Below are 72,089 nucleotides of genomic sequence, written 5' to 3'. Positions count from 1 at the left end.
AAAACATGAAGCTATATATCAACAATACAATCAAAAGCATTTAACAACAGTTCAATTTATAATATAATAACATGGGGAGCTGGCAATATCCTTCAGATGTAATCACTCTGAGATGTTTGCTATACAGTAGAACTTGTTTCCCTTAATGTATGGCAACAGTCAATATTTAGCAGCTAATAATGCACACTGACTTTTCTCGTCACATAAATATGTCAGTTTCTCTGGATCAGGGAGGTGAATAAACTCAGGATATATATTATTTATTTGATCAAAGAAAATCTCTCTTAAATGTTTATATTTCTCACATTATAATAAGAAGTGAGATTGTGTTTCAACATCTCCCTGATGACAAAGTGAACACAGCCTGGCCTCCTTGGGTAGCCAGTACTGCCTGCGGCGGCCTGGTTCTATGGCCAGGCTGTGTCCCCTCAGTCTGGACCTGGTTCTATGGCCAGGCTGTGTCCCCTCAGTCTGGACCCTGGTTCTATGGCCAGGCTGTGTCCCCTCAGTCTGGACCCTGGTTCTATGGCCAGGCTGTGTCACCTCAGTCTGGACCTGGTTCTATGGCCAGGCTGTGTCCGCTCAGTCTGGACCTGGTCAACGTTTTCCACAGTCTTCTATCAGTCACTGCAGTCAAGTATCCTGTTACCGTGTACTCTCTGTTTAGGGTCAAATAGAAATCTAACTTACTTTGTGATTTGGTGGTTTCATGCCAATATTTGATATCCTTTTCTTTTTGTTTTCAGATGATTTGGTTGGGCCAGGTTGATTGGTGTTCGTCCTGAGGCCCTGGTATTTGTGGGCAGAGTTTCAGGATCAACTAGGGCTCTTCTCCAGATTTTGGGGATCTTGAGTTGTCGTAAGCAGGAAGACAGCAACGCTCTTAACCAGGACTTCAAGAAAGGCGGGGCATGGAGTATAAGCTCCGGGCAGATAGAATCAGGCCCTGGGGCTTTCCCTGGCCTTACATGCTGGAGGGCAGCAGCAAACTCCTCTGGTGTGAATTCACCAGAGATGTTACCACCACTAGGAGTTGTGTCCTTCCAGAGGTCAGACACTTCTTTAGCCACGAGACGTGACGATCCGCGGTCTTTGCCCTCAGGTGTCCCACTTTTCACAAATTGGGATGCGATTTTGTTTGCAAAGATGGGGCAGTGATGGGGGGAGTGTCTGGACCTACCAGTGAGGTTGTTAAGGATGCTCCATGCCTTGCGGCTGGAGTGTGAGAAGTCGATGGAGTTAATGGCCTCCTCCCAGCGCTCTTGTCTCCTTCGGCTGAGTCTAGACAGCAGGGCTGAGGCAAGTCTGTCTGACTCAGCTCCTGGGGGGGCCCGGAGGAAGGCACAGTAGAGACTCTCACGCTCCTCATCCCAACACGGTTTGTAACTATTGCGACGTCCGCGTGAGATGGATTCTTGGCCTCTTTCACCAGTATGCTGCAGAGTTCCCGGTACGCCTCGTCCACGTTGTTGGTGTTAGGTGGTGGGAGGCACCTTGTGGATCTATGGGTAAGGAGGCGGTAGCGTTTCCAGTTGGCCTCTCAGAAGTTCCATCGCTTCACCGGTTCGCTCAGGACGAGGTCCACGAGTTAAGGCATGGTTATCAGTGATGGTTGATGTTGGGACCACAGGAACTTTCCTAGCACGCGTCTATCAGGGAGCCGGTTATCAACGCCGACGCTCGCGAATGCCAAGTCAGGATTGGTCCCAGTTTTCCAGCGACCTGAGACAAAGCTGGCTGAGCCCTTGGGATCGTACAACAGGGCCAGGCTGTTGGCACTTTGCTTCGCTTACGGTGGTTAATCGCAGCTACTGGCCATGAGAAGGTGTCTGGTGTCGGCCTCGCCACAAATGAACTATTCATTCATTCATTCATTCATTCACACAAACAGATTATATATAAACCTCTTTCTCTTTCTCTCTCTCTCTCTCTGGTGTTGAATTCAACCATGAATGCACAGAGAGAACCACAACATGGCCATTCAAAATCCCCAAAAAGACAGATTACTAAATGTACTACATGAATTGCAAAACACTATAACATAAAGTAATTGTGAGTAAAATAAATTATTGGCTTTATATTATACAAAATACAAATAAAAAGTATTACAATAGGACCGACTGGCTTTTAAAAAAATGTTGAGCATGTTTCTAATAGTGGCTCAAAGTGATCATGACAGCTGGCCATCAGTGAAATGATGTGAAAATATTCATAAATGTCACAAAAAATAACACTCAGTGAATACAGTAAATACATACCAGAAAATTACTTCAGTCGAGATCACTTTAGTCAAAATTGACCCATTTATTAGCATGCAATAATATATACTGCATATACAGTAGGACCCCACTCATCCGAACTTCAGAGATCCGAACCTCCCGGTCTACCGGACAGTAAAACGTTTAAAAACGTTAAAAAACGTTGTTTTTTTTAGCCTGCTATCTGGTTACTGGTGGGATTTTCATTACAGTACTGTACCCTACTGTGAATAAATACAGAACTGTATGTAGACCTACATGTTGCCTGTAGGCTGTAGCCTACTGTCACGTTTAATTTCTTTGTTACTTTAATGTCGAGCGCAAAACGCAAACAAGTCTGCTGCGCGAGAGCTGCATTCCTTGGTAGCCAGTAAGCGCGTCAGCAACCTGAAGCAGAGGAGCATCGAGTCATTTTTCATTCCCAGTTAATGGACTTCAGGAACACAGACGTGTTGTAAGCATGTAGATTAGCCTACTAGGCCTACTGTATTTGTTAAATAATAGCCTACAGCCTAGCCCACGTTAGCCTACATCGGTTGTTTAGGCTGCAATAGCCTAGACACGACAACTTGTCTGTCATTTCATTTTATTTATTTATTTATTATCATTTGCTCTAATTGTTCTAATGTTGGGTTGCTTTTAGGCTATACCATTTTGTTCTGCGAATACAGTAGCCTATCGATGCAGCGTACGCCTCATTTGAGAATAAAGTACTGTATTTGATCAAAGCATGCACTCAAGTGGAAATTTGTTTATTTTATTCTAGGCTATACTGTAGGTCTATTATAGGCTAGGCTGTATGAGTTTAGTTGGCTATTTGATTGCAATTTTTATGCATTTTCACAAGTAATTAAGGGTATTTATCGGTGTATTATTAGCAGTGTTGGGCAGTAACGCGTTACTAGTAACGCGCTACAGTAATAATATTACTTTTTCCAGTAACGAGGGGTGTAGCGAGTTACTAATCACATTTCAGTAATAATATTACAGTTACTAGCCCCCCTGCATTACTTTTGTCATAGGCCTGCTCTGTTTATTTATTTTCGTTTTACAAAGGGTGAAATAAAGTTTTGATTTCAGATTGAAGAACGTTCCGCTCATATCACGTCCCGTCACATTACCAGGCAAGCAGCGAGCGAGCGTAGCTATTTGAACATGACGACTTTAACATTCCATGGCTGGAAATACGCACACTATTTAGATTTCCTGGAACTGAAAGACAACAAGAATGTTGTCAAGTGTAAACTGTGTGTAAGTTCTACTAAGACTCTTTCTTGTGCCAGAAACACCACCTCAAATCTCCTGAAACATTTGCTACGCCAACACAGCAACATGAAGTTGGTGGAAAGAGAACCGGACCGTGATGAGCACGCTGCAAAAGGTAGTCAATATGGAAAGTAATATATTACATAAGTTACTAGTTACTTTTGGCTGGGAGTAATAAGTAAAGTAACGATATTACTTTTAAAAAGGGTAATGAGTAATAAGTAATATATTAAATTTTTTGAGTAACGAGCCCAACACTGATTATGAGTCTTTATGAAAAAAGTACCACTTATTGAATTTGGTGCATTTTAACATGTTTCAGTCATCCGGACATTTCAGAGATACGAACGACCTTCGGTCCCGTTGGGTTCGGATAAGTGGGGTCCTACCGTACATTTTTTACGCATATTTTTTTTGGCGGTGTGATCTGTTCGGGGGCCCCCTGCCTTCCACGCATGTGGAAAGCGGCAATCTAGATGTTCCCCCCCTCTGGGCCGCTTGGCACAGAGTGCCGGGCCGGAAGAGGGAACGGCATCTAGCCCCCTGCCTCTATGACGATCAGAGTGGGCCGCGATCGGGAAGACGCTCGGAGGTAACTCAGCCCACTAAGACCGTCAAAGAGCGCCACAGGAGGACTGCTGTACATCATAGTCCCTGGCCTCCACGGGTCAGCGCTTCGTGGAGTCCGAAGGAGATACAGCCTAGTGTCTCTGCCTCCATGGTGACCGGAGGGACCGCTGGATGGCCCTTCGGAGATGTAATGGCAAGAGTGAGCAATGACGTGTTTTGACAGCTTAAATACATGCGCTCTAGCGAGCTGAACCAATGCTATGACAGCTGACAGTCAGCTGGTGGGTTGCGTCATACGGGGTGTGACTGATTGGCCTCTGCCGATTAGCCCGGCGTTGACATCCGTCTCGCCTGAAGTACGTCGGAGACTTCATTTTTGACCACTGGTATAGATATACTCTTGTATGTAAAATAACATCTCATAAACATGAAACAACAACAAAAACATTTCCACTTCCCTAAAGTCAAAATTAAAATTAAAGTTAAAATTAAGCAATAAACTATGAGAGGTTGTGTAGTGATCATATAACAGCTAGGGGGCGTCGTTAGGCACGACGCGAAGCGGATAACACCAACTAGCTGTTATAAAATCACTATAACACACGGCCTCTGGTGGTTTATTGCTTAATTTTAACACGGCTTCCAGCCAATCAGAATCAAGAACCAGAACTAACCGTTGTATAATGATTAAACAATTCATTGCCTTGGGGCTGAAATGAGTTTTCTATGAGAACGACTTGACAGTCTGTGTCTTTATACATTCATTTTCAATGTGGGGCCAAAAACACCTCCAGTTGTTACATAGGTACAAATATGTTGTTTTAGGTCAGCTTCAGGTTTCTACAGTACTTTCTCTTTGCTGCTTGACTCCTCTGGACACTCTGCTGGTCAGCATTCCTTGGTTTTGGTGTTGGGTAAAGAGTTCAGCCATATCATTCATGTTTCACTTATACTTCTTATCCTTTTCCTACCCCGACCCTACCCCTGACCCCTGCCTCTATCTGGGCCCAGGCACATTCACGCACACACAGACACACACCAGTGTTTGCCATGTCTCTCCTATGATGTTATTAGCCTCTCTTACTCTGAAAATGTAATTTAGTGTTTTTTATTGCTTTATAAATGTTCTTAGCCGGTAGACAAACATACTCCAGGAGCTTGCTCGATGGCCTTGTTGAGAGGGGTCAGGGAATAATTTTTACAGCTCACTTATCTGGCCCCCGGGTGATTACTGTTTTTTTGCTTCCCTCTGGAATATGTAGGGGTGGGACGTCTGCCCACCTCCCTTGTTCTCTGTAAAGCGCATTGTGTTGCCTCTGGGTATGAAATGCGCTATACAAATAAAGCTTTGATTGATTGATTGATGATTGATTGACTCCTCTGTGTGCAATATAATCATGTCTTCAGTTTTTAATTGTGTGGTGTCCATGGTCACCATGTTGGCAAGCGGTCATTTAATACAGACGACGCTAGGCAGGGAGTGTAGCATGCTTCACTTTTGGTTTAGTATTTTGTTCAGCACTCTGTGAAAAAACCTGTGAAACACTGTGAAAATTATGTATGATTGACTGTTTAAATAATGCAGTCAATGCATTATCAATATAATTTGATACATTTACAGTATGATTGACGGTTTGAATGATTCAGGGATATTATTTGATAGATTTATGATTGACGGTTTGAATGATTCAGGGGTATTATTTGATAGATTTATGATTGATGGTTTGAATGATTCAGGGATATTATTTGATAGATTTATGATTGACGGTTTGAATGATGCAGGGATATTATTTGATAGATTTATGATTGATGGTTTGAATGATTCAGGGATATTATTTGATAGATTTATGATTGACGGTTTGAATGATTCAGGGGTATCATTGTGTCCTGTGTAACGTGTGGGCTGACCTTTGATGACCTCTAACCTGTACGGTGAAGTGTCCTGGTTCAACAAACACACAGAAATTCTATTTCATATACAGTATACACACACACACACACACACACACACACACGATAGGAGGAGTTGATGTAGCTCTCAGTTATATACAGCTTCTCTTAGTAACTGGTGATGCAAAGAGTCTGAAGCATTTCTGACGATATTCTTCTGTCCAAAGTCGCTCCATAGTTTTATGGTTTCAATATTTATTCTATTTCTATTTCAACAGATGACATGGTAAGAACAACTCTCACATAAAATCTGCCATTGGCTGATGAGAGATTAGTGAAGTGAAAGTGGAGTTGTGGGACTTTCCAGACCTCATGTCTTTCAGTGGAGGGGAAGCTGGAGGTAAACACCCTGCTGTAGCAGCACTGACCGGCCCTGAGATGAGGAACAGGACAGACCACAGAACATGGAACAGACCTCTGTCATATCATCACACAGTACAGAAACTCACACCATGGTCCAGGTTGAAGAATAGAGAAATTAACATTTATAAATCTAAATATCAGTCATTTTGAAGAGATACAGACAGATAAAGCCAAGTTGTTTTTATTTAAATTCAACTCTCTTTCTGGCCATGTTCAATGTTATTCATTCACTCAGGGGGGGGTTGGGTTTCTAAGTACAGTAGTGTTTGACCAGGTACGCATATTACCATCAGATGAAGAGTTTCCTGCACCTGAAGGCTGTTGTTATGCAGATGACTGTTTTAAACTGACTGTACAAATGACTGTAATATAAACTATAACTAGCCTACAGCTGGTTGGCTGATAAAGAAGGTTGGACACATGGCCAGAATTTAAAGACTTCCTGTAGGTTAGACGATAGGTACTTTGCCACAGTCATTGTTGTTTTCAGGGGGGAAAACATTAGACATAATTCATCAAATAATTCAGAGAAAAAGACTTAAAGGTGGGATAGGCAGTTTGCTTTTGGCTTTATTTGGTAAGATTGGCATAATATCCTTTCAGCTATCAGTAACAGAAGTGCTCTGAGAATAAACTTGGATCTCCGTGTTTACCGCTGCCTCTGTATTTTGGATTCAAAGAATGCACCGCGCCCGAATGTATTGACCAATCAGGGTCTCTATCTCGTCACACCTACCAGTCATGTTTGGAGAGAGGGATTACATCATGATTGACAGGAGGAAGGGGCGGGTTCTTTTGAAAAAGATTACCAATCCGAGGCCTTGTTGACATCAAACTACCTACCCCACCTTTAAGGATTTTTGGTTGAGCTCCACAAGTCATTTTTTCTGGGAAGGCGCGTCCTACTCTCCAATTGTCAAATAAAGATGTTTGTTTGCTGTATCATTTGATTGATTTATGATTGACTGTTTGAATGATACAGCCACATCATTTGATTGATTCATGATTGATTGTTTGAATGACTGCTGTGAGGCGACAGTACTAGGTACTGCGCCACCTGTTTGAATGATTGACTGTTTTGAATGAGGCAGAGGTATCATGTGATTGATTTATGATTGACTGAATGATACGGGTGTATCATTGTGTTCTGTGTAACGTGTAGGCTGACCTTTGATGCCCTCAGTACAGGTCCTAGCTAACCAAACACACGGAAATGATATTTTATATACTGTAACACTGTACACTGACACACGCACGCACAGACACACATCTTCTGGTAGCTCCAGAATACATGTTCATGATCAGCTTCCATACGCCCACATACCCTCCAGAATAGCTGTTGTATAGATAGAAGCCTTCCTCTAATCTTTGGAGCTCTAAAAATTCTGAAGATATTCTTCTGTCTTAAGTCGCTCCATAGTTTTATGGTTTCAATATTTAGGGACTTCTCCAGACTGGTTTGTCTGGACAGCCTGGTTTCTGTGAAACAGGATCAGTGAGATTCTCACCCCAACAGTTGATGTAAGTGGATAGGAACGTAGCCATAATCTTTCTTTGTTGTTGTTTTCAGGGGGTGGATTGATTAAATTATGCATTTTGTCAGTACTTGAGTTATCATATTAATGTAAAAAGGTAAAATAATTAATTGAATAATTCCGTCATGCATTCTCACTTTTACATGATAGCCATTAGTCATCTAGTTCTTCTATAACTGAATCATATAATCAGCCACTTCCCTAATGGCATTATAGGCTTCATGTTATGTACTGCACACTTTCAATTCCCCATCAATCTGATGATCATTATCTTCTTTTTCATGAAGACCTTCATGTGAGAGGCCTCTGACACCCCAACTCTATGTATTCTATCCCTGCGTTACCTGCTAAGTTCTCATCCACTGTGCATTTACACTACAAGCCTGAACAGCCATGTGAGCGTCTACCTAGATACAGATGATGAGGCTGGAAATGACTCATCTGATTGGTCCAAGGGTCCTACACAAGAGACAAAAGAGAGAGAAAAGAAATGTTCAGTTCAGTGTATAATTCAAGTCTTCTCAGTTCTCCTCTCTGTGAAGAAATTACATCAACAACAATTACATGCTTTGCTTGATAAATAAAACATTTTTTGGTGGAAATACATCATAGTCTTTCATCATAATGTTTCAGGTTTGTAGTTTTCAGACAGAAACACTTCTCCAGATGCAAATGTTTCCAGAGCTTGCTCTTCGACATCAGTCCCTCCCATATTGTAAACATGAATCTTTTTCCCGGTATCTCATTTGATCCAAAGCACACGGTCCATAAGCAGATACACACATTGTGGCATAGGCATGGCACGGATCAGCTCAGACCTTGTTTTGCTGAGGAAACCTTGCACGACTGGCCAAAATGGCTACTAAGGATATTGTTGATTTGGATGTAATTGGTTAATTGAGTTTTAAGTGGTCAGTTGATACCTGTGCTATTCCTTGTGCTGCCCTATAAAGAGATATGTCTGTCTGTTGCTGTAACACTGTCAATATGGTTGGCATGGCTGAATTTAGGAGAACTGAGTGTGACAGCCTGAAGAGCCAAACATGATGAGTAAACAACGCTCTAACTCAATACAAAGTAAAACTGAATTAAATGTTTGTCAATGTTTAAAAACAATGCTGTATTTATGTAAATGACTGTGTTCTGATTGAGAATTAACTGTTAGTGACCGACCATACAGTAATAATGAACGTACAATGTTTGACCTCTGCCTAGCAACATGTGACATGTGTTTTTCTGAAGCAGAGATTGGTTGGTTTGGTTAAGAGTCAGTTTATTATCTGAGTGCTCTGCTCTCTTTCATCTAGTTGAGAAGTTGAACGCTGGAGGAACATGTCCTTGTCAACTGTGTTTTCCATTTGCATGGCTGTGGTTCTGTCCACGCAAAAAGCAGGTAGGCTACATTATCATAAACTACACACCGTGAGTCTGTATAATACAGTCTGTATAAAGTCTATGGTATTACCAGGTATAATTAGCTTTCCATCAATGAACTAATGACAGTGATCTTATTGTTGAATATTGTTTCATATAACATTTGTATTAAATGTTTCTGAATTGTTCTTTGACATGATTATCATGAATTATGAGAAAATAAAGTGTGTAATGAATCCAGATGAAAACTGTAATTATGCATTATTTGTTCTTCAATATTTCAGGTGGATATGAGAACTACGCGGTGATGCACTGCTTATACTCTACAGAGCAACCGCATGAGTACATACAGTCTTATATTTATAATAAGATTGAGTATGCCAGGTTCAACAGCACTAAGGGCAGGTATGAGGGATACACTGAGTTTGGTCTGCATAATGCTAAGATCTGGAATGATAATCCTGCTCTCATGGCTCTTGTGCGAGCGCAGCTGGAGGATGTCTGCAAGCCCATGGCTGAGCTCCACCTCTCTCACGTACTGGAGAAGACTGGTGAGCTGCCCTCCTCACCACAACAACATCACATCTCTCACTCACCAGATGATACGACACCTCTTTCATCTGTTCACTACAAAACCTGTAATGAAGCTTCTGTCTGGTGGATATGTTACGGTCAATGTGAGGAAACGGGGAATGTGAGCTTTTCCCGGTTATTGCGCACATCCCCGACCTCGCGGGGAATGTAGGAGGAACATGTGCGTTTCTCACATCTCCCGGTTAATGAGAACATTCCCCGACCTTGAGGGAGATGTGAGAAATTGGTTAGTATTCCTCACATCTCCCGTACGGTCGGGGATTGTGCACATTAACCGGGAAATGCTTACAATTCCCGACCTTGCGGTAAATCTAGCAAAGTCCAACCGCATGCAGAACCTCTGCGCAGCCGGTGGGAGAGGGCTAGAAGCGCTTAGAGAGTTTAAAGACCAATAATAGAGTAGACATATTAAAGACCAATAATAGAGTAGACATATTAAAGACCAATAATAGAGTAGACATATTAAAGACCAATAATAGAGTAGACACATTAAAGACCAATAATAGAGTAGACATATTAAAGATCAATAATAGAGTAGACATATTAAAGACCAATAATAGAGTAGACACATTAAAGACCAATAATAGAGTAGACATATTAAAGATCAATAATAGAGTAGACATATTAAAGACCAATAATAGAGTAGACATATTAAAGACCAATAATAGAGTAGACATATTAAAGACCAATAATAGAGTAGACATATTAAAGATCAATAATAGAGTAGACACATTAAAGACCAATAATAGAGTAGACACATTAAAGACCAATAATAGAGTAGACATATTAAAGACCAATAATAGAGTTGACATATTAAAGACCAATAATAGAGTTGACATATTAAAGACCAATAATAGAGTAGACACATTAAAGACCAATAATAGAGTTGACATATTAAAGACCAATAATAGAGTGGACATATTGAAGATCAATAATAGAGTAGACACATTAAAGACCAATAATAGAGTTGACATATTAAAGACCAATAATAGAGTAGACACATTAAAGACCAATAATAGAGTTGACATATTAAAGACCAATAATAGAGTAGACACATTAAAGACCAATAATAGAGTTGACATATTAAAGACCAATAATAGAGTGGACATATTGAAGATCAATAATAGAGTAGACATATTAAAGACCAATAATAGAGTAGACATATTAAAGATCAATAATAGAGTAGACATATTAAAGATCAATAATAGAGTAGACATATTAAAGATCAATAATAGAGTGGACATATTAAAGATCAATAATAGAGTAGACATATTAAAGATCAATAATAGAGTAGACATATTAAAGATCAATAATAGAGTGGACATATTAAAGATCAATAATAGAGTAGACATATTAAAGACCAATAATAGAGTAGACATATTAAAGACCAATAATAGAGTAGACATATTAAAGACCAATAATAGAGTAGACATATTAAAGACCAATAATAGAGTAGACACATTAAAGACCAATAATAGAGTAGACATATTAAAGATCAATAATAGAGTAGACATATTAAAGACCAATAATAGAGTAGACACATTAAAGACCAATAATAGAGTAGACATATTAAAGATCAATAATAGAGTAGACATATTAAAGACCAATAATAGAGTAGACATATTAAAGACCAATAATAGAGTAGACATATTAAAGATCAATAATAGAGTAGACACATTAAAGACCAATAATAGAGTAGACACATTAAAGACCAATAATAGAGTAGACATATTAAAGACCAATAATAGAGTAGACATATTAAAGACCAATAATAGAGTAGACATATTAAAGACCAATAATAGAGTTGACATATTAAAGACCAATAATAGAGTAGACACATTAAAGACCAATAATAGAGTTGACATATTAAAGACCAATAATAGAGTGGACATATTGAAGATCAATAATAGAGTAGACATATTAAAGACCAATAATAGAGTAGACATATTAAAGATCAATAATAGAGTAGACATATTAAAGATCAATAATAGAGTAGACATATTAAAGATCAATAATAGAGTAGACATATTAAAGATCAATAATAGAGTAGACATATTAAAGATCAATAATAGAGTAGACATATTAAAGATCAATAATAGAGTGGACATATTAAAGACCAATAATACAGTATATATAATAAAGACCAATAATACAGTATATATAATAAAGACCAATAATACAGTATATATAATAAAGACAAATAATACAGTATATATAATAAAGACCAATAATAGAGTTAATTAATAGAGAACAGAACCCTGATCAATATGATATGAATTATAGTGTTATATGAACTAATGTGTTGCTGTTTTTCCTCCACTATCAGTGGAGCCCTCTGTCAAACTTCTCTCAGTGACCCCCTCTAGTGGCAGACACCCTGCCATGCTGGTGTGCAGCGCCTATGACTTCTACCCCAAAAAGATCAGAGTGACCTGGAAGAGGGATGGACAGGAAGTGACCTCAGACGTGATCTCCACTGAGGAGTCGGTCAACGGTGACTGGTACTACCAGTTCCACTCCCAACTGGAGTACACGCCCAGATCCGGGGAGAAGATCTCCTGCATGGTGGAGCACGCCAGCCTGGACAGACCCCTCGTGAAGCACTGGGGTGAGTTCACTGTCCAGCTGTTGTTAGGGTGTTGTCATGGTGTACTAGGGTGAGTTCACTGTCCAGCTGTTGTTAGGGTGTTGTCATGGTGTACTAGGGTGAGTTCACTGTCCAGCTGTTGTTAGGGTGTTGTCATGGTGTACTGGGGTGAGTTCATTGTTCAGCTGTTGTTAGGGTGTTGTCATGGTGTACTAGGGTGAGTTCACTGTTCAGCTGTTGTTAGGGTGTTGTCATGGTGTACTAGGGTGAGTTCACTGCTCAGCTGTTGTTAGGGTGTTGTCATGGTGTACTGGGGTGAGTTCACTGCTCAGCTGTTGTTAGGGTGTTGTCATGGTGTACTAGGGTGAGTTCACTGCTCAGCTGTTGTTAGGGTGTTGTCATGGTGTACTGGGGTTAGTTCACTGCTCAGCTGTTGTTAGGGTGTTGTCATGGTGTACTAGGGTGAGTTCACTGCTCAGCTGTTGTTAGGGTGTTGTCATGGTGTACTAGGGTGAGTTCACTGCTCAGCTGTTGTTAGGGTGTTGTCATGGTGTACTGGGGTGAGTTCAGGTGAGCAGGGTACGAGTGCTGTGTTGTGGCTGGGTACCTGAATGACCCTGACTGTGACTGTGTGTGCTAGCGTATGATAGATGGTGGTCTGTCAGAAGCTACATACAGGACAGCTACAGTGTCATCACATGCTAACAGAAGGGTCATTTCTCCTTGACAGACCCGTCCCTGCCTGAGTCTGAGAGGAATAAGATCGCCATCGGGGCGTCTGGGCTGGTGCTGGGACTGGTCTTTGCACTGGCTGGACTCATCTACTACCAGAAGAAGAAATCCAATGGTGAGTCATCAGCTGTGTGTAGAGAACATGTACAGTCTTCATAGTCATCTGTGTGTAGAGAACATGTACAGTATTCATAGTCATCCAGTCTTCACAGTCATCTGTGTGTTATGTACGCAGCACACTGTAAAATAATCATGATGTAAGAAAGATTCACTTATACATTGAGAGATGTATTTTTCAAGAATACTGCTCCTGTGTTCAGTGGATGGTAGCAGCAATGTTGATTTATTTGTTGAAATATCACATAGTGATTGTGTCACCTCTGTCTCTTCACCCTCTCTGTGTTTATTTCACAGGGCGGATGCTGGTGCCTGCTAGCTAAGGTGAGACTCCTCTTGTCACAGAAAAGTTTCACCAACTACTACAACTGACTGTGCCTGATGGTCATTGTAACGGTTTTCTTTTATCTTCTCAGGTTTGCAGGTCTGTTTCTGAATCCACTGCTGAACTAGACCTGATATTAGAGCTTCCTTCTAACCAGAAATCTCAGTTTAACTGAAATAACGCTAAAATGCTTGAGCGTAATACAATATCTTTGCTCCATATTAACCAATACTGTCTTAAGAAGGCCATACATATGTGTTATGAGTTTGTCTCTCTATATGCAACAAAAATATTCCCTTTCATACGCAAAAAATGCACTGTCCTGTGCTTTCTGAATCAATAATGCACTGTCCTGTGTGTTATTAATCAATAATGCACTGTCCTGGGTGTTCTGAATCAATAATGCACTGTCCTGTGTGTTCTGAATCAATAATGCACTGTCCTGGGTGTTATTAATCAATAATGCACTGTCCACGGTCTTATTAATCAATAATGCACTGTCCTGGGTGTTATTAATCAATAATGCACTGTCCTGGTAGTTATTAATCAATAATGCACTGTCCTGTGTGTTATTAATCAATAATGCATTGTCCTGGGTGTTATTAATCAACTGTACCAGGGTTATAAGATCCACATATCAATAATAGTCATGTATGAGAGTTGGAGTCATTTCCCTCTGGTTTCTAGTCTAAACTGGGTGTCTGTGGAGAAACAGCATTAGCAGGACAAGTGACTGGAGGACATCCTGAGTCTGACACCAAACATCACTGACAACTTCAGACACTCTTTGTGGCAGGTTAGAGGTCTGTACAAAGGCCTGTTAACTTGGTTCCTACAGGTCTTAACCTGTCTCTGCTAGAGGATAACCAGGCCAAGGTTTATCACACTGTATCCATCCTTTGCCAACAAATATGCATTATTGTAATGTTACAGTATATTCACCTTAAGTCAATAATCTACATGAGAATCCACTGTACTTGGGAGCTTCAGGACTGCTTCAACTTCAGGACAGGTCTTCAAACCTAACATATACTCCAGTATGAGAGTCCTTGTTGCACTAATGTATTGCTTTTTTTCACCATATATTAACTAATGATTAACATACAGTCAAGTGTTGGTAAATGTATGATAATGATAATCTAATGTTGGCATTCAGAGGGGAGTAAACTACTGTTCAGGAGAATAACTCAGTTGTATTCTTTGTTTTCATTTGTTTGTGAGATACAGTAGTGTTATCAGCTAAAGCTTGCCTTGTGTCTAATGTTAGAGCCAGTCAACTATTACAGTACGCAGAGCTCTGTTTAGATGAACTATTACACTTCAGTTGGTGTCTGTTTAAATTGACTAGGCTATTACAGTACGGTTGTAGTCTGTTTAAATGAACTAGGCTATTACAGTACGGCTGGTGTCTGTTTATATTAACTAGGCTATTACAGTACGGTTGGTGTCTGTTTAAATGAACTAGGCTATTACAGTACGGTTGTAGTCTGTTTAAATGAACTAGGCTATTACAGTACGGTTGGTGTCTGTTTTAATGAACAGTACGGTTGGTGTCTGTTTAAATGAACTAGGCTATTACAGTACGGTTGGTGTCTGTTTAAATGAACAGTACGGTTGGTGTCTGTTTAAATTAACTATTACAGTAGTCTACGGCTGGTGTCTGTTTAAATGAACTAGGCTATTACAGTACGGTTGGTGTCTGTTTAAATGAACTAGGCTATTACAGTACGGTTGGTGTCTGTTTAAATGAACTAGGCTATTACAGTACGGTTGGTGTCTGTTTAAACGTGGTGGTGGTTTCAGGTTCTGTTATTGGACTATAACATTAGCTTAATGATTGATACAAAATGTCTTTCTCTTATAATTCTTTTACCTCTTGCTTAGCGTGTGCACAATCTACTGTAGGAGCTAACAGAAGAACATCTTACCTGTTTGATGTAGAATGTGACTAATAAAGAACATGTCACTACTCGTTGTGTCTTGTCACTACAAGAGGACTTTGTGATAACATTGTGCCACTTTTGACCTCAATATTACTATTAGTAGTGTGATGCCCGCAAAAGTTTGGACCACATGTCAGGACCAAAATTAATTTACTATCTGATATAAGAAACATATTCATAGAAATTTCTGCACTGTAAGTCAAGTCACAATTATGTTTGGTTTCTGTGATTTATTGCGCAAGACAAGACAATTAAGCTAATTAGCAAAGCTAATTTCTTACAGTGTATAGTTTTCGAAAACTGAGGTAATCCACATGGCCGCCAGAAGGCGTGTTCATAGGCGGAACATATATTCCCTAACCTGCTATTTCCCCCGTGTCCTTTTAGTATTACTCATGCACACTTCCGGCTTAAACTAGCCAACTCATTGATCTGGAGCGGGAAGTATAATTGTTATTGATAAATGCTCTATGTGTTATTTAGACAATTATGGCTGTAAGCCAGCGCACCTAGACAAGAGGCAGTGGTTTTTTGTGCATGGATGTAAGCCAGCGCACCTAGAATAGCGTTTGTCCGGTTATCACTCCCTCCCTCCCTCCGATCAATGTTGACCTGCATTTCTCTGTTGTCACCACAAGAGGCAGTAGTCCCAGCACACCAAAATAAAGAAGGACACAAAAATCAAGCTGCCGATCTCCACTGCACAAGTAGAGTAGCGGTGAGAGCATAGGACTCCCACCCAGGAGACGAGGGTTCAAGGCCCCAGTGGGGATGACTTTATGGGACTATACCCCAAACCTCCACATGTTCATCCTTTCACTCCAACCTTTACCCCTTGCCTTATAGGCCAGATCCTGTCCCAACCCCAACCCTTATTCTAACCCCAACTCACACTAGGGACTGGAAGCACACCAAAACCAACCCTCCGATCTCTGTAGAGTAGTGGTCAGAGCATTGGACTCCCAACCAGGAGACCAGGGTTCAAGGCCCCAGTGGGGATGACTTTATGGGACCATACCCCAAACCTCCACACGTTCATCCTTTCACTCCAATATTTTTATCCCTTACCTTGTCCAGAAACAGAAGTTGAACCAATTGCAGCAAAATAGTTACACGTACCTGCTTTATCCACTGACCGCTACCATTAATGTTATGGAAGCTGCTGCTAGTTGTTGTGAGCTCATGAGCTAACTGGCTATCCTGCTCTTATTGTGCTGAATTAGCATTGGAAGCATTGGAACTGATGTGTCCAGGTGACAAGACCTATCTTAATCTATCAGACATTATTTAATGTCATTTCAATACAGCTATTTCAGTGGCGTGACTAGCTTCTGTCCTACCAGTCCTGAACAGAAACAAGCCAGCCACGCACATAAGCCAGGCTGGACCTGGCCTGGTTTGGACTTCATGAATGGGACATGGAATCAACTGTCACTCAAAAATAGTTGTTTACACAAAGTTCTATTGATTATATTAGATTCAACATTGCACCGTAGCCTACTGGAACATCCAGAAGCTGTTAGGCTAGCAATGAAATGCAGTTAACATCGTGAATAGCATTTTTTTTTCTTCTGAAATGCGTGTCATTACAATCCAATGACATGTTCCTTTGCATCTACTTTAAACTAAACGATTCCACGGATTTTACACATTTTGAATGTTTATTTACGAAGATATTGGGCTTCTTTTTTTTCACGGCACCGGCAGCTATGTTTCATATCACTGCCTCGGTTCACAAAGCATTATGTGAGTTTTCATCTACCCTCGGTTTCAAGTCAGCATCTTGAAACCCTCGTTTTGGAGGGCTGTTTGAACGTCCACTAGCCCTCTATATGCCGCCTAGCCCTGGAAGCTAAAAGGAATGGGACACACTACCCTACGCGTGAACGCACACAATGTTGGGGTAGGGCCAAGGGCTAGGGCTAAGGGGGGTATTGAGATTGGGCCTAAACTAGAGGGCCAGGAGTGGAGAGGGACTGGAGTGACGTGGGATTAGTGAGGGACTGGTGTCTAGAACTAGGGCTGGGAGGAATCAAACCAACATGGAAGACAAGACAACGAACACAAGACCAAACACACAAGGAGGCAGAACAAAACCTGCTGACAACGTGATCAAAGTGTACAAAAGTCTCTGGGGGAGTGCAGGGACAGTCACTGGGAGGGGAGGTGCTCAGGGACAGTCACTGGGAGGGGAGGTGCTCAGGGACAGTCACTGGGAGGGGAGGTGCTCAGGGACAGTCACTGGGAGGGGAGGAGCTCAGGGACAGTCACTGGGAGGGGAGGAGCTCAGGGACAGTCACTGGGAGGGGGAGTGCTCAGGGACAGTCACTGGGAGGGGAGGAGCTCAGGGACAGTCACTGGGAGGGGAGGTGCTCAGGGACAGTCACTGGGAGGGGAGGTGCTCAGGGACAGTCACTGGGAGGGGAGGTGCTCAGGGACAGTCACTGGGAGGGGAGGAGCTCAGGGGCGAGGGTCTGGACCCAGAGCAGGCAGAGTGAACCAGGGGTCAGGGACAGGGATGAGCAGAATGAACCAGGGGTCAGGGGCAGGGATGAGCAGAATGAACCAGGGGTCAGGGGCAGGGATGAGCAGAATGAACCAGGGGTCAGGGGCAGGGATGAGCAGAATGAACCAGGGGTCAGGGGCAGGGATGAGCAGAATGAACCAGGGGTCAGGGGCAGGGTCGAGGGTCCAGACTGGGAACAGGGGGCGAGCCGGGGCGGACCGGGCCCGAACCATAACACAGTGCCTAGTAAATAATGAATGGATCTACCAATCACAGGGATTCTAACACATTCTATTTCATTACAATATTCATTAAAATATTCAGAACTAATATTAGGAACATTCTAAAGAAATATAAAACAAGTAAAAAAACATCCACAACATTTTCAACAAACGCTCTTGTTTTGGATTGTATCTAAACCCCCAGTGTTCCCAAATGTCTTACTGTTGTTATTGAAAAGGTAGTGTGAGCATCATGGGTGTTTTGAAGGGTTATGTAAACAGTTGTTTGTAGTTTAGTTGAAACATCAGTTGATCAGAAGACAGGTTTGTATTGGTGTCTGAAATGAAACAAACAGAAAGGAGGGCTTTGTCAATAAGAAAATAATGTCTCACACTTTACAATAAGGGTCACAAAAAACATGAGTTAACTGTTAACTAACGCTTATTTAGGGTTAGGTTAGGTTACTAATGTTAATGAATACCTTAGTTAGGGTTAGGGTTAGGTGAGTTAACCTTAGTTTACATAAATAACATTAGTAAATGGTTAATAGAGACATTAGTTAACTGTTACTTAATGCTTAATAATGCATTAACTAATGCTTATTAATGTACCCTTATTGTAAAGTGTTACCAAATAATCTATTGTGGTGTATGAGTGATGAACATGAGAAAAGAATGAAAACTCCTTGGCCCTTGGGTAAAGAAATCTCCATGGATCTACACATCCAGTCGGACTCATATATGCTGATAGAGCCTTGGGCATTTTTGAGGGGGGCATTTTTTGGATTGGAATGGTCCAATTCTGGGTTCATCATACAATTCAAGTCTCTCCCAAAAATTCAGTGGTGAGAGTTGAGTGTGGCATCATCCCATTTGGGGGCGTAGACGTTGACCAGAATTAGGCATTTGAGACAGAGAGCCGGTTACAATAATGTAACGACCCTGTGGGTCAGAGATGATATCGGCGGGGAAAATGTTTTGTTTTTTTTGGGTGGATTATTATAGCAACACATCTGGTTTTCATATTTAAACTAGAGTGATTTTTTGGTGGATTATTATAGCAACACATCTGGATTTCATATTTAAACTTGAGTGATTTTTTGGTGGATTATTATAGCAACACATCTGGATTTCATATTTAAACTTGAGTGATTTTTTGGTGGATTATTATAGCAACACATCTGGATTACATATTTAAACTTGAGTGATTTTTTGGTGGATTATTATAGCAACACATCTGGATTTCATATTTAAACTTGGTGATTTTTTGGTGGATTATTATAGCAACACATCTGGATTTCATATTTAAACTTGAGTGATTTTTTGGTGGATTATTATAGCAACACATCTGGATTTCATATTTAAACTTGAGTGATTTTTTGGTGGATTATTATAGCAACACATCTGGATTTCATATTTAAACTTGAGTGATTTTTTGGTGGATTATTATAGCAACACATCTGGATTTCATATTTAAACTTGAGTGATTTTTTGGTGGATTATTATAGCAACACATCTGGATTTCATATTTAAACTTGAGTGATTTTTTGGTGGATTATTATAGCAACACATCTGGATTTCATATTTAAACTTGAGTGATTTTTTGGTGGATTATTATAGCAACACATCTGGATTTCATATTTAAACTTGAGTGATTTTTTGGTGGATTATTATAGCAACACATCTGGATTTCATATTTAAACTTCAGTGATTTTTTCCCCCACCATTACAGCGAGTGAGTGGGGGATTGTGGGAAGTGTGGTTCTTAAAACGCAGAGCTTCTATGAGATGCTGGATGAAGCCCTTCACAACGTCCCCAAAAACGACAAGATCCTGTTGATGGGCGACTTCAATGCAAGAGTTGTGAGGGACAGTGGCATTTGGAAAGGTGTACTGGGGCAGCATGGCATAGGCCACTCCAATGCAAATGGGATACGTCTCTTAAGTCTCTGTGTTGAACACAGACTCACCCTCACCAACACCATATTCCAACAGAAAAACAAATACAAAACATCCTGGATGCATCCCAGGTCCAAGCACTGGCACCTCCTCGACTACATCATCATCGTCAGGCAGTCAGATCTGAGAGACGTCCAGATCACTCGGGCCATGAGAGGGGCAGAGTGCTGGATGGACCATCGTTTGATCATGAGCATGCTCAACATGAGGATCCGACCAGCAGTACGCCTCAGAAAGTCCAGCAGGAAAAGGCTGCACTGTGCCCGGCTACAGGAAACAGAGGCACGTAACACCTTCCGCCGGTCCCTAGATAATCAGCTAGAGAATGTTGAGCCTCTCCTGGAAAGGGACTGAAGAGAAGTGGCTGTCTCTCAGTGCATCACTTTACGAAGCTGCAGCCCAATCCATCGGCTACAGCAGGAAGAAACATCAGGACTGGTTCGACAAAGACTCCACAGATATCTCCACTCTCCTCAACAGTATGCACTCAGCTCATAAAGCCTCACTCAATAACCCATCCTCTGCTGCCCTTAAAAGCAACTGGCAGGCACACAGGAGAAAGGTGCAGTGTACTCTGAGACAACTTCAAAACCAGTGGTGGGTATCCAAGGCGCAGGAAATACAATCATAGGCAGAGAGATATGATATGCACAATTTGTATGATGCAATAAAGTCCATCCATGGTCCAAGAACCCATACTGTCTGTCCTCTCAGAACCGCTGATGAATCCTCCCTCATTAAGGATCAAACATTGATTGTCCAGAGATGGGGAGAACATTTTGAGGCCTGTAAATGAAAATCTTACTTGGTTTAGTTTAGATTTCAAAGAACACGCTGAGTGGTCGGTCAAGCTGGTTTTAAACAAAGACAATAGTTTATTCTATGTTACGATTCTGCAGATTCGGACAAGAGCACAGGAAGTGAATCCGGGCTCGTGTGGTTCACTTGAGGACGAGGTAGATAGGTTATAACGTGAAAAAGGAAGTGACATCGTTTCAGGATGAAGAGGACAGGGAAGTGATGTCACACAGGAAGAATTTGTAGTTTTAACAGACTGATCTATGAGAACGAACTACAAAGTTAGAACAACAGTCAAGTAGGAAAACAGAAAAACTATTTTTGGAGTGAACACATGGGGGATGACGTGAAATTACATTATCAGGCCCTGCTAAACCAGCCAGCCGCAATTGACATCTGGGTTCTAGAGGAGCTCCCAACCCTACCCACCATCCAGAGTCTTGACCTCCCACCTTCCTTCTCCAAAGTCCATGCTGCCATAAGGTCACTTAAAAACAATAAATCTCCTGGTCCTGACTCCATCCCTGCTGAGATCCTGAAGCAGGGGCGCTACCTCTGTACCAGAGCAATCCACCAGTTCATCTCCCTAGTATGGCAGGAAGGAAGCATTCCCCAGCAATGGAAGGATGCAAACATTGTCACCATATACAAGAACAAGGGAGACAAATCCATGTGTGTAAACAGCCGAGGTATAGTGCTCCTCTCTGTTGCTGGTAAAGTCCTGGCAAAAATCATGCTCAACAGGCCCATCAACAACATTACTGAAGCCCTGCTACCGGAATCCCAGTGTGGATTCAGGAGAAACCGCAGCACAGTGGACATGATCTTCTGCTGAAGACAGCTGCAGGAAAAATGTCGTGAACAAAAACCAGACCTGTTCATGGCCTTTGTGGATCTCTCCAAGGCATTTGACACCGTACATCGTGACCTCCTGTGGAGAGTCCCCCTGCAGTATGGCTGCCCGGCGAAGTTCATGAACATCCTGCGGCAATTTCACGATGGGATGATGGCCAAGGTAGATGTCCAAGACAGAAGTCCTCTGTCAATGGTCATCAGAACCCCCGTAGAGACCTCCAACTTTCACCGTGGAAGGCTCCCCACTCACCATCATTCCACACTTCAAATACCTTGGAAGCATCCTCTCAGAAGACTGCAGCATCGACCAGGACATACAAAACCGGATCAAACAGGCTCATCCTCCTTTGGGCGACTGAGGAAGAGAGTCTTTAACAACAATAACCTCCACCTCCACACCAAAGTCTCAGTCTACAAGGCAATCTGCATCACAACCCTCCTCTATGGTTGTGAGACATGGACAATCTATGCTCGCCATCTCAAGATGCTGGAGGCGTTTCACCTAAGGTGCCTCCAACGCATCTTACTGGTGACGTGGCAGGATCGTGTTCCACACACTGTGGTCCTTCAGCGAACCAGCTACAGGAGCATAGAGGTCACCATCATGCTTCACCAACTCAGATGGCTCGGCCATGTCACCAGAATGCCACCCAGTCGCCTCCCGCGCAAAACCCTGTATGGCTTGCTCCACCTAGGCCATCGCTCTGCAGGGGGCCAGAAGAAGAGGCTGAAAGACCAGCTCAAGACCCTCCTAAAGACGTGTGAGATACAGCCTGCTGCCATGGAAGCTGCTGCCGCAGATCGTTCCTCCTGGCGTGGACTCTGTCACAAAGGAGCAGAGCTGGCAGAGGAGAACAGAAGAAAACACCATCTGGCAAAAAGAGAGAGGAGAAAGCCATCGGGTCAGAAGACTACACCTGCCCCATCATGACTACACCTGCCCCATCATGACTACACCTGCCCCATCATGACTACACCTGCCCCATCGGGTCAGGCCTTCACTTGCCTGTGTGGCAGACAGTGTGCATCACGCATTGGACTGTACAGTCACCAAAGAACCCACGAACCAGTAGCAGAAGTCATCATCGGTCACGATGGACTACCATAAGCAGTAAGGGTGCGTGTGTGTGTGTGTGTGTGTGTGTGTGTGTGTGTGTGTGTGTGTGTGTGTGTGTGTGTGTGTGTGAGTGTGTGTGTGTGTGTTTGTGTGTGTGCGTGTGTGTGTTTGTGTGTGTGCGTGTGTGTGTGTGTGTGTGTGTGTGCGTGTGTGTGTGTGCGTGTGCGTGTGTGTGTGTGTGTGCGTGTGTGTGTTTGTGTGTGTGCGTGTGTGTGTGTGTGTTTGCGTGTGTGTGTGTGTGTGTGTGTGACCCAGGAGGTGACCGGGGGTCAGGGTGTGGACGTGGTGGTGGAGATGCTGGCCAACGTGAACCTGAGCAGCGACCTGCAGATGCTGACCCACGGAGGCCGAGTCACGGTCAGTAGGACAGGATCCCTGACCCTAACCCCTGACCCTAACCCTTCCTCTCCTCCACTATGAACCATCAGTAGGACAGGATCCCTGACCCTAACCCCTGACCCCTAACCCTTCACCTCCTCCTCTAGGAACCACTACTCATGAACACAACAAGAAACACACATGAGAGAAAAAAGAGCACTTAACTACAGGGTGTCCAGACCCCCCAGCATCAGACTGACTGGGCTTAGTGTGTGTGTGAGAGCCCAGGGGTCTGCGTTCAGTCTGTGTGCTGCTGCTCCTGGTTATTCACACATTATCAATGCTGTGTTGTGGTGTGCTGAGTCATGTTCCTGTGTTGTGTTGTATTGGGTCATGTTTCTGTGCTGTGAATGTTGCGTTGTTGTGCTGTGTTTCCCTGTGTCATGTTGCTGTGTTGTGTTGTGTCATGTTGCGGTGTGGTGCTGTGTTTCCCTGTGTCATGTTGCTGTGTTGTGTTGTGTCATGTTGCTGTGTTGTGTTCTGCTGTATCATGGTGCTGTCTTTCCCTGTGTCATGTTGCTGTGTTTCCCTGTGTCATGTTGCTGTGTTGTGTTCTGCTGTATCATGGTGCTGTGTTTCCCTGTGTCATGTTGCTGTGTTGAGGTGTCATGTTGTAGAGTTGTGTTCTGCTGTATCATGGTGCTGTGTTTCCCTGTGTCATGTTGCTGTGTTGTGTTGTGTCATGTTGCTGTGTTGTGTTCTGCTGTATCATGGTGCTGTGTTTCCCTGTGTCATGTTGCTGTGTTGAGGTGTCATGTTGTAGAGTTGTGTCATGTTTGCTGTGTCATGTTGCTAGCTCTCTCTTCCTCCTCTCTTTCTCTCTCTCTCCCTCCTCTCTCTCTCCCTCTCTCCCTCCTCTCTCTCTCGCTCTCTCCCTCCTCTCTCCCTCCCTCCTCTCTCCCTCCTCTCTCTCTCTGTCTGTCTCTCACTCTCCCTCCTCTCTCTTTCTGTCTCTCTCTCTCTCCCTCCTCTCTCCCTCCCCTCTCTCTCTCTCCCTCCTCTCTCTCTCCCTCCTCTCTCCCTCTTCTCTCTCTCTCCTCCTCTCTGTCTCTCTCTCCCTCTCTCTCTCTCTTTCTCTCTCCCTCCTCAATCTCTCTCCCTCTCCCTCTCCATCCTCTCTCTCTCTCTCCATCCTCTCTCTCTCTCTGTCCCTCTCTCTCTCTCTCTCTCTCCCTCTCTCTCTCTCTCTCTCTCAAATTCAAATAAGCGTTATTGGCATGATAGTTGAAAAGAACCCACACTGCCAAAGCAGTACATAAAATCAACAGTCAGAAAATCAACATTCAGATTATGTATAAATAAATAAATCAAAAGTGAGTGTGAGGGTGTGTTATCTCTGACAGTGAGGGGTCTGGGTTGCTGCGTGTTCAGCTCCCGTACCCAGACCCAGCCCCGCGGAGTGAGTATCAGTGATTATGTGATAGTAATTACGTGTTTGTGTATAAAAACATAACATAACATACACAACAAAACATGAAGCTATATATCAACAATACAATCAAAAGCATTTAACAACAGTTCAATTCATAATATAATAACATGGGGAGCTGGCAATATCCTTCAGATGTAATCACTCTGAGATGTTTGCTATACAGTAGAACTTGTTTCCCTTAATGTATGGCAACAGTCAACATATTTAGCAGCTAATAATGCACACTGACTTTTCTCTCCACATAAATATGTCAGTTTCTCAGGATCAGGGAGGTGAATAAACTCAGGATATATATTATTTATTTGATCAAAGAAAATCTCTCTTAAATGTTTATATTTCTCACATTATAATAAGAAGTGAGATTGTGTTTCAACATCTCCCTGATGACAAAGTGAACACAGCCTGGCCTCCTTGGGTAGCCAGTACTGCCTGCGGCGGCCTGGTTCTATGGCCAGGATGTGTCCCCTCAGTCTGGACCCTGGTTCTATGGCCAGGCTGTGTCCCCTCAGTCTGGACCCTGGTTCTATGGCCAGGCTGTGTCCCCCAGTCTGGACCCTGGTTCTATGGCCAGGCTGTGTCCCCCAGTCTGGACCCTGGTTCTATGGCCAGGCTGTGTCCCCTCAGTCTGGACCCTGGTTCAATGGCCAGGCTGTGTCCCCTCAGTCTGGACCTGGTTCTATGGCCAGGCTGTGTCCCCTCAGTCTGGACCTGGTTCTATGGCCAGGCTGTGTCCACTCAGTCTGGACCTGGTCAACGTTTTCCACAGTCTTCTATCAGTCACTGCAGTCAAGTATCCTGCTACCGTGATCTTGAGTTGTCGCAAGCAGGAAGAGAGGAACGCTCTTAACCAGGACTTCAAGAAAGGCGCGGCATGGAGTATAAGCTTCGGGCAGATAGAATCAGGCCCTGGGGCTTTCCCTGGCCTTACATGCTGGAGGGCAGCAGCAAACTCCTCTGGTGTGAATTCACCAGAGATGTTACCACCGCTAGGAGTTGTGTCCTTCCAGAGGTCAGACACTTCTTTAGCCACGAGACGTGACGATCCGCAGTCTTTGCCCTCAGGTGTCCCACTTTTCACAAATTGTGATGCGATTTTGTTTGCAAAGATGGGGCAGTGATGGGGGGAGTGTCTGGACCTACCAGTGAGGTTGTTAAGGATGCTCCATGCCTTGCGGCTGGAGTGTGAGAAGTCGATGGAGTAAATGGCCTCCTCCCAGCGCTCTTGTCTCCTTCGGCTGAGTCTAGACAGCAGGGCTGAGGCAAGTCTGTCTGACTCAGCTCCTGGGGGCTGTTGGCAGACTTTGCTTCGCTTACGGTGGTTAATCGCAGCTACTGACCATGAGAAGGTGACTGCCTCACCATGAATGAACCATTCATTCATTCATTCATTCATTCATTCATTCATTCATTCATTCATTCACACAAACAGATTATATATAAAGCTTCCCTCTCCCCATCTCTCTCTCTCTCTCTCTCTCTCTCTCTCTCTCTCTCTCTCTGGTGTTGAATTCAACCATGAATGCACAGAGAGAACCACAACATGGCCATTCAAAATCCCAAAAAAGACAGATTACTAAATGTACTACATGAATTGCAAAACACTATAACATAAAGTAATTGTGAGTAAAATACATTATTGGCTTTATATTCTAAAAAAAAGTATTACAATAGGACCGACTGGCTTTAATGTTGAGGATGTTTCTAATAGTGGCTCAAAGTGATCATGACAGCTGGCCTTCAGTGAAATGATGTGAAAATATTTACAATTCACAAATGTCACAAAAAATAACACGCAGTGAATACAGTAAATACATACCATAAAATTACTTTTGACCACTGGTATAGATATACTCTTGTATGTAAAATAACATCTCATAAACATGAAACAACAACAACAACAACAAAAACATGTCCACTTCCCCAAAGTGTTAAAATGATTAAGCAATTCATTGCCTTTTGGCTGACATGAGTTTTCTATGAGAACGACTTGACAGTCTGTGTCTTTATACAGTCATTTTCAATGTGGGGCCAAAAACGCCTCCAGTTGTTGTAAAGGTACAAATATGTTGTTTTAGGTCAGCTTCAGGTTTCTACAGTACTTTCTCTTTGCTGCTTGACTCCTCTGGACAATCTGCTGGTCAGCATTCCTTGGTTTTGGTGTTGGGTAAAGAGTCCAGCCATATCATTCATGATTCACTTCTACTTCTCTGTGTAGAATCAGGTCTTCAGTGTTTAATTGTGTGGTGTCCATGGTCACCATGTTGGCAAGCGGTCATTTAATACAAACGACGCTAGGCAGGGAGTGTAGCATGCTTCACTTTTGGTTAGTATCTTGTTCAGCACTCTGTGAAAAAACCTGTGAAACACTGTGAAAATTATGTATGATTGACTGTTTGAATGATTCAGGGATATAATTTGATAGATTTATGATTGACGGTTTGAATGATTCAGGGATATTATTTGATAGATTTATGATTAACGGTTTGAATGATTCAGGGATATTATTTGATAGATTTATGATTGACGGTTTGAATGATTCAGGGATATCATGTGATAGATTTATGATTGACGGTTTGAATGATGCAGGGGTATCATTGTGTCCTGTGTAACGTGTGGGCTGACCTTTGATGACCTCTAACCTGTACGGTGAAGTGTCCTGATTCAACAAACACACAGAAATTCTATTTCATATACAGTATACTAACACACACACACGATAGGAGGAGTTGATGTAGCTCTCAGTTATATACAGCTTCTCTTAGTAACTGGTGATGAAAAGAGTCTGAAGCATTTCTATAACATCTGACGATATTCTTCTGTCCAAAGTCGCTCCATATTTTTATTGTTTCTATATTTAGGGACTTCTCCAGACTGGTTTGTCTGGACAGGTTGGTTTCCGGGTACAAAAAATGAAATAATTCATCAAATAATTCAGAACCGAACACTAAAGGAATGCAGCTTGTTTCCAGGTTAACTTCAGTGTGATGGATGTGAAAACATGTTGCTTTTTCTCTGCCAGCCGGCCTGCCTGTGTGTCTGTCTGTTTGTGTACCTGTAAAGTCTTCCTGCCTATATAGGAGCTGGATAAGTGGGTGGAGGGGCATTGAGGTGCACTTAAGCTGTAATGACCCCTAAGCCCAATAGGAGGTGCTACATATCCTCCTGCCCACCCCTTATGCCCCAGCCACAGTGCACACTTCAATCAATCAATCAATCAATCAAAGCTTTATTTATATAGCGCATTTCATACCCAGAGGCAACACAATGCGCTTTACAGAGAACAAGGGAGGTGAGCAGACGTCCCACCCCTACATATTCCAGAGGGAAGCAAAAAAACAGTAATCACCCGGGGGCCAGATAAGTGAGCTGTAAAAATTCTTCACTGACCCCTCTCAACAAGGCGATCGAGCAAGCTCCTGGAGTATGTTTGTCTACCGGCTAAGAACATTTATAGAGCAATAAATAACATTAAATTACATTTTCAGAGTAAGAGAGGCTAATAACATCATAGGAGAGACACGGCAAACACTGGTGTGTGTCTGTGTGTGCATAAATGTGCCTGGGTCCAGATAGAGGCAGGGTCAGGGGTAGGGTGGGGGGTAGGAAAAGGATACGGACCCGGGTTAGGGTGAGGGGAAGGGGATCTGAGCCCAGGACTGGTGTCTGTCAGTGTGTGTGTGAGTGTGCCTGGGTCCAGGTAGAGGCAGGGGTCAGGGGTAGGGTGGGGGTAGGAAGAGGATACGGACCCAGGGTAGGGTGAGGGGAAGGGGGTACTGGACCCAGGCCTAAGGCCGGAAGTGGACTGTTGTATGTATGTGTGTGCGTGTGTGTGTGTTAACTAATTTGCTACGACATCTGCAGCAGACACTTGTTCTGCTCCTGTCTTGTGTGATCAGAATCACCTCACCTAGCAACAGATGACATGGTAAGAACAACTCTCACATAAAATCTGCCATTGGCTGATGAGAGATTAGGGAAGTGAAAGTGGAGTTGTGGGACTTTCCAGACCTCATGTCTTTCAGTGGAGGGGAAGCTGGAGGTAAACACCCTGCTGTAGCAGCACTGACCGGCCCTGAGATGAGGAACAGGACAGACCACAGAACATGGAACAGACCTCTGTCATATCATCACACAGTACAGAAACTCACACCATGGTCCAGGTTGAAGAATAGAGAAATGAACATTTCTAAATCTAAATATCAGTCATTTTGAAGAGATACAGACAGATAAAGCCAAGTTGTTTTTATTTAAATTCAACTCTCTTTCTGGCCATGTTCAATGTTGTTCATTCACTCAGGGGGTGGTTGGGTTTCTAAGTACAGTAGTGTTTGACCAGGTACGCATATTACCATCAGATGAAGAGTTTCCTGCACCTGAAGGCTGTTGTTATGCAGATGACTGTTTTAAACTGACTGTACAAATGACTGTAATATAAACTATAACTAGCCTACAGCTGGTTGGCTGATAAAGAAGGTTGGACACATGGCCAGAATTTAAAGACTTCCTGTAGGTTAGACGATAGGTACTTTGCCACAGTCATTGTTGTTTTCAGGGGGGAAAACATTAGACATAATTCATCAAATAATTCAGAGAAAAAGACTTAAAGGTGGGATAGGCAGTTTGCTTTTGGCTTTATTTGGTAAGATTGTCATAATATCCTTTCAGCTATCAGTAACAGAAGTGCTCTGAGAATAAACTTGGATCTCCGTGTTTACCGCTGCCTCTGTATTTTGGATTCAAAGAATGCACCGCGCCCGAATGTATTGACCAATCAGGGTCTCTATCTCGTCACACCTACCAGTCATGTTTGGAGGGAGGGATTACATCATGATTGACAGGAGGAAGGGGCGGGTTCTTTTGAAAAAGATGACCAATCCGAGATCTTGTTGACATCAAACTACCTACCCCACCTTTAAGGATTTTTAGTTGAGCTCCACAAGTCATTTTTTCTGGGAAGGCGCGTCCTACTCTCCAATTGTCAAATAAAGATGTTTGTTTGCTTGCTGTATCATTTGATTGATTCATGATTGATTGTTTGAATGACTGCTGTGAGGTGACAGTACTAGGTACTGCGCCACCTGTTTGAATGATTGACTGTTTTGAATGAGGCAGAGGTATCATGTGATTGATTTATGATTGACTGAATGATACGGGTGTATCATTGTGTTCTGTGTAACGTGTAGGCTGACCTTTGATGCCCTCAGTACAGGTCCTAGCTAACCAAACACACGGAAATGATATTTTATATACTGTAACACTGTACACTGACACACGCACGCACAGACACACATCTTCTGGTAGCTCAAGAATACATGTTCATGATCAGCTTCCATACGACCACATACCCTCCAGAATAGTTGTTGTATAGATAGAAGCCTTCCTCTAAACTTTGTTGCTCTAAAAAATCTGAAGATATTCTTCTGTCTTAAGTCGCTCCATAGTTTTATGGTTTCAATATTTAGGGACTTCTCCAGACTGGTTTGTCTGGACAGCCTGGTTTCTGTGAAACAGGATCAGTGAGATTCTCACCCCAACAGTTGATGTAAGTGGATAGGAACGTAGCCATAATCTTTCTTTGTTGTTGTTTTCAGGGGGTAGATTGATTAAATTGTGCATTTTGTCAGTACTTGAGTTATCATATTAATGTCAAAATGTAAAATAATTAATTGAATAATTCTGTCATGCATTCTCACTTTTACATGATAGCCATTAGTCATCTAGTTCTACTATAACTGAAGCATATAATCAGCCACTTCCCTAATGGCATTATAGGCCTCATGTTATGTACTGTACACTTTCAAGTCCCCATCAATCTGATTATCATTATCTTCTTTTTACATAAAGACCTTTATGTGAGAGGCCTCTGACACCCCAACTCTATGTATTCTATCCCTGCGTTACCTCCTAAGTTCTCATCCACTGTGCATTTACACTACAAGCCTGAACAGCCATGTGAGCGTCTACCTAGATACAGATGATGAGGCTGGAAATGACTCATCTGATTGGTCCAAGGGTCCTACACAAGAGACAAAAGAGAGAGAAAAGAAATGTTCAGTTCAGTGTATAATTCAACTCTTCTCAGTTCTCCTCTCTGTGAAGAAATGACATCAACAACAATTACATGCTTTGCTTGATAAATAAAACATTTTTGGTGGAAATACATCATAGTCTTTCATCATAATGTTTCAGGTTTGTAGTTTTCAGACAGAAACACTTCTCCAGATGCAAATGTTTCCAGAGCTTGCTCTTCGACATCAGTCCCTCCCATATTGTAAACATGAATCATTTTCCCGGTATCTCATTTGATCCCAAGTACACGGTCCATAAGCAGATACACACATTGTGGCATAGGCATGGCACGGATCAGCTCAGACCTTGTTTTGCTGAGGAAACCTTGCACGACTGGCCAAAATGGCTACTCAGGATATTGTTGATTTGGATGTAATTGGTTAATTGAGTTTTAAGTGGTCAGTTGATACCTGTGCTATTCCTTGTGCTGCCCTATAAAGAGATATGTCTGTCTGTTGCTGTAACACTGTCAATATGGTTGGCATGGCTGAATTTAGGAGAACTGAGTGTGACAGCCTGAAGAGCCAAACATGATGAGTAAACAACGCTCTAACTCAATACAAAGTAAAACTGAATTAAATGTTTGTCAATGTTTAAAAACAATGTTGTATTTATGTAAATGACTGTGTTCTGATTGAGAATAAACTGTTAGTGACCGACCATACAGTAATAATGAACGTACAAAGTTTGACCTCTGCCTAGCAACATGTGACATGTGTTTTTCTGAAGCAGAGATTGGTTTGTTTGGTTAAGAGTCAGTTTATTATCTGAGTGCTCTGCTCTCTTTCATCTAGTTGAGAAGTTGAACGCTGGAGGAACATGTCCTTGTCAACTGTGTTTTCCATTTGCATGGCTGTGGTTCTGTCCACGCAAAAAGCAGGTAGGCTACATTATCATAAACTACACACCGTGAGTCTGTATAATACAGTCTGTATAAAGTCTATGGTATTACCAGGTATAATTAGCTTTCCATCAATTAACTAATGACAGTGATCTTATTGTTGAATATTGTTTCATATAACATTTGTATTGAATGTTTCTGAATTGTTCTTTGACATGATTATCATGAATTATGAGAAAATAAAGTGTGTAATGAATTCAGATGAAAACTGTAATTATGCATTATTTGTTCTTCAATATTTCAGATGGATATGAGAACTACGGGGTGTCACACTGCTTATACTCTACAGAGCAACCGCATGAGTTCATAGCCTCTTATATTTATAATAAGATTGAGTATCTCAGGTTCAACAGCACTAAGGGCAGGTTTGAGGGATACACTGAGCTTGGTCTGCATAATGCTAAGATCTGGAATGATGATCCTGCTCTCCTGGCTCGTTGGCGAGGGGAGCTGGAGCGTGTCTGCAAGAACGACGCTGAGATCTACCTCTCTGCCGTACTGGAGAAGACAGGTGAGCTTCCCTCCTCACCACAACAACATCACATCTCTCACTCACCAGATGATACGACACCTCTTTCATCTGTTCACTACAAAACCTGTAATGAAGCTTCTGTCTGGTGGATATAAAGCAACATAGACCTGATGCTGATTAAATGATGATGTTTTCATCTTGTGGGATGGGAGGATGATATTGTTTTTTACCATTCAGAACTGGTGGACTGCATTACTGGTCACCTCTGGGACTGAGAGAGATCTAGAAACAAACATGATGAATCTACACAGTTATATTAAAGATCAATAATAGAGTAGACATATTAAAGACCAATAATAGAGTAGACATATTAAAGATCAATAATACAGTATATATAATAAACACCAATAATACAGTATATATAATGAAGACCAATAATACAGTATATATAATAAAGACCAATAATACAGAATATATAATAAAGACCAATAATACAGTATATATAATAAAAACCAAAAATACAGTATATATAATAAAGACCAATAATAGAGTTAATTAATAGCGAACAGAACCCTGATCAATATGATATGAATGATAGTGTTATATGAACTAATGTGTTGCTGTTTTTCCTCCACTATCAGTGGAGCCCTCTGTCAAACTTCGCTCAGTGACCCCCTCTAGTGGCAGACACCCTGCCATGCTGGTGTGCAGCGCCTATGACTTCTACCCCAAAAAGATCAGAGTGACCTGGAAGAGGGATGGACAGGAAGTGACCTCAGACGTGATCTCCACTGAGGAGTCGGTCAACGGTGACTGGTACTACCAGTTCCACTCCCAACTGGAGTACACGCCCAGATCCGGGGAGAAGATCTCCTGCATGGTGGAGCACGCCAGCCTGGACAGACCCCTCGTGAAGCACTGGGGTGAGTTCACTGTCCAGCTGTTGTTAGGGTGTTGTCATGGTGTACTAGGGTGAGTTCACTGCTCAGCTGTTGTTAGGGTGTTGTCATGGTGTACTAGGGTGAGTTCACTGTTCAGCTGTTGTTAGGGTGTTGTCATGGTGTACTAGGGTGAGTTCACTGTTCAGCTGTTGTTAGGGTGTTGTCATGGTGTACTAGAGTGAGTTCACTGTTCAGCTGTTGTTAGGGTGTTGTCATGGTGTACTAGGGTGAGTTCACTGCTCAGCTGTTGTTAGGGTGTTGTCATGGTGTACTAGAGTGAGTTCACTGTTCAGCTGTTGTTAGGGTGTTGTCATGGTGTACTAGAGTGAGTTCACTGCTCAGCTGTTGTTAGGGTGTTGTCATGGTGTACTAGGGTGAGTTCACTGCTCAGCTGTTGTTAGGGTGTTGTCATGGTGTACTAGGGTGAGTTCACTGTCCAGCTGTTGTTAGGGTGTTGTCATGGTGTACTAGGGTGAGTTCACTGCTCAGCTGTTGTTAGGGTGTTGTCATGGTGTACTAGGGTGAGTTCACTGCTCAGCTGTTGTTAGGGTGTTGTCATGGTGTACTAGGGTGAGTTCACTGCTCAGCTGTTGTTAGGGTGTTGTCATGGTGTACTGGGGTGAGTTCAGGTGAGCAGGGTACGAGTGCTGTGTTGTGGCTGGGTACCTGAATGACCCTGACTGTGACTGTGTGTGCTAGCGTATGATAGATGGTGGTCTGTCAGAAGCTACATACAGGACAGCTACAGTGTCATCACATGCTAACAGAAGGGTCATTTCTCCTTGACAGACCCGTCCCTGCCTGAGTCTGAGAGGAATAAGATCGCCATCGGGGCGTCTGGGCTGGTGCTGGGACTGGTCTTTGCACTGGCTGGACTCATCTACTACCAGAAGAAGAAATCCAATGGTGAGTCATCAGCTGTGTGTAGAGAACATGTACAGTCTTCATAGTCATCTGTGTGTAGAGAACATGTACAGTCTTCATAGTCATCCAGTCTTCACAGTCATCTGTGTGTTATGTACGCAGCACACTGTAAAATTATCATGATGTAAGAAAGATTCACTTATACATTGAGAGATGTATTTTTCAAGAATACTGCTCCTGTGTTCAGTGGATGGTGGCAGCAATGTTGATTTATTTGTTGAAATATCACATAGTGATTGTGTCACCTCTGTCTCTTCACCCTCTCTGTGTTTATTTCACAGGGCGGATGCTGGTGCCTGCTAGCTAAGGTGAGACTCCTCTTGTCACAGAAAAGTTTCACCAACTACTACAACTGACTGTGCCTGATGGTCATTGTAACGGTTTTCTTTTATCTTCTCAGGTTTGCAGGTCTGTTTCTGAATCCACTGCTGAACTAGACCTGATATTAGAGCTTCCTTCTAACCAGAAATCTCAGTGTCACAGCTTTCAACAACAAATAAGCCTAATTCAATGGACGCTTAAAGAAGGTTGACGCGCTGCCACTTACTTGATTGCTTGTTTGAAGATCTGGATTTGTGAATGAATGTGTCGGGCTTAATCATAGTCAATAGTCCAAAAAAGGTCAGTCATAACTGAGGTCAAAAAGCATAATTAGATCTCTCAGAAATAAAATAAAATGTTTTCGCATTATAGCGGTATATCCTACGTTGCTTGCGGTTGAAAACCTATATCAGCTCAGCGTTCCTGTCTGCACAGCTGTGCCTCTACCTTATTATGTGAACGCCTGGTAGTGACGTCATCACATCATATCAAAAAACACAAAACTGCTCCTACATACCGGCCCCTATTGTTATGGGCAAAAAGCGTAAATAATAATATTCCAAAACTAGGAGCTATCAAACAAAAAATGTTCTGTCACGTTCTACGTGAGGGTGTGTGAGTGTGGGTCTTCACTGGCTGGCCGGAACCAGCAGACAGATCTTGTTGATTGGTCTCTCTATGAGACTGGTCTGTGTCTGAACCAGCAGACAGATCTTGTTGATTGGTCTCTCTATGAGACTGGTCTGTGTCTGAACCAGCAGACAGATCTTGTTGATTGGTCTCTCAATGAGACTGGTCTGTGTCTGAAGCTTCACACTCCTCACCACTTCTCTTTGATCAGGGTTAGTGCTAACCACTCTCGTGGTTACCCATGATCCTCTTGGAGAGTTGGCATCTGCTATCAATACAATGGCCCAGTCCCAATGTCCACCCTTGCAGACTCACAGACTTAAGGGCGCGCTCCCGCGAAGTCCGCGAGGGCTTAGGGGTGTCCCAATGTCAAATCGGCAAGTGCATGAGGGCTCTCTGGCAGACATTTTGAGCCCTTTATGGCCCCTTCCCGTAAGTCTGCATTTCTGCAGACTTCGCCTAAGGGAATTACCCACAGTTCATATCGTTGTGACGTGAAACACGGGGCTACCTGAAGAACAGCCAATAAACAAGCACGGACAGATCAACCAACCCTAATGTTCACGTTACAAAACAAAATGTTTTCATGTTTTCAGCTGGACTTGCTTATCTGCACAAGTAGCCTTATAATTATTTTGGTTTCATTATTTTTAAGTATGGGTTATTAACCCCATGGGTTTGTATAATGTGATTTGTGTAACAATATGTAGGCTATGGTTATAAATTACATCGATTTCTGTTGCTCTAAATCATATGATTTCCCAGTTAAAAGTAGTATGACATTAATCACCCATTTCGGTGCAGTGTTCTTTGAATTGAGATTTCCAACATGAATATGGAAAGAGTTGTGAGGTGCAGGAACGTGTATACATAATATATTATCATTCTTAAGTAAATACTTTTGGATTCATCACAAACAAGAATCACAGGCAGTAATGTAGTTCGCATATGACCACAAAATGAAATGATTTCAACAAGTTGAACAGACATGTTTTGAGGGTAACACAGAGTTCGGATAATGTAAAGGGGATTTGACTCAGCCCAAAATTAATTTACATGAAGGCCTACAAGAAAAACATGTAAAATTGACAAATTGATAAAAAGCCCCACACCCACAATAGTAAGAAATATGTTTTCACGTCAACGTAATGTGATGTCACAAGTGCTGTCCCATTCCTTTTTATACCAATTCGAGCCCTTGCAGCCTCTCGCACTCAACCACTTTACCAGGTGACGTCAATAAGTCTGTGAGGGCTCAGGGCTTGAGGGTTTAGGGGGGACATTGGGACTGGGCCAATGTCTCCTTGTACAAAGTGTCTTCTGCTTCTGTTCCATTTATGGCATTCTTGCATGAGTGGAAGGGACTCTTTTACCCATCTGGACCAAAACAGGTCTGATATGAATGAATGAATGAATGAATGAATGTCTTTTTATTTCTCACATGGATGAGTATATTGTATCAACTAAAGAAACAAATAATGCTTCAATTTCCACATCATCATCCATGATCGAGAAGGAGCAGGATGAAGATAAAATCGTATTTTTACCTTCCCCCTTATTCAAATGAGCATAGCATTGCTTAATGGTCAGCCCATTCCACCAACAAGCGCAATGCAACATAAACCAAACCAAGCATATATACGCATAAGATATATAATACATGAATAATAATCCAAGGTCAAAACCCAACTATGCATTTTCATAGAGTCTGAATGTTCTATATCTATACATTTTTTTAATTGAAATATTGTGCTACAGTGCTTTAGTTCATTATTCAAAGAGTTCCATAGTAATTATCAGTGTCTGTAACTCAATTTGCTCTTTCAATTTCAATAATCCAGATTTAATAAATAATATATTTGTGTGTTCCTGAAAACTTGCTTTATGAATAATTCTGACCGCTCTCTTGTGTAGAATGAACAATGGATTCATGTTGCTCTGATATGTATTACCCCACACTTCCACACAGTAGTTGATATATGGCAATAGGCCTGAACAGTAAAGTGTTGGCATTGCATTGTATTTTTGCATTATATTATATTAACTTTGTTTAACACAAAAATACTCTTTGACATCTTTTTGTTTCCATGTCAGACCATCATCTAATATTACTCCCAAAAATCATGGTTCAGATACTCTTTCAATATTGCTTCCATCTATTGCCAGTAACACATTTTCATAATTTTTTCTCTTACCAAAAATCATACTTTTTGTTTTCTTTAGATTGAATGATAACTTATTTTCATCAAACCATCGTTTAAGTTTGACCATTTCTTGTTCAATTGTATTTGCAAAAGTTTTTAAATCATGTCCAGAACTATAAAAATTGGTGTCATCTGCAAAAAAGTACAAATTGCAATATCTTCGATACATCACAAATATCATTAATATATAAAATGAGAAGTTTAGGTCCCAAGACTGAACCTTGTGGAATCCTACATTCAATCCTCATATGCTCTGATGTGTCTAAATAGCTGCTTGACCAGTCTAGGACCATTCCTCTCACACCATAAGTATGTAACTTTGAGAATAAAATAGAATGATCTATGCTGTCAAATGCTTTTTTTTTATATCAATAAACTCCCCTATTGTATACTTCTTACTGTCTGAAGCTGTTGCTGTGTCTTCTATGATATTCATCAGAGCTGAAGCTGTAGAACGTTTGGACCTAAACCCATACTGGCTCTCACTCAACACTATTCTTTTCAATGAACATATCCAGTTTTTGTACGAATAGTTTTTCAAGCACTTTGGAAAATTGTGACAGCAGTGACACTGGTCTACAGTTAGTAAAGCTATGTTTATCTCCTGCTTTGAAAAGTGGAATAACCTTTGCTACCTTCATTCTGTTTGGAAAGGTCCCTGTGTGGAGAGAAAGATTAAAGACATACAGTAACAGAGAGGTTTGATGATACAATCAATGGTCTTTTTCACAATTATCATGTCTATCCCATCTATTGATGTTTTACTTTTCAATTTCGTTACCATGGACACAATTTCCCTTTCGCTGACATCTCCCAGAAACATAGACTGTAGCACTTTGCTTCCCTCTCTCCATCCACCCTGTGCAGCCCCATCAGTGGGGTTTTCAATGGTATTTGAAGTTAGCCAGCCTTCGTTATGAAGCCCTTAAAACAAGTGTTTTCAATCACAGAAGAAGCAAAGGGTTTTTGATGAGGAAGATGCAGGAGGTGCTGGGGCAGGTGGAGGAGTGGGCGGGGAGGTGGGGGGTTTAGGTTGTCGGTGGAGAAGCCGAAGATGGTGGTGTTTGGGCACAAGCGGAAGGGGGGAGGGCTGGGGTTGTCCCTGTATGGGCAGCCACTGGAGAGGGTTAAGATATTTCGGTTTCTGGGGGTGTACTTTGATGAGAGGCTGACCTGGAGGGTGCATGTGGATAGAACGGTGGAGAGGTGTGAGAAGGTGGTGAATGTGTTGATAGAACGGTGGAGAGGTGTGAGAAGGTGGTGAATGTGTTGATAGAACGGTGGAGAGGTGTGAGAAGGTGGTGAATGTGTTGATAGAACGGTGGAGAGGTGTGAGAAGGTGGTGAATGTGTTGATAGAACGGTGGAGAGGTGTGAGAAGGTGGTGAATGTGTTGATAGAACGGTGGAGAGGTGTGAGAAGGTGGTGAATGTGTTGATAGAACGGTGGAGAGGTGTGAGAAGGTGGTGAATGTGTTGATAGAACGGTGGAGAGGTGTGAGAAGGTGGTGAATGTGTTGATAGAACGGTGGAGAGGTGTGAGAAGGTGGTGAATGTGTTGATAGAACGGTGGAGAGGTGTGAGAAGGTGGTGAATGTGTTGATAGAACGGTGGAGAGGTGTGAGAAGGTGGTGAATGTGTTGAGGTGCCTTGCGGGGAGTGATTGGGGGGCTGTCAGGGGGACGATGCTTATGGTGTATCAGGCTTTGATCCGGTCTGTCCTGGACTATGGTGGCCTCGCGTATCAGATCTTCACAGATGGTTCGGTGGACCCCCGGAGTGGGAAGGCTGGTTTTGCCGTCCATACCCCCCAGTTGCGTTTTACCGAGGGCAGGCGGCTGCCTGATGGGCTGTCGGTGTTCACTACTGAGGTGATGGCGCTGGTGTGGGCGCTGGACTGGGTTGAGCGTGCGCGCCCGCAGCGGGGGGTTGTGTGTTCCGACTCAGCGGCTGCCCTGGGGGGCCTGAGCGGGGGTTCACGGGTTAGGACCGATCTCATCCTGGAACTGGTGATGGCTCTGTACTGGGTGGAGAGGGTGGGGGGTAGGGTAGGGCTCTGTACTGGGTGGAGAGGGTGGGGGGTAGGGCTCTGTACTGGGTGGAGAGGGTGGGGGGTAGGGTAGGGCTCTGTACTGGGTGGAGAGGGTGGGGGGTAGGGTAGGGCTCTGTACTGGGTGGAGAGGGTGGGGGGTAGGTTAGGGCTCTGTACTGGGTGGAGAGGGTGGGGGGTAGGGTGGGGCTCTGTACTGGGTGGAGAGGGTGGGGGGTAGGGTAGGGCTCTGTACTGGGTGGAGAGGGTGGGGGGTAGGGCTCTGTACTGGGTGGAGAGGGTGGGGGGTAGGGTAGGGCTCTGTACTGGGTGGAGAGAGTGGGGGGTAGGGTAGGGCTCTGTACTGGGTGGAGAGGGTGGGGGGTAGGGTAGGGCTCTGTAGGGGAGAACCGGGTCAAAAGTCGCGCGGGACCAAAGTCGCGTTGCCATTTTCTCCAGAATGACTGGACCTGCAATCACGTGGTTAAACATGCCTGCCCATATTACCGTGTACGAGCTCCGTTCAAATTTTGGGCGCGATCGCAGCATATTTGACGGAGAGAACGACGGAAAACCACTTTTGCCCCATATAAGTAAAATAATGGTCTCATAAGCATTTTTCGATTGTAAAATTGTGTTCACTTGTATTAGTTTGAAAACATATGCACTTTTCTTAGCACATCTGCTGGCTACATTATAGCATAGGTTTCAAGTTTCGTGCGATCAAGTCGTGCCTGCAAGCCAGGGAGAAATGACAGGAGACCGTGGCGGGGCAGAAGTCGCGTCCCGTAGAGGGACAGAAGTCGCGTTGTGATGGCTTAGAACCAGAGGGGTGCGCGAGTGACATTTGGGCAGAATGAACAGGTCAAATGAAAGCTCTCTTAAAGATCTTTCTAATGCTATTGACCAACTTTGTATGCAGATTATCACTTACCTATAGCCTAAATGTTGTGGAGAAGCAGACGCAACTTGATGTGATAAATTGACATTTCACATCGAACGAACGCACTGGCAACTGACTGGTAAGGGTCTCCGCGCGCACCTGGATAAGTGAGGTCAACTAGGGGTGGTCTTTCCTGAAAGGATGATAGCTGATAGGCTGTTAAATTCCTGGAAGAAAGACAACTCATAGGCTGTTATATTCAAGTGGAAACGAGACAAGGAAATGACTAGTGCAGACTAACCATTCGTCTAATAAATTATTTCCTGCCGATAGGCTATCCTATCGCCAAACATTGCTGTTAACCCCGCATTATTTCTATGGATTTTGAACCTATAACATTGATTACTTTGATACAAACATGATATTATGTCTAATAATACATTCGTTGAAAGTAAAGAGAATTACATGCCCAAAAAACAGAGATAGGACACATTTTGCAGCCGTGCGACGTTTGCCCCTCTCCTATGAGACTTCTGTCCCGCTCGGCAGGGACAAATGTCGCATTGCACTCGGTCCGTTCTCGCCCTATTTATGTTAAGCTCTTATATCCTAGCACGAACATTACAGTTGATAATAGTGAAGGACATGTGCAAGTTGTGTGTCATAACATGTGGAATCTCTATCTCTATTAATTTCGGAGTAAATGGAATCAAACCAAAAAGTGCGACTTTTGACCCGGTTCTCCCCTACTGGGTGGAGAGGGTGGGGGGTAGGGTAGGGGGGTTATTAATAACCTAACTACACATTTCCATTTCCAGAGCATCGCCATCTAGTGTCTCAAGCATGCAGTACCCAAGTGTTTCCTTCTTTGTCTTTTGAACATATATTTATGTGTCATGGTTATCATTTCTGTTGGTAGTAGGTTCCATGGGTTGTTGCAGATCAGAACAGTACGCTGGTGCAGTAAGTCACTATCATGCTAACGTATACCCACTGTCTCTGTTCAGTTTGAGGACAGCGAAGACGACTTTGACAGGTTCGACACGGACGACGAGCTGTCGTACCGGCGCGACTCGGTCTACAGCTGCGTCCCGCTGCCCTACTTCCACAGCTTCCTCCACATCAAAGGTGACGACATCCTCTTCATGGATTCGCTGGTTGAACACGATGAGTTTTTCACCTACATACACCGTAATCTACAGATCACACATGAGCTACGAATCACAGTTGACTGGGATATTATCAAAGTTACATACAGTTGCGAATTGGATTCTCAGTGCTGTCTAGAGATGGAAAGGCATGAAAATTTCACATCACGATTATGGAGACCAAAATGATCATGGTTATCAGTATTATTGTGGTATTGTTAAAATGTGCTGAAAATGTTCAAAAACGACTGCTAGACACTGAAATCATTTTCATATTGAAAACCACAAATAAAATTAGCAGCACAAAGCAATTGTTGTTTGCTTAAGCATTAAAAATAATGTGTCTTGGAGAATGTTGCTAACTTTGTTTGATGCTGGAGAGCATTTACAGTGAGTTTTTCAAAGCGAAAAAATCAAGCACGATTTTAGTGATCATTTTATCACTAAAATGTAATTGAATTTTATCACAGTTGATCATTATACCCATTATACCGGAGCTGTCATTTCAAATCTGACTGAAAGATCATGTTTAGGGTTTAGTGGGTATCCACTAGATGGCACTGCAGTCATTAACTAGAAAATTGCATGTGAATGCTGAGCAGCTGAATTGAATAGCAAAAGCATTGCTGAAAATGCATGAATGTGAAAAATCTGAAATGTCAAATGCATCACACCTGAATAGTTGAAAATCCTGGAAGCTGAAAAGCCTGGAAGCTGAAATGTGAAACTGGCAGAATTGGAAGCTGAACTGCATTGCCTAAAGAAGCTAAAAACTGAAATACATTGCTACAAAAGGTGGAAGATAAACTGTAATACTGTCAAAGCTGAAACATGGACTAAATGATGGAATGTATTGCTAAAAGCTTGTAAGATGGAGAACCTGGAAGCTTAGCTGAAATGTGAAACTGGCAGAATTGGAACTGCATTACCTAAAGAAGCTAAGAACTTAAATACTTTTAAACTTTTCAACCTGAGTAGTTTAAGCCTTTAGTCTTTAGCTTGAAAGATGAGCAATAGAGTAATACTGTCAAAGTTGAAAGATGGAATAAATGATGGAATGTATAGCTTAAAAGCTTGGAAGCCTGTCGGGGACAGTACAGTGACCTCTGGGCAATCTCTATGCACCAAACGGTGAAGGCCGTGTGTCTCTAGCCCACATGGGCTGAGTTCTGTGGTCCATGGCGTGGATAGTGGCGTGGTGGAAAGACTGCCCCCTTGGGTCAGAGCTGGTCGGGGGCAGTGCATTGACCTCCGGGCAATCTCTTTGCACCCACTGGTGAAGACCGTGTGTCTCTAGCTCACTCGGGCTGAGTTGTGGGGTCTGGCGTGGATAGTGGCGTGGTGGCAAGACTCCGCCTCCTTGGGTCACAACCGATCGGGGACAGTACAGTGATCTCTTGGCAATCTCCATGCACCCACCCATGAAGACCATGTGTCTCTAGCCCACTCAAGGGCTGAGTTGTGGTGTCCGTGGCGTGTTTAGTGGCGTGGTAGCGAGACTCTGCCCCCTTGGGTCAGAGCCGGTCGTGGACAGTGAAGGCCCCGTCGGGCTACTCACCTGCCTTCACCAGTGAAGACTGTGTGTCTTTAGCCACCTCAGAGGCTGTGTTGTGAGGTCCGTGGTGTGGTAGTGGCCTGGGAGCGAGACTCCGCCCCCTCGGGTCAGAGCCGGTCGAGGACAGTGTACTGCTCTCCTGGCCACCCACATGCTCCAGGCCACCCACATGCACGCAACTGTGAAAGCTGTGTCTTTAGCCAACTCAGGGGCTGAGATGTGGGGACTGTGGCGTGGATAATGGCGTGATGGCGAGACTCCGTCTCCAGAGCCAGTCAGGAGGAGGTCAGTGATTGCCAGGCCATCCCCCTGCACCCCTCATTGGAGACCGTGTGTCTATAGCCCACTCCGGGGCCGAGCAGTAGCTGTGGAGGTTTTGTATGGAAGTTGAAGTGAGAAGCAGTTGCAGTGAGAAGTAGTATGTGTTTGTTATAAGTACAGCTAGTACTACACTGAAAATTGATTTAACCACTTGTCATAACTCATAGTTTTATTGAGTTCAATAGCTGAAAGAGGAGAAAAGGTATTAATATGAGTTTACAGCCTGAAAAAGAGTGTCATTCTGAATATTTCTTTGAATATATGGAAGGAAGGAAGGAAGGAAGGAAGGAAGGAAGGAAGGAAGGAAAGAAGGAAGGAAGGAAGGAATATGAATGCTACCACAATAGTCATAAAAGGTTGCCTGTACAGAGAGCCTGCGCGTGTCCCCAAATTCAAATCCCAACTGACACTGTGAGCATCCTCTCATTCACTTCAATGGAAAGGCATGCCGGCTTCAGACAGCTCTCTCTCAAAAAGTATAAAGGTCACAGCCTAGATATTGACACCATATGAATCTGGAGAAAATGCTGAACATTTTAGGATATGATATGTCCGTGTAGCTTAAAAACTGTAGGCATGGCGACGAGTTAGAAAAAGGGTAAAAATGCAAAATTTAGTGTGGGCCCATACGTTTCAATGGAGAGTGCAGTTGCCGAACAAATCATCATACAGCGAAAACTATAAGTCACGCAGCTTAGATACTTACATTGTACGAATCAGCACAGTTGTGTGAACATTTTGATATAAAATATGTGTGTGAGCTGTTAAAACTGTAGGCATAGCGACAAATTAAAAAAGTGTAGAAATACAAAATGAACAGCTCAAAAGTTAGAGTGCGTTGCCATACGTTTCAATGAGGAGCACAGTTGCCGAACAAATCGTCATACAGCGAAAACTGTAAGTCACACTACTTAGATACTTACATTGTACGAATCACCACAGTTGTGTGAACATATTGATATATAATATGTGTGTGAACATCCAAAACTGTAGGAGTACCATCAGTTTACAAAATGTGTGAATATTTTCAAAGCAACTGCTGCCACCACTCTAAAAACATAATGATACTGAACATTCCACCAGCTTCTGCAAGCCAGCCCACCTAACTATAAAGAACTGGATAACAATAGTGTGAATGTTTACAGCATTCACACTAACAAGGCCAAGACCATGAGTAGTGACAGTCCCCCAGCAGGTAGAGGCCCTGTCTCAATACTCTCAGGACCAGGTAGAGGCCCTGTCTCAATACTCTCAGGACCAGGTAGAGGCCCTGTCTCAATACTCTCAGGACCAGGTAGAGGCCCTGTCTCAATACTCTCAGGACCAGGTAGAGGCCCTGTCTCAATACTCTCAGGACCAGGTAGAGGCCCTGTCTCAATACTCTCAGGACCAGGTAGAGGCCCTGTCTCAATACTCTCAGGACCAGGTAGAGGCCCTGTCTCAATACTCTCAGGACCAGGTAGAGGCCCTGTCTCAATACTCTCAGGACACACTCCCCCTCTTCCTAGTAGAAATCACTGCCCTGTGAAGTATAGCAATCATGTCAGAGATGACCTGGAGGGCAGAGGAAGGGAGCAGGGGAGTTGGAAAGGGTTCAGAGTGGGTTTGGCTGGGTACCCCCCCACCATGCCCCCCGCCCCCCCACGCCTGGCTGCTCCCCGTCTCATGAGGGGCTCAGAGGAGCAGATGGAGGTGTGGAGCGTGACCCTCCTCTTCACCCTGGCTCCCCTCCATGACACTCTGTCTCTCCTTTATTCTGAGTCAGGAAAGGATCCATCTCCTCATGGTCTCTCTCTCTCTCTCTCTCTCTCTCTCTCTCTCTCTCCCTCTCTCTCCCACCCCCCCCACCCCCCCCAGGCGGTCTGATGAACACGTGGCGCCGGCGTTGGTGCGTGCTGAAGGACGAGACGTTCCTGTGGTTCTGGGCCAAGCAGGAGGCGCTGAAGCAGGGCTGGCTCAACAAGAAGGGCGGCGGCTCGTCCACGCTGTCCCGCCGCAACTGGAAGCGCCGCTGGTTCGTCCTGCGCCAGAGCAAGCTCATGTACTTCGAGAACGACGGCGAGGACAAGATGAAGGGCATGCTGGATATGCACGCCGCCAAGTAAGCCTCCCCTCTCCCTAGTGCCTCTCTCTCTCCCCCCGAACTTCTAACCAGGTCCAGTAGATGCCCCCCTGTCACCCGCAGACCACCCTGAGTCCGATAGATACCCCCATGTCTGCTGTGGATGTCCAGTACAGCCACTAACCCTGTCATCCTCCCTAGTGTCTCTCCCTCTTATACTCTTAACACACACACACACGTACACACACACATACACCAGTCCACTTCCGGCTTTAGGTCTGGACCTGGGCCCAGTCCCCCTTCCCCTCACCCTAACCTGGGTCCGTATCCTTTTCCTAACCCCACCCTACCCCCGACCCCTGCCTCTACCTGGACCCAGGCACACTCACACTCACACACACACAGACACACACCAGTCCTGGGCTCAGATCCCCTCCCCCTCACCCTAACCCGGGTCCGTATCCTTTTCCTGAGTCTGGGGGTTGAAGTTTGAGCGGCGCCTGATTCTTCTGTGTTGCAGGGAGATTGTGGACAACACGGGGAAGGAGAATGGAATCGACATCGTGATGCCGGAGCGGACCTACCACCTGATCGCAGAGTCTGCCGAGGACGCCAGGTACGTCTCCATGACAGCACAGGGACAATACGTCCCATTCGTCATGGACAGACACTATGCATTATGTTGCCTTTGTTCGTTTCACCATTTTTGTGTGTGTGTGTCTGGCGTGTGCACACATGCGTATGTGATTGGTTAGCCGATCGCGATAATGGCCGCCGATTGGCTGACGCCCTCTCCCTGTCTCTCTGTGATTGGCTGACGCCCTCTCCCTGTCTATCTGTGATTGGCTGACGCCCTCTCCCTGTCTCTCTCCCTGTCTATCTGTGATTGGCTGACACCCTCTCCCTCTCTCTCTGATTGGCTGCAGCCAGTGGTTCAGCGTGCTGAGTCAGGTGCACGGTTCCACGGAGCAGGAGATCAGGGAGATGCATGACGAGCAGGCCAACCCCCAGAATGCCGTGGTGAGTCCTGCACCTACAGGGTTTAATACTGTTATGGGCGGTTTCAGAAAGCGTGTAGAGTGGGAAGGGAATGGTTTTGTACTGTTGGGGGAGGGGGTGGTTGTGTGTGTGTGTGTGTGTGTGTGTGTGTGTGTGTGTGTGTGTGTGTGTTTGTGTGTGCATTCATGTTTATAGTCTCTCTTATAAAGGTTTATCTCTCCCCCGTTTCTCTCTCTCTCTTTCCTCTCTCTCTCTCTCTCTCTCTCTCTCTCTCTCTCTTTCTATCTCTCTCTCTCTCTCTCTCTCTCAGGGAACCTTGGATGTAGGGATGATAGACTCGGTCTGTGCCTCAGACAACCCTGAGAGGTAAGAGTCATCACACTGCAGTAACCATGAGTACATCAGCTACCATCACACTGCAGTAACCATGAGTACATCAGCTACCATCACACTGCAGTAACCATGAGTACATCAGCTACCATCACACTGCAGTAACCATGAGTACATCAGCTACCATCACACTGCAGTAACCATGAGTACATCAGCTACCATCACACTGCAGTAACCATGAGTACATCAGCTACCATCAGCAATACCTCAATAAGGAAGTCCAGTACATAGATGACTGATGAAATACCTCGCTTTCACCAGAGAGCGCCAGAGGGACGTACATGTTTTTCCTTTGTTGTTGTTGTTTTTGTTGTTGTTGTTGTTATTGCTGTTGTTGTTGCTGCTGTTGTCGTTGTTGTTGTCGTTGTTGCTGTTGTTGTTGTTGTTATTGCTGTTGTTGCTGCTGCTGTTGTTGTTGTTGTCGCTGTTGTTGTCGTTGTTGTGATCAAATCTAACGTTTTGTGTCCCCGCCCCCCAGGCCCAATTCGTTCGTGATGATCACGGCTAACAGGGTGCTCCACTGCAACGCCGACACGCCGGAGGAGATGCACCACTGGATCACCCTGCTGCAGCGCTGCAAGGGGGACGCACGCATCCAGGGACAGGAGGTCATCGTCCGGGGTCAGGACACACACACACACACACACACACACGCAGGCACGCACACACACACACACACAAACACACAGGCACGCACACACATGCACACACAAACACGCAGGCACGCACACACACACACACACACACACACACACACACACGTAAAATTAGGGTTTAGCCTACAGCGGATCAATGGTCAGGGTTAGATAACGTTACTTTATTAACAGTGTGTTCTTGTGGGCGACGTTAGTATCGGTGTTTCTTGCGGCCTGTTTGTGCTCGACCTCACTCTCCCTGGGTCTGCCGCCCCTCTCTCTCTCAGGCTGGCTCCACAAGGAGATGAAGAACAGCAGCCGCGCCTCCCTGAAGCTGAAGAAACGCTGGTTCCTGCTTACCCACAATTCCCTGGACTACTACAAGAGCTCAGAGCGCAACGCGCTGAAGCTGGGCACCCTGGTGATCAACAGCCTGTGCTCCGTGGTGCAGCCGGACGAGAAGGGCTTCAAAGAGACGGGTCAGAATGTGCTACGTGCTAACATGCTAACATGCTACAGTGTTTCTACGCAACGACACGCTGTTAGCATTCTGCGGCGTTTTACGACACGCCTCTCATGTTATTGTGTGTCACGCAATTAGCATGCTAGTCACACAACGTTGTGTTATTTTCATGTAACGATATGCTACCACATCATGCTTGTATGCTAGTATGCTACGTTAGAGTGTCTGATTAAGGAAATGCTACGTAGAACACAATCCATCCAGCCTTATTGAGAATCGGTGGTTTAAACAGACCACGCCCCCTCATGTCCTAAATCCTCGTGCCCCTCCCCCAGGTTACTGGAACTTGACCGTGTACGGTCGCAAGCACTCGTACCACCTCTACAGTAAGCTGCTGAACGAGGCCACGCGCTGGGCCAGCGCCATCCAGAACGCCATCGACACCAAGGTCCCCATCGACACCCCGACCCAGCAGCTCATCCACGACATCAAGGTAAAGAGGGCGATCAACATCCATCATGGGATCATGTTCTGATGCTCTGTTAGTCATGTCTACAGAGACCTGGTCCGGGTGATTGTTAGTTAGTTAGTTAGTTAGTTAGTTAGTAAGTAAACTATATAAATAAAGTGTATTTACTTACTTACGATCACCCGGACCTGGTTTTCACTCCGCCTTCTTGTAGACATGACTAACAGACCATCAGAACTGACGTTCAAATGCACGTGCTAATGGCTCACAATCTACAGGCGCAGTTACAAAAGGACGAACACACCGCGGTTAAACACACAGAAACCTAACAGGGCTCCCCTGACCGTAAATACACCCAACATGTGAACCAGGACGTCTGTTTGCGATCTGAACCCCTCGCGTGTGTTCACAGGAGAACTGTCTGAACTCAGAAGTGGTGGAGCAGATCTACAAGAGGAACCCCATCCTTCGCTACAGCCACCACCCGCTCCACTCTCCCCTGCTACCTCTGCCCTACGGAGACATCCACACCAGCTGTGCGTTCATCACATTCTATTACCCTACACACATTCCTAGTATGTGTGCACTACATACATGGACAATAAATCGGATCTTGAATGTTGTATTGATGTAGGGACAGATACAAAAACACACTGCGAACAACAGTTGCCTGACGCATTGCGCCACAGTGTGTATAGATCAGTGTGCTTGATCAGTCAATCAATCAACCAATCAAGCAAGCAATCAATCAATCAATCAATCCATCAATCCATCAATTAACCAATCAACCAATCATGAACTGTATCTTATCTGATCAACTCGCTGCAGCACCTGGAGGGCGTGGCCGACCCCGTGCCCATCATCCAGGGCGTGCTGCGGACGGGCCAGGAGGGGGAAGTGCAGGGGGCGGGGGGAGTCCGGAGGGGGCGGGGTCACGCCCATGTAGTTACATAGTGTGTACAGGAGGCATACGTGAGACATTTTTAACTGATTTGTTTGAGTGATTGTTGACTAGGGCTGGGTATCCAGTCGAATTTCAAGAATCGATTCGATTCCGATTCACAAGGTTCGGAATCGATTATCACGATTCGATTCGATTCAATATCGATTCGGTTAGTGTTACTAAAACCTGTTTTTTTTATTACATGACTGCCAAGTTATGCAACACATTAGTACTAGGGCTGGGTATCGATACTGATTTCCAAAAATGAATGAATGAATGAATGAATGAATCATTGAATGAATGAATTAACTATTCATTCCTTCATTTATTCATTCATTCATTAAATAAAAGATCAATTTTGGGATTCATGAATTGATTCTGAATCATTTGATTCAGAATCTATTCAGAATCGATGAATTGATTTTTTAAACCCAGCCCTATTGTTGTCGCGGTCGCGGTGTACCGCCCTGCTATCTGATAGTCATAGTTCGGTTGAAAACAGATTGAGCATAGACAGCAACACTGATACCTCATTCTAACTCTCTCATTCTGTGTGTGTGTGTGTGTGTGTGTGTGTGTGTGTGTGTGTGTGTGTGTGTGTGTGTGTGTGTGTGTGTGTGTGTGTGTGTGTGTGACCCAGGTGGTGGAGAAGCTGATCAGAGGCCTGGCTATGGAGGACAGCAGGAACATGTTTGCCCTGTTCGAGCACAACGACACCACTGACAAAGCCATCGAGAACCGCACCGTGGTGGCCGACATCCTCGCCAAGTTTGAAAAGTAAGTGTGTGTGTGCGTGAGTGTGTGTGTGTGTGTGTGAACTCGCTTGGGCATTCTTGAATACACTCTTAACACAGTTTGTCCCATCTGAAGGCTCTCTGCCAGTCAAGAAGAGCAGAACACTGGCTGGAAGTTCTACTTCAAACTCTACTGCTTCCTGGACACTGACAACGTTCCCAGGGACAGCGTTGAGTTTGCCTTCATGTTTGAGCAGGTATAAACTTCAATCATCATCCTCACATTTAAAATACATGTGTTTCCTACCATTGCAATGGTCGGTGGCTGGAATGATTACCTCCACCCCAGGGCAAAGCACCGCAGGGCGGAAGGTAATGTTTTCGCCCCTGTCTGTGTGTGTGTCTGTAGGCAGACAGGATTAAACAAAAACTACCGGCCCGATATGCATGAAACTTGGTGGAGGGGTGCAGCATGGGTCAAGGAACTCACCATTACATTTTGACCATGATTCATTCATAGGTGGCTCTACAGTACCCATATTACTGTAACTTCAGTGTAGTGAGGGATTTAGGTTTCAGTTTCCTCATAGGTTTCAGGTGCTTGGCGCCACTTGCAATACCGAGCTTGGCCACTACACCAAAAACTGGCTGTTCCTGGCCATGGGGGCTTGCTTCATGCGCCACTTAACAACTTTCATTGGATGAATGGGCCGCCATCTTTGCATGCCTTATCCACTCCTTCCCCCTCGTTTCTCCTACATTCATTCACACTGCATCTCTTTCGCTCCACCTCTCTTCCTTCCTTCTCTCTCTCTCCCTCTCTCTCTCTCTCTCTCCTCCAGGCCCATGAGGCAGTCATTAGAGGCCAGTACCCAGCCCCAGAGGAGACTCTCCAGTTCCTGGCTGCCCTGAGACTACAATACCTCCTCGGGGACTACAACTCCCAGTCCGCCGTGCCTGAGATGTCTCAGATGTTCCCCATGGCCCGGCTGCGCGCCCGCATCCAAAACTCGGCGAAGACCTTCGCGCCGGGCACGGGCTCTGTGGCGGAACGCTCCGGAACCGCGGAGAAGAAGCGCTCCAGCTTCCTGGAGGGGACGCTGAGGAGGAGCTTCCGCAGCGGGTCGCTGAGTCGGCAGAAGCTAGAGGAGGAGAACACGCTGGAGGGGTGGATGAGGGAGGAGATCGCCGCGGCCCGGGCCAGCCTGCTGGACAAGTGGAAGAAGCTGCAGGGGATGAGCCAGGAGCAGGCGATGGTCAAATACATGGCCCTGGTCAAAGAGTGGCCCGGCTACGGCTCCACACTCTTCAACGTGGAGGTGAGAGTTCTGTCCGTCCCATCCACTACCCTGATTCTGTGGTGAGTAAAAAAACGCTTATGACATTTGTCATGGGGGCCTTTCATATTCTGGTCCTCAGTGGGTATGAGGTAAATGTTTCAAGAAGATTTCCTGATCATTGACCTGGAACCGCAACACATGCATACATCCCCTCTTCCTGTGTCCTGTTGTCCAGTGTCGGGACGGAAGCTTCCCTCTGGAGCTGTGGCTGGGAGTGAGCAAGGAGGCCATCTCGGTCTACAAGCGCGGCGAGCCCTGGCCCCTGGAGGTGTTCCCCTACGAGCTCATCCTCTCCTTCGGGGCCCCGCTGGCAAACGCCTACAAGATGACCGTGGAGGGCCGGGAACTGCTGTTTGAAACCAGTCTGGTATGTAGATGCTGAGAATCCCTCCGTTTTGGGAATGTTTAGTATCCAGTCACGTAGAAAATGTAACAGTATTTAGACGTCATTCACTCCTGAGTTAGAGGGCTTTCCCGCCATTTGGTAACACAGGCTGAGAAAACATCTGATTTGATGGCTTTTATACACAGTCGCAATGTGTTATGAATGGAGCTTGTATTGTGGGGTCTGTGGTTGAATGCGCATCATTGAGAGTGTCCACGTCTCTGAGCTGAGACAGTAAGAACCGTCAAGTCCTGACCCTTGTCTGCTCTGTCCCCTAGGTTATGGACATCGCCAAGATGATGAAAGCTTACATCAGCATGATCGTCAAGAAACGTTACAGCAACTCCCAGTCCGTCAGCAGCCACGGCAGCCAATGCAGTGCCTGGTGAGGCCTTTGCCCCCTGACCCATTCAACCTTTAACCTTTGGTCACCCGCCGACGGCCTGGAGAGGTCGAGAGCGGCCAGCGATCGCCCTGCCAAGACAGCCAGCCTCGTTTTGGAGAAATGCTTTGGGACTCTTTGGGCTGGACAAGGAAACGCATATAACACAGCTCTTACTGTAGCGCTAACCAGCTTGCACTGTCTTTCTGATGCCGTGCTAACGCTTCGTTACGGGGAAGGCGTCCCATTCGATGTCACCGAGGCAGTTCCTGTACGTGTTGAGGAAGGTGAGCAGACAGTCAGAATGTAAAAAGGCAGCATGGATGGAGAGACCACAGGAGACCGCTGTTGTATTTGAACGGGTCAAGCTTCATTTAGACCCACTCCTTTGCCTAGGAAAACTCTGGGACTGCTAACTGGTGATCCTTACTATCTTTGGCGTTACCAAAATATGTAAATATATTCAACTCAGTAGTCAAAAGCATTTCAAGTTCTGTCTTTGAATGCGATGGCGTGTGTTTGTTTGAAGAGGACTTTGCCAGAGACATCGATGTCACACAAGTGCCTGGTTATGAAAACGAACGCAAACCTTTGCTAGAGCAACTTCATACGCTGTTGTACTTCTGGAAAAATAAATATTAAGACAGTAAGAACGGTTCCAGGTTTGTGACACTCTTTGGCAAAGTTGTAGTAGATTCAGAAGGTGCTTTATGTATTTCCCTCTACCGACGGTCTTGTAACGTTCCTGCAACGTCGTTTCAACGACCCACAGCATTTCACTGAGCTCCGCGGGCGGCAGCTCCTCCCAAAGATACGCAGGACTTCTCTAACGCCGTGCCTTCATGTATATTGTGTACACTTGTTCTTTTTGACCTGTTTTGACTCTTAAATGTGCAATGTTATATATATATATATTATATATATGAATATAATCAAGTGTCTGTATATTTGATAAATCTCTGCTTTCTCTTTCCTGGATTATGACTACACAGCGATACTGACGAGATAACCTTGTTATTCTCCTCCCAAGTCAGTTTCAAAGCTGACGTTGGAAGTAACATCAGCGATATACAATACTGCTCTCGATGTATCTTTTTTATTCCATTTGTATTAGCTGTGTGATGTATTAAAAATAATGTTTCTAACAATAAATGCATCCATATTTATTGGAGATGTGAGTTATTGTCTGGGGCGTATACGGATCAGAGCTTAAGAGTGAACATTACCTGCTACTCACTTCACAACCCGGCCCAAAAACAACCCCTAGCTCATATCCTTCTTACAGCCGGCTCTAACAGAACTATGGCTGTCATGGCGGAGGCTCCCCTTTGTACAGCGGACCGCTGCCTGCGTCAAGCCTGAATACTAGTTCTACCTCTCTGGTTATCTCTGCAAGGATCGTTTTCCAACCAGTCAGAAGGGAACTGGAACAGTCTGCAGGACTGGAGGGATATCAAGGGTGACTGGACAGAACTGGACAGAGCCTTTTTATGTTTTAAAGATCCATCTTTTTCTGCACCCTTGATGAGAAAGCAGTAGCTTGATATCAGACAGAACTGACAACTCATTACACTCCGTTGAGAACTTCAAGAATCAGAGACTTTTAGTGGGTGGATTCAAACATCTGGACACCGGCGAAGAAAGCAGTAGATCTTGGTAGAAACATGAAAATAAAAACAGTACAGCTTTGGGTTGGAACTCACAGGTTGTCTGAGTACCGACGGGGGGGGGGTCGTGTCCACAGTGGAGAGGGAAGGGCGTGGCCATTAATCTCGCATCACCAGGGTCTCCTCAGGACAGCTTAGCCTGGGGCCTATTCGCTTTGCAGTTGTGGTTTCCGGTCTAAGCGGATAGTGATCCCACCTTCCAAGAACAAGCCCAACCGTCAACCTGCGATGCAGCAAGGCTAGGTTTCCCTTCACTATCAGTTTCAGATCCTGTCTAAAGCCCGCCTACTCAAAAACTGGATTCGGCGGATGCATAGACCTGCCCTAGACTGGTAAATGCAAAGCGATTGGCCCCAGACTACCTAGAACCCGCCTACTCCTAGAACCCGCCAACTCCTATAACCCACCTACTTCTAGAACCTGCCTTCTCCTAGAACCCGCCTACTCCTAGAACCCGCCTACTCCAAAATTGTATCTGGCTGATGCAACCTCGCCTTAGCCTGGTAAACCAGACTCTAGATCAAAAATTGATCTAGAGTGAAAACGACACACACAAAAATCTGCGATACGTCTGGTTTACCAGGCTAAGGCGAGGCTGCATCCGCCGTATAACATTTTGGAGTAGGCGGGTAAAATTTGCACAATTTGATGAAATCAGTGCCCCCTTGCCCCCCTTTCACTATTGGATGAAATGATTATTCAGGTGTGGCTGATCATTGTGCTGCAGTCAGGCACACCTGATTAATCACTTCATCCAATAGTGTAGGACAGGAAATAGAGAAGCATGTCTGATTTCAGGAAGTACTGGCATTGTGCATATAGCCTATTGCATCTGCTCAGGAAAATATGGACACTGTAGAAGAATTATTTGATCTAAAGTCAAAAAGGATTTGCCAAGGTTCGCTCCAACAGGTTAAGTCTGATTTATTGAGAAAACATATGAGCGCAAGGACTTCAGGATAACGCACGTGAGTGGTATCCAGCAGAAGTGAAGTAGGCTCGTCTTGCGCCGTCTTATATTCAAGCAATTACAGGTATGACGCTTCCAGGGATGTGATTGGCTAACCTATCTGTACATTTCATAATAAATGGCGGACATCAACAGTGGTCGAGAATACAGACATGTGACATGAGAAAAAGCGGTAAATCTTGCAGGGACAATGGGACAAAGGATGGTTATTCTAAGGCAGACGTGTCTAGGTGTGTTGACCTCCTGGAGGTCATCCTGTCATAAATGAGATAAGCACAGCTATGTGAAAGGTTGAGGGAGGTGGTGAATTTCTATGACACACTCCTACCTTCTAACCAGGTCCAGTGGATGCCCCACTGTCACCAGCAGACCTCCCTGAGTCTGATAGATACCCCTGTGTCTGCTGTGGATGTCGTAACATTTAGTTAACACACACACGTACACACAGACATACACCAGCCCACTTCCGGCTTTAGGCCTGGGCCATAGCAAACACACACCAGTATTTGACATATCTCTCCTATGATGTTTTTAGCCTCTCTTACTCTGAAAATGTAATTTATAGCTTTATAAATGTTCTTAGCCGGTAGACGAATATACTCCAGGAGCTTGCTCAACGTTGAGAGGGGTCAGGGAAGAATTTTTACAGCTCACTTATCTGGCCCCCGGGTGATACTGTTTTTTTGCTTCCCTCTGGAATATGTATGGGTGGGACATATGCCCACCTCCCTTGTTCTCTGTAAAGCGCATTGTGTTGCCTCTGGGTATGAAATGCGCTATACAAATAAAGCTTTGATTGATTGATTGATGTGTTTATTGAGGATGAGATGTCTTTAATATTGTTGTTGTTCACTGATGGAGGGACAGGAGGAGGAAGAGCAGGGAACTTGAGAATTCTCCTTCTGCTATGAAACACAAACTCAACTTTTAGAGGTTCCCACAACTGCATATCAAATGTTTTTTTGTGTCCAGAGCAGGCCCCCAGGATTCAAAATCTAAAGTGAAGCCCTATTGAACCATGCCATCTTTGAAAAAAAACACATCATTGATACCTTTGACATGCGCAGTCAAAGGTATTAATGACACGTCCTTGTAGTCCACAAACAGATTGCGTACATGGAGGTATAATATAAACTGTAGACTGCATTGAACATGGCTGCCTATTCATTTCAATGAAAGTTGCTCACCGGCGCATGAAGCCATTTGGCGTAGTGGCCTGTGATGGTCGCATCCACAGCCACACAACTGGTCTGGTAACCCTCTGACCGTACATTACATTCACTCACATTATATTCAGTCATTTAGTTATTATTGAGAAGTTTCCTTTGTTGCAGGCACACCACATGGTCAAACAAACAAATCACATGACAAGTTTTGTTCATACATTACACCATCTTTATTTAGCAGTTTGACAGTACATTAGTTCTATTTGTAGCACGCACATTTAGTTACTTTTGTACAGTTCAATAGGCTATAAGATTTTAGGCATGGTGTCTAATTTGTGTTTGTTTGGAGTTACCAGTGCTGTGGAGGAATGACATGCCAGGCGGGAACAAAAGGGACACGCCCCGCCAGTCTCCGCCCTTAAATAGAGGAGGCGGCCAATTTGGCCGAGTCCAAATGTTGCTGCATTGTGGGGGGATTGTTATGTTTAGTCTGAGTATTTCAGTTATTACTTTGGATCTGTGTATTTGGATCTTCTATTATGATTTATAGTATATTGTAATTATGTTAATCCTTTTTCATAGTTGCCTTATTTTGGTTATTTGTGGGTTAGGTTGTATGTTTGTCTATTGGTTAATGTTATGGAAGCAGCTGCTAGTTGTTGTGAGCCCATGAGCTAACTGGCTATTCTGCTCTTATTGTGCTGGATTAGCATTGGAAGCATTGGAACTGATGTGTCCAAGCAACAAGACCTATCTTAATTTATCTGACATTATTTAATGTAATTGTGACCGCCGTTGGTAATTTGGTCCTCAACTAGGCATTTTCATTTTTCAGTTTTTTACAGATTATGAAAGTGCAGATTGTAAGCTTTCAAATGAGGTCTCATACATTGAAATCTGAACATATTTGAAGAAGATATGCTTATTTGAATGCTAGTACTGCCAAATCAACTTAGCTGAGAAATCTCCCTCCAAAGTTCTCCAACATTTCACACCTCTGACTGCCAGGTAATGGGCGTGAACAATAGCCTGGTAACCGCACCCCCAGCCACTCCCCCACTGGAGGATCTGTCATTATCTGTCAGAGTGGCTGTCAACTTGGGGTATTACCTGAGAGGCTGCCAAGTGAGGTGCTCTCTCACTGATGACCCCACACTCTTTGTCAGTATTAATCTTGTGTTGTGAATGCAGTTAAGAACAATATGAGATGAAGTTCAAATTTAACGTTCTTTATTGTCACATACATGATATAAAGTACAAGCATAAGTAGTTGAGTGTACAAAAAAAGGCAACAGTCTAAGTGTTAAAGTGTACAGTCAGTTGTCTGTTTTATAGACAAGGTGCATAGTGTTCATTGTGATCAAGTGTACAACAAAGTAATAACAGTCCCCAGCTCAATACTCAAGGTAATAACAACAGTACTCAGCTCAGTATTCAATATTCTAACAATGCAGTCTGTGCAAGTGTGGGCAAGTCTGTGCAAGAGAACAAGCAACGCTTCAGTATACAAACAGGAAAACAGGAAAGGCTGTGGCCTTTCTCCTGCAGTGCTGTCCGTCCTGATGATCTGCAGTGAATCTACAAGCGGACAGTCTTGTTCTGAGCTGCTGTGGAGTTTGGCGGGGGACATGTGACGTCTCGTCCCTCATCAGAACAGAACTCTCTGATCTTGTCAAAGAGATACGTCTGTCTGGCCATGTCCAGTCCGGGTGGGGCTTGCACAAGAAGACCTTCTCTGGGGGGCAGGACATCAGGCTTGCGCCGGTGCATCACAGTGTTCTCTGGCCACAACCATGCCAGGTCTCTCAGCATCAAAACTGCAATAGAATAGAAGGAGGAAAATACATTAAACTATTGCCCACAGTACTGGCACTCCATATAGATAAAATAGTACAAGAATGTGTTGATTAAATAGACTAGCTAATGCATGATAGGATGAACGTATTCTCACCTGTTGTGCAAAATCAAAGCTGTAGTGCAGTGATCTTCTTGCTGGCTGGTATGAAGGGAGAGCTGCAATTCCTTACAAGCTGGAGCTGGTTTTTGCTCATCCTGTAAACAAAACAAAGAAAAAGGTGTCAGACTACCATACCTCTCATGCTCTCTCATTCTGTTTCTCTCTATAATATAGCTACCTAGCTAGATATTAGCTACCACGCTGGCTAGTTTAGGAACAAAGGGCTAGCCCAGCTAACTAGCATGTTAGCTAACGTTAGCTAGCTAGCCTTTGTTAGTTTGTTATGCTAGCTAGACTAAGTCACTTGTTTAGAAAGGAGCTACTGCTAAACAACTAACGTTAATGTAATGTAAACAGCACAGATAGTATAAAGATCAGCTTACCCCAAAGCAAAGCAGAATGCTTGGCGGTGGTGTGAATCTGGGCCGTCGTTCGCGTTCGCTTGGTAGCAACTTGCTTTGCTGATACAGTCATCTCTGTATCACAGGTCATCAAGAATAAACTCCGTGTACGAACGAGTCCTGCTCTGCTGGAGTTTTAGCTGCTCTTCAAACTCTTTCCATGTCCTGGATGCCATCCCCGTCTTCTCTTTAGCAAACGCTGGAGCATCCATGGTTAAACTTGGGACAGTAAAATAATTGAATGTAAACAGCCGGCGTGTTGGTGAAGGGTGGGGGCGGAGAACCCGGAAGCAATAGCCAATGAAACCAAATCATGCTAATCGATCTGCCCGCCCCCAAGCCCGGCTCGAAATCAGCTAAAAACAAGCTTAGTTTGCAGACTAATTAAACGTATTTCGTGACCCTAAAACTGTTGTCTGTTATAGTAAGTAGGTTCTTCACAACTTCAACTTTGGTAATACACCAAAAAACAAAAAACGAAAAAAAACGTTTTTTTATATATTTTGCCCTCTAGCGCATTTCGGGGTTTGCCGAGTTGCGGACCAAATCACCAGCCGCTGTCACAATTTCAATTCACAGCTATTTCAGTGGCATGACTAGCTTCCGTCCTACCAGTCCTGAACAGAAACAAGCCAGCCACGCACATAAGCCAGGCTGGACCTGGCCTGGTTTAAATCTATGGCTCAGTTTTATTTTAACTAAAATATGTATGTACCTACATGTATGATACATAATGTCCAATTTGGTGCATTAAAAAGATATAAACAGAACCATAGATAACATTTATCAGTGGGGAAGTTCTCTTTGAACCCATAATGACAAGATTTTTGGGGAGTTAGAGTCTCTGGGCTAAATCAGTTCCAGTTGTGGTCAAAGCTGTTATGCATGTTGGAGTATATAAAAGCGTACTTTTGTCTTTACTTGCACATGCTCTGTGTTCACAGAAACATTGCACAGATCCTGTCCCCTGGACCTTGGAGGACAGTTGGTGTGGATGATGTTCAGGTTAGATATTCTTTTAAATGATTCAACTGAACCATACCATTTGATTGTCAATCCTTTATTGACAGTTGTACCTTCTTCACACCACAGGGCCTACCAAAGCAAGGATGTTCAAACAACTGTGGGGTGTTTATTTTGATGGTAAGACACTGGCTATTCACTATACATTATATTAGTCCTATGTTCTGTTGTTATAACATATGGAAAGTTATTATTTCTGTGATTTTAGCATGCAACACACTATTGTTATTGCTCATACTACTTGTTTATCATTCTTGACAGTTTTGGGGACTCACTTCCTACAGATTTTACACTACATGCACAACTCCTCCACAAACTCCTGCAGAGCTGGATGCTGATGTCACATGCTGTGACTTCTGGGGGGGCATTATAACTATTATAACTTGGGGAGTATTATAACTATTATAATTATTATCATAACTATGCTAAACTTCCCCTATATCTTAACTGACAGTCCGCTCTGTACATTGTTATGGAGGCCCGGTATGATGATGATGGTGTTAGGGGGCGGGCTCGGAGCACGTCACCAGCGCTCTCCGTGCGCTCCGACCTGCCGTCTACCTCAGCGCGCTCCACTAGGGCGTTGGCTAGGCAACGGCACACCTGGGCTCAATCCCCAATCAGCACACCTGAGACTGACGAGCAGCAACCCCTACAAAAGCCTCGTTGACCAGCCTGCCGGTGCCAGAACGTGGCCACCTACCCAGTTTGTCTCCAGCCTTTTTTTCTTGCCTGATCATTTTCCCGGCGTGTTTTGTGTCTCATCCTCGTCTGTGTTGTTTTCCTAAGGACCCCCAACTCATACAGTATGTCTCCTCTCGTCTCTCCCCGGAATCCCAGCCCCTCCCGTGCCTACCTGGAACCCCTGCCCCTCCCATGCCTACCTGGAACCCCTGCCCCTCCTGTGCCTACCTGAAACCCCTGCCCCTCCCATGCCTACCTGGAACCCCTGCCCCTCCCATGCCTACCTGGAACCCCTGCCCCTCCCGTTGTCTCCCTGAAACCCCAGCCCCTCCCATGCCTACCTGAAACCCCTGCCCCTCCCGTTGTCTCCCTGAAACCCCTGCCCCTCCCATGCCTACCTGGAACCCCTGCCCCTCCCATGCCTACCTGGAACCCCTGCCCCTCCCATGCCTACCTGGAACCCCTGCCCCTCCTGTGCCTACCTGGAACCCCTGCCCCTCCCATGCCTACCTGGAACCCCTGCCCCTCCCGTTGTCTCCCTGGAACCCCTCAGACCGAACCCCTGAACTCGACCCTCGCTCTGCTCACGGACCTCTTTGGATCACGGACATTGTTCTGACGCCTGAGCACATAGTCCAACGCCCCACCGTTCATATTTGATTTATTGATTTGCTGAGGGACACCGCAGGTTAATGAACAATCACTATAGGATTACAGAGCAATGCAGATAGCAAATGGAAACTATCCAGGTTGTAGCCAGAAGCTTATTTTCACCTGTAGTCCCTGGGAAGATGTCCCCTAAAAATAAGAATACAAAACTAAAAACATACATCAAGATACAGAAAAATCAAAATACAGTGGCAATATACAATACAATACAATAGTAATACATAATATACATACTGCACCACGCCTGGTTACTCACATCTACTCACAGCCTAACACTGCACCCACACATCATTACGTGCAATGTCCTTCTGTATAGTTGCTCGCTGGCTTTTCACCAGTGCCTCAAACATCCTTTCTGAGCAAGGGACCACATCAGCTGTCAGTGGCCTACTGCTGTGTCACTAGACACACCTTGCACCAAAAATACAACTTCTCCATTTCCAACACACATTTCCTTCTTTCTCTTCCTCCCTCAAGTCGTTCTACTAACATTCTCTTGTACTTTGCAGAACATTTAAAACAAAATGCAGGAAAAATAAAATACAGGAATAAAAGTTACAGTGCAGTGTATGAATAAATAATTATTTGATTTAATAAAAAGCGGCAGCAAAAAGAAGTCTTCAATTATAAAATTAAAGATAAATACAATCATTAAAACACTTGTTCTAAACGTGTCCTCCTGTACCAGTGGTATTGTGGTTGCAGTCTTCCTGCGTGGTTCCTAAAGTGTTTTTTTGTCTTCCTGTGCAGTTCCCAAAGCTCAATACACCAACATGTGTGCTACAAAAGTCAACTATACAGTAAATTATACTATAGACTGAAGTATTATAAAATATAAATATTATCTCCACTCATGACACTGAAGCAGCAAACCCTAGAGCTGCTCTGAAAGCATCTCTAATATGAGACACACACACACACACACACACAGCTACCACTTTGTTATGTCCGCCTGCTCCTAACACACAGCCTGCTGCTCCTAACAGTCAATCATGAGGCTGTAACTCTACGCATGACACATGGTCAAGAGGTTGTTGTTCCACTAAACGTGAGAATGTAGCCTGGTCCCAGCCCCTGAATAGCACTCCCATTTCAGGGCGTGGAAAGGCTCTCGTTCAGGGTGGTTTCTCAGGTGGAATTCCAACCAGGCCAATCAGCATCCTTTGAATGTGATGACGGAGTTAAACTGTGCAATGTGGTTGGTCAGGGCAGTGGTCTTTAAACTCTTTTCGATAATGTACCCCCTTTGAAATATTGTGTCAGCCAAGTACCCCTAAAAGCCTTTAAAGAGGAACACTACAGCACCATCAGTGTAATGTGTAATGTAATCAGTGAAATGAAATTTAGGCTAACATTTGACATTGGACACATTTTTGTCTAGCATAATCTGGGCCAATACAACAGCAGCTGGAAGTAACAGGCCTTTGTCATAGAAATTATAGTTTCATCATCTCCTTTTGTAATTCACCACCTCCCTCAACTTTTCACATAGCTGTGCTAACCTAATTAATGACAGGATGACCTCCAGGAGGTCCACACACCTAGAAATCTGTCTACTCCAGAATAACCATCCTTTGTCCCTTTGTCTCCAAGAAATTACCGCCTTTTCTCATGTCACGTGTCTGTATTCTCGACCACGCCTGCCATTTCATATGACGTACAATGGGTTAGCCAATCACATCCTCAAAGCGCCATACCTGTGTTTTGCTTGAATATAAAGGCCGCGCTGACCAAGTGGCGGCACTTCTTTGGGATACCACTCATGTGCGTCGTCTGGAAGTCCTTGCGCTCGTATGTTTTCTCAATAAACCAGACTTAACCTGTTTGAGTGAATCTTGGTAAATCCTTTTGGACTAGATCAGTTCAAATCCATTACACCTTCAGCTGTGGTGAAGGGCTTTCTGGCTTTAGCTACAAGCAAAGACACCGCATAGAAGCCTCAAGCGCTTTAGCTGATGTTGTGGAGACTATTGAATACAAAATGTGGTTTATCCAATTAATTAAAAAATACATTTAAATCTTTTTAGTGAACCTATTATAGTATATAAAAAAATGTATTTAAAATTTTTTAAGTGTCTCACGTACCCCCTGCGGGGCTCCAGGGTACCCCTGCGTCCCCCCATGTGAGAACCACTGGGTCAGGGGGTGAAATCATCACTGAGGACGCCCTCTTCTGCAACGCCCATCTCAGAAAACGCACTTTCAGACTGAGTAACCAAGTTAAGTGAAATGTCAGTCTGGGTGTCAGGCTGATTAGAATGGGCAGCGTGTGATCCTAAGGGACTGAGACCGTGGTGTCATGGTTGGTGCCAGACCTGGTGGTTCTAGTGTCTGAGACGTGGTGGTTCTAGTGTCTCAGACGTAGTGGTTCTAGTGTCTCAGACGTGGTGGTTCTAGTTTCTGAGACGTGGTGGTTCTAGCGTCTCAGACGTGGTGGTTCTAGCGTCTCAGATGTGGTGGTTCTAGCGTCTCAGATGTGGTGGTTCTAGCGTCTCTGACGTGGTGGTTCTAGCGTCTCAGGCGTGTTGGTTCTAGTTTCTGAGACGTGGTGGTTCTAGCGTCTCAGACCTGGTGGTTCTAGTGTCTCAGACGTGGTGGTTCTAGCGTCTCAGACGTGGTGGTTCTAGCGTCTCAGATGTGGTGGTTCTAGCGTCTCTGACGTGGTGGTTCTAGCGTCTCAGGCGTGTTGGTTCTAGCGTCTCAGACGTGGTGGTTCTAGCATCTCAGACGTGGTGGTTCTAGTGTCTCAGACGTGGTGGTTCTAGCGTCTCAGGCGTGGTGGTTCTAGTGTCTCAGACGTGGTGGTTCTAGTGTCTCAGACGTGGTGGTTCTAGCGTCTCAGACGTGGTGGTTCTAGCGTTTCAGATGTGGTGGTTCTAGTGTCTCAGACGTGGTGGTTCTAGCGTCTCAGACGTGGTGGTTCTAGCGTCTCAGACGTGGTGGTTCTAGCGTTTCAGACGTGGTGGTTCTAGCGTCTCAGACGTGGTGGTTCTAGCGTCTCAGACGTGGTGGTTCTAGTGTCTCAGACGTGGTGGTTCTAGCGTCTCAGACGTGGTGGTTCTAGCATCTCAGACGTGGTGGTTCTAGCGTCTCAGACGTGGTGGTTCTAGCGTTTCAGATGTGGTGGTTCTAGCGTCTCAGACGTGGTGGTTCTAGCGTCTCAGACGTGGTGGTTCTAGCGTCTCAGACGTGGTGGTTCTAGCGTTTCAGACGTGGTGGTTCTAGCGTCTCAGACGTGGTGGTTCTAGCGTCTCAGACGTGGTGGTTCTAGCGTCTCAGACGTGGTGGTTCTAGCGTTTCAGAAACACCTGCTGTCCTCCTCGTCTTCTCACGCTCGCCAGTCTCCATCCTGGCCAATCCCACGCTGATCCTTCACTTCCCTCTGTCCCCCCCAGCAGAGCACTACAAGAGTCAACTCCTGAGGAGGAGTCCTAGGGGGATGAGTCCTGTGGAGGAGTCCTATGGGGATGAGTCTTATGGATGAGTCCTTGTGAACAGACCCAGGCCAGCCTCCAGACAGTCCTCTAGCTCAGGGGGACCAGCCTCTCTGATACCCTGGCTATGGTCACAGGGTTCACTGGGGTCAAGGGTCACAGGGTCCTCCCGCCCTCTCCTCCTCCACCGTTTGTAAACTGACATCCTCTCCTCCTGCCCCTGTGTTCCTGGGGCTCGTAGTTCTTCTGGGATTTGTAGTTCTGCAGGTGATATGGCTGCAGGCACACACAGAACCTATGGGAGAATCAAGTCCTTTAACAAAATATGAACAATATATAATTCACCAGGGATTCATGACCACGCAATGGGCAAGGTTGTTTAACAGAAAACACACCTCTGTATTCGCTTGAGATCCTCCTCCATCTCCTGATTAGCTAGCTCCACCAGGAAGTGGATGTAATCAGTGTGCGAAATACCCGTTAATATTCGGGGGGGTCCCCATCTCACGTGTGTTGCGCAATACCGGTCGAAAATGTCTTTCTCAATATGCAGTAGGCCTATAACATTACAATATTTCATGGATGCAAGCCAAGACAATCAGTCTATAGCCTACATGACAGCACACACACACACACACACACACACACGTCACCAGGGCTCAGTGCTAGGCTGGGCCAATGAACTGCAATGGGGGGCACAATTATTACTAATTTTTTTTGATAATCCGATATGCTATAGTATTCGTAATGCAACCCTGACATGCATAGGAGGTTGCACTGGCTAAAGTTATTTTATAACAAGGAGAGGCCAAGTTGTGCATTACAATGCAGACACGACAACAATTGGCACCAATCCGGCGCACTTCCAAGAGTGAGTTTCTAGTAGAGTGAACCGGTGGGACTGCCTTCGGAATGCTGCACCATACATTCCTGTGGCACATTCTTGCCCAAGGGCACACACGTCAGCCAATCACACGTCAGCCAATCACACGTTAGCCAATCACACGTCAGCCAATCACACGTCAGCCTAATCACACGTCAGCCAATCACACGTCAGCCAATCACACGTTAGCCAATCACACGTCAGCCAATCACACGTCAGCCAATCACACGTCAGCCAATCACACGTCAGCCAATCACACGTTAGCCATTCACACGTCAGCCAATCACACGTCAGCCTAATCACACGTCAGCCAATCACACGTCAGCCAATCACTCGTCAGCCAATCACACGTCAGCCAATCACACGTCAGCCACACAAGAGCTTGAGACACACGGCAGGTCTACAGGTTCATCATGAAACCTTCACACACACTCTTTCACACACACACACACACACAGAAAAAATTATTAAACAATCCATTATCTTGGGTCTTACATGAGGCTTCTATGAGAACTACTTGAGAGTCTGTGTCTTCATACAGCCATTTTCAATGGGGGGCCAGAAACACCTCCAGTTGTTATTTAGGTACAAATATGTTGTTTTAGGTCAGCTTCAGGTTTCTACAGTACTTTCTCGTTGCTGCTTGACTCCTCTGGACACTCTGCTTGTCAGCATTCCTTGGTTTTGGTGTTGGGTAAAGAGTCCAGCCATATCATTCATGTTTCACTTCTACTTCTCTGTGTAGAATCAGGTCTTCAGTGTTTAATTGTGTGGTGGGTTTTCACCATGTTGGCAAGTGGTAATTTGACACAAACGACGCTAGGCAGGGAGTGTAGCATGCTTCACTTTGGGTTTAGTATTTTGTTTAGCACTCTGTAAAAAAACAACTGTGAAACGCTGTGAAGATTATTCATGATTGACTGTTTGAATGATGCAGGGGTATCATTTATCATTTGATTGGTTTATGATTGACTGTTTGAATGATACAGGGGTAATATATATGGCTCAACTTTGATGACCTCTGACCTGTATGGTACAGGGTCCTGGCCCAACAAACACACAGAAATTATATTTCATAAACAGTACACTGTACTTACACACACAAACACACTGTCATAGAAATTGTAGTTTCCCCACCTGACCACCTCCCTCAACCTTTCACATAGCTGTGCTAATCTAAATTATGACAGGATGACCTCCAGGAGGTCAACACACCTAGACGTTGTCTACTCCAGAATAACCATCCTTTGTCCCATTGTCCCTGCAAGAATTACCGCCTTTTCTCATGTCACGTGTCTGTATTCTCGACCACTGTTGATGATGTCTGCCATTTAATATGACGTGTACAATGGTTTAGCCAATCACATCCCTGGAAGCGTCATACCTGTGTATTGCTTGAATATAAGGCCGCGCAAGACCAGACTGCGGCACTTCTGTTGGATGAACCACTCACGTGCGTTTCCTCTGAAGTCCTTGTGCTCGTATGTTTTCTCAATAAACCAGACTTAACCTCTTTGAGCGAATCTTGGCAAATCCTTTTTGACTAGATCAGTTAAAATATCTTCTACAACACACACACACACATGCACACACACAGACACACACACACAAAACCACACACACACACAACCACACACACACACACACACACACACACACACACACACAGACACATGCATGCACACACACACACACACACACACACACACGCACACATGCACACACACAGACACAAGCATGCACACACACACACACACACACAACCACACACACACACACACACACACACACACACACACACACACACACACACACACACTAAGAGCAGTTGATGTAGCTCTCAGTTATACTGTACACAGCTTCCCTTAGTAACTGGTGATGAAAACAGTCTGGAGCATTTCTATTGGTTCATTTTTATGGTTTTAATATTCAGGGATTCTCCAGACTGGTTTGTCTGGACAGGTTGGTTTCCTTAGATTATCACCCCAGCAGTTTCTTAAAGACTTGCTGTAGGTCAGAGGAAAGCTACTTTGCCACAGTCATTGGCCGGGTTTCCCGATAAAGAACCTCCTTAAGGAACCCTTAAGACGTACTTTGGAGTTAAGTGTTAAGTTAAGTTAAGTGCTTCTTAACGTGTTCGGGAAACCCGAACATTGTTGTTTCCAGGGGGGAAAACATTTGAAATAATTCATCAAATAATTCAGAAAAAAAAGGATGGCAGCGTGTTTCCAAACAGACATACAAACCTCCCTCTTTCAGTCTCTCTCTCTCTCTCTCTCTCTCTCTCTCTCTCTCTCAAATTCAAATTCAAATAAGCTTTATTGGCACAATAGTTGAAAATAACCCACATTGCCAAAGCAGTACATAAAATCAACATTCAGAAAATCAACATTCAGATTATGTATAAATAAATAAATCAAAAGTGAGTGTGAGGGTGTGTTATCTCTGACAGTGAGGGGTCTGGGTTGCTGCGTGTTCAGCTCCCGTACCCAGACCCAGCCCCGCGGAGTGAGTATCAGTGATTATGTGATAGTAATTAGTTAGATAGTATAGTATACTAATATAGTATAAAAACATAACATAACATACGCAACAAAACATGAAGCTATATATCAATAATACAATCAAAAGCATTTAACAACAGTTCAATTTTTTTTTAAATAACATGGGGATCTGGCAATATCCTTCAGATGTAATCACTCTGAGATGTTTGCTATACAGTAGAACTTGTTTCCCTTAATGTATGGCAACAGTCAACATATTTAGCAGCTAATAATGCACACTGACTTTTCTCTCCACATAAATATGTCAGTTTCTCGGGATCAGGGAGGTGAATAAACTCAGGATATATATTATTTATTTGATTTCTCACATTATAATAAGAAGTGAGATTGTGTTTCAACATCTCCCTGATGACAAAGTGAACACAGCCTGGCCTCCTTGGGTAGCCAGTACTGCCTGCGGCGGCCTGGTTCTATGGCCAGGCTGTGTCCCCTCAGTCTGGACCCTGGTTCTATGGCCAGGCTGTGTCCCCTCAGTCTGGACCCTGGTTCTATGGCCAGACTGTGTCCCCTCAGTCTGGACCCTGGTTCTATGGCCAGGCTGTGTCCGCTCAGTCTGGACCCTGGTTCTATGGCCAGGCTGTGTCCCCTCAGTCTGGACCTGGTTCTATGGCCAGGCTGTGTCCCCTCAGTCTGGACCCTGGTTCTATGGCCAGGCTGTGTCCGCTCAGTCTGGACCCTGGTTCTATGGCCAGGCTGTGTCCCCTCAGTCTGGACCCTGGTTCTATGGCCAGGCTGTGTCCCCTCAGTCTGGACCCTGGTTCTATGGCCAGGCTGTGTCCCCTCAGTCTGGACCTGGTTCTATGGCCAGGCTGTGTCCCCTCAGTCTGGACCCTGGTTCTATGGCCAGGCTGTGTCCCCTCAGTCTGGACCCTGGTTCTATGGCCAGGCTGTGTCCGCTCAGTCTGGACCTGGTCAACGTTTTCCACAGTCTTCTATCAGTCACTGCAGTCAAGTATCCTGCTACCGTGAACTCTCTGTTTAGGGTCAAATAGAAATCTAACTTAATTTGTGATTTGGTGGTTTCATGCCAATATTTGATATCCTTTTCTTTTTGTTTTCAGATGATTTGGTTGGGCCAGGTTGATTGGTGTTCGTCCTGAGGCCCTGGTATTTGTGGGCAGAGTTTCAGGATCAACTAGGGCTCTTCTCCAGATTCTGGGGATCTTGAGTTGTCGCAAGCAGGAAGAGAGGAACGCTCTTAACCAGGACTTCAAGAAAGGCGCTGCATGGAGTATAAGCTTCGGGCAGATAGAATCAGGCCCTGGGGCTTTCCCTGGCCTTACATGCTGGAGGGCAGCAGCAAACTCCTCTGGTGTGAATTCACCAGAGATGTTACCACCGCTAGGAGTTGTGTCCTTCCAGAGGTCAGACACTTCTTTAGCCACGAGACGTGACGATCCGCGGTCTTTGCCCTCAGGTGTCCCACTTTTCACAAATTGTGATGCGATTTTGTTTGCAAAGATGGGGCAGTGATGGGGGGAGTGTCTGGACCTACCAGTGAGGTTGTTAAGGATGCTCCATGCCTTGCGGCTGGAGTGTGAGAAGTCGATGGAGTTAATGGCCTCCTCCCAGCGCTCTTGTCTCCTTCGGCTGAGTCTAGGCAGCAGGGCTGAGGCAAGTCTGTCTGACTCAGCTCCTGGGGGGGCCCGGAGGAAGGCACAGTAGAGACTCTCACGCTCCTCATCCCAACACGGTTTGTAACTATTGCGACGTCCGCGTGGGATGGATTCTTGGCCTCTTTCACCAGTATGCTGCAGAGTTCCCGGTACGCCTCGTCCACGTTGTTGGTGTTAGGTGGTGGGAGGCACCTTGTGGATCTATGGGTAAGGAGGCGGTAGCGTTTCCAGTTGGCCTTTCAGAAGTTCCATCGCTTCACCGGTTCGCTCGGGACGAGGTCCACGAGTTTAGGCATGGTTATCAGCGATGGTCGATGTTGGGACCACAGGAACTTTCCTAGCACGCGTCTATCAGGGAGCCGGTTATCAACGCCGACGCTCGCAAATGCCAAGTCAGGATTGGTCCCAGTTTTCCAGCGACCTGAGACAAAGCTGGCTGCGCCCTTGGGATCGTACAACAGGGCCAGGCTGTTGGCAGACTTTGCTTCGCTTACTGTGGTTAATCGCAGCTACTGACCATGAGAAGGTGTCTGCCTCGCCACGAATGAACTATTCATTCATTCATTCACACAAACAGATTATATATAAAGCTTCCATTTCCCCATCTCTCTCTCTCTCTCTCTCTCTCTAGTGTTGAATTCAACCATGGATGCACAGAGAGAACCACAACATGGCCATTCAAAATCCCCAAAAAGACAGATTACTAAATGTACTACATGAATTGCAAAACACTATAACATAAAGTAATTGTGAGTAAAATAAATTATTGGCTTAAAATTATTTGATTTTTTTAAAGTATTACAATCGGACCGACTGGCTTTAAAAAAAAATGTTGAGGATGTTTCTAATAGTGGCTCAAAGTCATCATGACAGCTGGCCATCAGTGAAATGTTGTGAAAATATTTACAATTCACAAATGTCACAAAAAATAACACGGTGAATACAGTAAATACATACCATAAAATTACTTTTGACCACTGGTATAGATATATTCTTGTATGTAAAATAACATCTCATAAACATGAAACAACAACAACAACATGTCCACTTCCCCAAAGTGTTAAAATGATTAAACAATTCATTGCCTTTTGGCTGACATGAGTTTTCTATGAGAACGACTTGACAGTCTGTGTCTTTATACAGTCATTTTCAATGTGGGGCCAAAAACGCCTCCAGTTGTTGTATAGGTACAAATATGTTGTTTTAGGTCAGCTTCAGGTTTCTACAGTACTTTCTCTTTGCTGCTTGACTCCTCTGGACACTCTGCTGGTCAGCATTCCTTGGTTTTGGTGTTGGGTAAAGAGTCCAGCCATATCATTCATGATTCACTTCTCTGTGTGCAATATAATCATGTCTTCAGTTTTTAATTGTGTGGTGTCCATGGTCACCATGTTGGCAAGCGGTCATTTAATACAAACGACGCTAGGCAGGGAGTGTAGCATGCTTCACTTTTGGTTTAGTATCTTGTTCAGCACTCTGTGAAAAAACCTGTGAAACGCTGTGAAAATTATGTTTAAATAATGCAGGGATATCATTTGATAGATTTATGATTGATGGTTTGAATGATTCAGGGATATTATTTGATAGATATATGATTGACGGTTTGAATGATTCAGGGATATTATTTGATAGATTTATGATTGATGGTTTGAATGATGCAGGGGTATCATTGTGTCCAGTGTAACGTGTGGTCTGACCTTTGATGACCTCTAACCTGTACGGTGAAGTGTCCTGGTTCAACAAACACACAGAAATTCTATTTCATATACAGTATACTCACACACTCACACACACACACACACACACACACACACACACATACACACACACACACACACACACAAAAGGAGAAGTTGATGTAGCTCTCAGTTATATACAGCTTCTCTTAGTAACTGGTGATGCAAAGAGTCTGAAGCATTTCTATAACATCTGACAATATTCTTCTGTCCAAAGTCACTCCATAGTTTTATGGTTTCAATATTTAGGGACTTCTCCAGACTGGTTTGTCTGGACAGGTTGGTTTCCGGGTACAAAAAATGAAATAATTCATCAAATAATTCAGAACCGAACACTAAAGGAATGCAGCTTGTTTCCAGGTTAGCTTCAGTGTGATGGATGTGAAAACATGTTGCTTTTTCTCTGCCAGCCGGCCTGCCTGTGTGTCTGTCTGTTTGTCTACCTGTAAAGTCTTCCTGCCTATATAGGAGCTGGATAAGTGGGTGGAGGGGCATTGAGGTGCACTTAAGCTGTAATGACCCCTAAGCCCAATAGGAGGTGCTACATATCCTCCTGCCCACCCCTTATGCCCCAGCCACAGTGCACACTTGTTCTGCTCCTGTCTTGTGTGATCAGAATCACCTCACCTAGCAACAGATGACATGGTAAGAACAACTCTCACATAAAATCTGCCATTGGCTGATGAGAGATTAGCGAAGTGAAAGTGGAGTTGTGGGACTTTCCAGACCTCATGTCTTTCAGTGGAGGGGAAGCTGGAGGTAAACACCCTGCTGTAGCAGCACTGACCGGCCCTGAGATGAGGAACAGGACAGACCACAGAACATGGAACAGACCTCTGTCATATCATCACACAGTACAGAAACTCACACCATGGTCCAGGTTGAAGAATAGAGAAATGAACATTCATAAATCTAAATATCAGTCATTTTGAAGACATACAGACGGATAAAGCCAAGTTGTTTTTATTTAAATTCAACTCTCTTTCTGGACATGTTCAATGTTATTCATTCACTCAGGGGGTGGTTGGGTTTCTAAGTACAGTAGTGTTTGACCAGGTACGCATATTACCATCAGATGAAGAGTTTCCTGCACCTGAAGGCTGTTGTTATGCAGATGACTGTTTTAAACTGACTGTACAAATGACTGTAATATAAACTATAACTAGCCTACAGCTGGTTGGCTGATAAAGAAGGTTGGACACATGGCCAGAATTTAAAGACTTCCTGTAGGTTAGACGATA

At 44.4% G+C, this 72,089-nt stretch overlaps 1 protein-coding gene across 1 annotated transcript; it reads left to right on the top strand.

Annotated features, from left to right (window-relative positions):
* Positions 1-38,396: 38,396 nt before the first annotated feature.
* On the top strand, positions 38,397-52,655 carry LOC311325246 (unconventional myosin-X-like; the record flags this gene model as incomplete). Its single annotated transcript, XM_084457914.1, has 17 exons — positions 38,397-38,548; positions 39,019-39,376; positions 41,260-41,380; positions 45,134-45,377; positions 45,859-45,954; positions 46,265-46,358; positions 46,648-46,703; positions 47,206-47,348; positions 47,650-47,841; positions 48,161-48,318; positions 48,707-48,830; positions 49,097-49,236; positions 49,878-50,014; positions 50,108-50,228; positions 50,814-51,290; positions 51,487-51,678; positions 51,975-52,655. The coding sequence occupies 17 exons, from the start codon at positions 38,397-38,399 to the stop codon at positions 52,083-52,085; spliced, it is 2,916 nt and encodes a 971-aa protein (XP_084314040.1). The 3' UTR covers positions 52,086-52,655.
* Positions 52,656-72,089: the final 19,434 nt, after the last annotated feature.

The sequence above is a fragment of the Borostomias antarcticus genome (assembly GCF_949987555.1).
Source record: "Borostomias antarcticus genome assembly, chromosome: 24".
Taxonomy (NCBI): domain Eukaryota; kingdom Metazoa; phylum Chordata; class Actinopteri; order Stomiiformes; family Stomiidae; genus Borostomias; species Borostomias antarcticus.
The sequence above is the reverse complement of the archived record's forward strand: the minus strand, read 5'-3'. Positions and strand labels throughout refer to the sequence as shown.